Below are 72,089 nucleotides of genomic sequence, written 5' to 3' on the forward strand. Positions count from 1 at the left end.
TCCAGAAATCGATGTAATTGTGGCATCGAAAATAGAAAAGCAGTTACATTTATCCATGTATCATTGTTCGCAATATTTGAGGGTTTTTAGGTTGATAACTTTACTAAACAGTTATATGCTTTAAATATTTTATGGCACTTTTAAAAATTTGCGTGGTTTCTTAAGAGGGGTAGAGCCAAGTTGGGAATGCGACAGTTTAAGTATTGTTAAGAGTAGAATTTGATATCCTAAAAAATATCAGAAAATGCGGGGGGGGGGGGAAACATTAATTAGAAAATATTCTATTATAATTGAACAAGAGTTTCAATTTAAACATTATTTCTTTCTTAAATTATACGAATATAATTTCATTAAAATACGTATTTTAAGAGAAATCGCAAATAATTTTCATTAAGTTTGAAATAAACGTTATTTGAGAATAATGGAGTAAAATGTGTAGAAAACGGAAGATATTAAGAGTTACAATATTAATGGTTGGAAAATTTCGTCGTGAAAGAAAATTATCCAATAAAAAAAAATTCTAAAATGTTAAAAGATACCCCAGAATGTTTCCATTTCATGACATATGACCTTAAGAGTTTCTGTTCTTTAAGTATAATTGCATTATCCAAAATATTCTCACTCTAAAAATATTTTACCTAAAATTTTTAATGAAATAAATTTGATAAACAAGATTTTCTCAAAATACAAAAGGGCTCTAAGTAACATTTTACTGAATTTACTGCTATCATGTTTAGAAAATATAACACCATTAGAAGTCTGTTTAAAAAGACATATCGTTTTCCATTAAAAACTTCACCGAAAAATAAGTGTTCCACACTCAAATTTGAATGAAGCATATTTTTGAGCGTAAAAAAAAAATGCTTCATTGAGCTCTTTAATTATACTAAGAGGACCTTAAGAAGGTGGGCATTTTTTTTCCAAGTAAAATGAATCATTTTAATAACACTAGCTGAATTCCAGTTCTTAGTATGAAATGAAAAAAAAATCATGCTTAATTAATGAAACGGTCTTAATAAACACAACGCAATCATGCTGAAAATTGAAAAGCATAGAACGATACAATTACTATTTGTTGACCTCGGTGACTTTACGTTATTAGAGTTATAAAAACATGTTATTATAAGTTCAACTCATTATAATAATAACCATACGCAGTATCAAAAGCCATTGGAAATTATGCTATTGATAGCGGCCAACACATACTCAAAGATTTTCTACATTTAACCAGTTTTCCCGAAGTATATTGTAACATTTCTATAAGTAGCTAATGGTTCAGTACTTCACAAAAAATGACTTCTCTTTTACAAAAAAAAATATCTATGATTATTCAAATAAATATAAGTTAGTTAATTTCGCATTTCGACAGCCAGTTTAATCATAGATCTTTTTTAACATGGCTAGTAACTAGCCATTTCATTATATTCCAAACAGTTATGTAGAAGACTAATGATAACATCTTTCTATTTAGCCCTCCACAACTCCAATGGCGATTTGAACTACCTTCAGTTCTCTTTAGAATATCTCCATGCTGAGGTACACTCCGAAAAGAGGATAGATGCAATATTGCAGATGCTTAGCTGAAATTTGGTGTAATATTATCACTTCGGAATGCATCTTAATTTATTTTTTTTAATTCAATTACCGGTTACTAAGAATAATTAAATTTACGGAAACACCTTTCAAAAGCGTAACTATAAACAAAATAACGGGTGTGGTTTCAGGCAGTTTTAGAAATTACGCAAAATTATATTAATTCGGTGGTGTCGCTACCNTTCAACAGCTGCAGTACTCCCAGACAGAGAAAACATCAATTCCACCATGCGCAGTATGTTGCTGTATTTCTAGATTAGAGGGTCATTTTAGAAGTGAGGCGCTAGATTCTTGTAAGATAACAAAAATTGAAAATGTATCACGAACATTAACGGGAAAATGGCAGTCCGCGCGGACGCTGGATTCGAGAAATTTGTTGTCCGAGGGGAATTTTTGACCGCCGAGGACGGGCGGTTTTCCGAGCCCTGGAGTAAAATGTGTGAAAAACGAGCTTGCGGAAGATATTAAGAGCTACAATATTAATGGTTGGAAAATTTCGTCGTGTAAGAAAATTATCCAATAAAAAAAATCTAAAATGTAAAAAATACCCCAGAATGTTTCCATTTCATGACATATTACCTTCAGAGTTTTTTTTTTAAGTATAATTACGTTATCCAAAACACTCTCACTCTAAAAAAAATCTACCTAAAACTTTTAATGCTATAAATTTTATAAACTAGATTTTCTCAAAATACAAAAGGGTACATTTCACTGAATTTACGGCTATCAAGTTATTATAGTATACCATCATTTAGAAGCGTTTAAAAAGACATTTTTTCCCATTAAAAACTTCACAGAAAAATAAATGTTCCACACTCGAATTTGATTATTATATTTTTGAGCATATTTTTGAACGTAATTTTACTAGTGACCTCTTTAATTATGCTAGCAAGACCTCATGAAGCGTGTCATTTTCTTTTCCAAATAAAATGAACAATTTTAATAATACTACTAGCTGGATTGCCTTTCTTCGTATGAAATTTTAAAACGGTATTGATTAGCACAATGCAATCATGATAAAAATTTAAAAGCATACACTGATACAATTACTATTTGTTGACCGTGGTGACTTTACATTATTAGAATTATAAGAACATGTTTTTTTTATTATAAGTTCCGCTCATCAATATTATAATAATAACGATACACAATATCATAAAACTAGTGACCAACACATACTCCTAAAGATTTTGTACATTTAAGCAGCTTTCCAGTAGTGTATTGTAACATTTCTATAGGTAGCTACTTACTAATGGTTCAGTACTTCACAAAGAATGACTTCTCTTTTACAAAAATAAAATATATCGATGTTTATTCAAATAAATATAAGTGAGTTAATTTCGTATTTCGACAGCCAGTTTAATCATAGATCTTTTTTAGCATCGCTGGCTTTTTTAGCATCCATTTCACCGTATTCCAAACAGTTACATAGAAGACTAATGATAACATCTTTCTATTTAGCCCTCCACAACTCCAATGGCGATTTGAACTACCTTCAGTTCTCTTTAGAATATCTCAATGCTGAGGTACACTCCGAAAAGAGGATCGATGCAATATTGCAGATGCTTAGCTGGAATTTGGTGTAATATTATCACTTCGAAATGCATCTTAATTTATTTTAATTTAATTCAATTACCGGTTACTAAGTATAATTAAATTTACGTAAACACCTTTCAAAAGCATAACTATAAACGAAATAACGGGTGTGGTTTCAGGTAACTTTAGAAATTACGTAAAATTAAGTTAATTCGGTGGTGTCGCTACAACATATCATTAATGTTAATCTAGTTTATGCTTAAGTGAAGCAAAAAAGTTAACTCCCAGAGCAATTCGTTTTCGATTAAACAGAACCAGTAGCGTGCGAGGTGCGTGAAATGATACCCCTGAAAAAGAAAACCGTAAACACTTGGAAAACGAAAAAGGTAAGAAGAAAAAGTTATTTTAGTCAAAAATATTTGAGCATTTCTGAAAAAATATCTAAGTTCATACTTTAAGTTTACATAAATGTAAGCAAGAATGTTTCCACGGAAAAAAAAAATTCCAAGAAAATATTTTTTCATTGTTAAGAATATTTTGACTTTTATGACCTAAGACTTCATCGATAAATTTGTTTGAAAGTCCTATTTTATACTTCATAGAATATTTTGCATTGAGCCAAATATCTGCCTGCTAAAAAACTTAGTTTTATAATTAGAATAGTATAGTAATAGATTTAGTTAAACGTCAACTGGAGTCCTTTCCCTTACCCTCGACACTCCACTGAGATGAAAATTATCAAATATCATGGACGATATCTTTTAAATAACCAAAAAAGAAGGGAAAAAACGTCTGCAATTTCTATGCAAGTATACGTCTCCTATAAGAAATGTTAGTTTTTCACTCTTCCTTCGTAAACGCAAACGATTTTCAGAATTGGCGGCAAAAATTGTTCCATTGAACACGCAGTCCAAATTTAAGACTCAAAGCAAACTTTTATTTAATATTATAGGCGTATTTAATTAAAATTTGCAAAAGACTTGGACACACGGAATCGTTTTAATTTTTTTAAAAAAATACATACCTTAGCAACATCAAGAAGCTTTTATTAGTCGCTGAATGTTGATAGAATACATAACATAAATTTAATTAATCTATAAATTGTATTCTTGTTATAAATTGTACATATGTTACGACTGTTCAGCACAGTGCCCACCTATTAAAATCACATCCGTACTGAAAACATTTCAAAGGCTGGTGATTTTATGAATTGGGATTACTTATCACTTAAAGCTAAATCGGTTACTGCATTTATAATTCATTTTTACTGAATCCACATTTGACATTTTATTTAAACACAAACTTTTGTTTTATTTACAGAAGGGTTTTAAAATTTAAGCATGTTTCATGTTTGTAAGATTAGAAAAACTTATTATTTCAACATAGTTTGAAAGTGTATACAAGTTTTTGTAACTTTCAGTATTTCTTTTTCTTGTTTTTAAGTTCATTTTAAGAAATCATACTGACACTGAATGATGGTAGGCATTCTATAAATTTTCTGTTTGCATAAAGCTTTGATTCGGATTCCTATGCAATCTCACCCTCCAACTTATAGAAGAAATGTAAAAAATCCACGCTTATTTAGTTCTTTTTGTTCGTAGAAAGCTCTATGAAGTTAGTTATTTATATGCTTTCAGAACTTGTGTTTGAGAAAATAGAAATAGTATAGCTTTTAATTATTTTAAATATATGCCCTGCAAAAATTTTATTTTACAAAACGGCGATCATGATTTTGCAAAAATATTGTTTTAGTATGTCTTGATATTGTAATGATTCCGTTATTATAAAAAGCGACTGATTTCATAATCCAGTAATTTAATACTACCTGTACCAGTGGTCCCAGTACTCAGTATTATGAAGAAAATGTCAAATTCTTAAAATAATAATCAACAACACCAAACACCTTACGTTCCACTACCCGTAACGTAAAACACGAATATAGTTTTATGAACTTCATATGTCAGAGGTCTTCAACAAAACGTGCAGAACGAACGTAACCTAAACATGTCACAGAAAAGGTCATTTCGTGTTTTAAAAAATCACGAAAATCGGAATGAAGAATGTAAACAACTTCTATGCGCAATAAAACAAGTGCAGTAAAAGGCTATAAGAAACCTCTCTTTTTCACTTTACTTTTTGAGGTCTTACTATAACTGTGGTTTCCCAAGAAGAGGAATTGACAAATTCATCGATATTGAGTTATGATCATATTTGGTTAATCGTTTTAAACTTTTTTTTTTCGAAGTCAAAAACAATACATGGCAAAAGTGGCTAATCCACGTTGACATTACTGATATAAAAAAATTTCCAAATCGAATAATATTTTCTGCGAGAGGTATTCCCACAAAATTTAAAAAAAGAAAAAAATCGAAATCGCGACATTTGGGTTAAAAAAGTTATATTTCTGGGTTTTAAAATGCCCCTTGTATTAAAAATTTACATTTAATCCTCGAAATTCAAATTAAATATCCTTAAGGAGACAGTAATACCTACTCTAAGAAGTTTAAATGGAACACAAAATCGGCACAAATGCAACACTTTTTACTCATTTGGTGGCAAACAATTCAAAAATATCATCGATTGGTGGTCGCACCTAGGTACTGTCAATTATTCCACTAAACAAAACACCACGTGTAAGAACGGCTTAACTAATCTAAATAGCAATTTTCAGGCAAAATTATTAAAAATCGGGATTTTGTTAAGACATGCCGAGAAAGTAAAGTTAATCTAATGAAGCCATGTCTGGCGTCACAGTCCTATATTCGAATGTTACTGTTATAACCCATTTTACTGTCCCTCCTACTTAGGCCGTGTGGTATGAAAGTGGTTAAGGGCCGTTCAATCGCTGATATGTAGAAAGGTTTTCAATCTTGCTTACTATGTACTATTCTTACCCCAAAATATTCTTCTCGTCAAAATGGATGATTTCCAACTTGATATCCGACAAGGTGCGCTGTTTGACAAAACGGGGTTGAGAATCTTCGCCATACAATTCAGTATAATATTCTGCGGCTGAACTTGAAGCGAGTTATTACATAGGTATGATTGATTTCAAGGGGATAACTCACATGCTTATTAGAGTAGTACTAGTCTTTAAGACTAAACAAAGTGCATATAGACAAACTTTCATTTGCCGACAATGCTGTGCTATAAAGGTCCTACATCCTTCACCATCTATTCGTGTCACACGGTCAGGTATTACACAGGGGAGGGGGGCATAACGAGTATTGCCTTTATCTCCAAAAAAAGTTCGAAAAACGAAGCCCCTTTACATACAAAGTACATTTTCATGTTATAAACCTAAGAACATGGACACTAATAAGTCTAGATTCTAAAAGCTGCAAGCTATATTGAATGTAAGAAATAAATAAGATTTCAAATTTCAAACACCGATTTTTTTCCCTTCGAAATTAATTTTTATTTTAAGAACCTTTTTACACTCTGGAACATATAGGAAAGGTTACGGCATTTTTCAGAAACTTGGTCTTTAACAAAAAAACAAAGGACACAAAATATAAGTTTTTGAAAGAAAGGTTCTCACAAGCATCCTTGGTAGTGGCGAAGAAGATGACATTTAGCTAAGACGTTCTTAAATTCTTTCAGAAATTAATAGAACTTTTAAGGAGCATCAAAACAGGATTAAAACTGAAAGCCGCTCATTACTAAAAATGAAGAATGAAAAAAATCCAGTGTAGATTTATTTATTTATTTTTTTGTTACAAAGCCATTCACAAGTCATAGTCGGAAAAGAGAAAGGCCAAAACATTGATGGCTCGGTTTTGTGGAACATTCTTAATTTAGAAATATGTTACTTTTTTTCCCTTTTAAAATTTTTTTCTAACTTTAATGAAAACTGCATCTCAATTTCATTTAATGTATACATACTTTATTATAATCATAGGTAATTATTGTCATTAAAATCTGTTCCATTAGTTAACATTATTATATAGAATTTTATAAGATTTGCATTCTTGGACACTTTTACTCTTGTAGAATATTTTTTTTACCCTCCAGTGAGATTCAGAGTGATGAAAAGGGAAAAAACGAATTGTGTGACAGGGAGAACGATTAGATTTTTCCCCTGAGTGGGAAAAACGAACAAGAACTGTTTTTCTTATTAGATTAGTATGTGTAGTGCATAGGTTGTGCTTATATAGAGATGTTATGTTCGAGATTTTTACTTTTTGGGTCTTAATTTGTTGTATTAAAATTGTTGCTACTAAAAGAGTATCTTCAATGCTCCGTTTCAAGTATAAACACATCAAAATTGTCCTTCCCCTCACATGTTGTTCATACAAAATCATTGTTACAGTGCTTAACAGAGTTGTACTATTTGGCGCAGAACAGTTTCAAGAAAAATATGACAATTATCATCTATTCAATTAAGGGTGAAATTAACAGCCATATCTCTATACTAGGTATTCTGTAATTAAAGTTCTTTTCGTCGAAAAATTATCGTTTGGATCCTTATGAAAAATACAATCAGAAATTATGCACATTAAGAGTTGCATTTGATAATCAAGTAAGAATAAAACAAAAATGTCATAAGAATCAGACAAATCACTCTGAGCTGTGGTACTCTCCGTTGATTCCGTTAGTCAACTTCTCAGCGTCATTTAGGAAATCAAACTGGTTTTCATGATTTCCTAATAATGATTTGTTAGATTAACAATCTTATTTTCTTCAATCTTAAATGAATAAATAAAAAAAAACGTATTTTTAAAATTTGGAACAATCAATTAATTAGAAATCAGAAACTATTAGGTCGATTTCGTTCGAATTTTGTATTTTGACTAATTTTGAATCTTAAAAGATCGTCTGCATTAATTATTAGCATATTAGAGGTCACCCCCTCGAATCATTACGATTGAGTCCTAGGATATGAAGATCCAATCATTAGATCAAAAGTTATTCAGGGGGTCCATTTTTTTTCTTTTGCACACTGTGCTTCGACTTTTGAGATTTCAAAAATCAATCTCTGATACTAAACATATGTTTAGACTTTTATTTTGTAAACTGCTTAAAACAACGATATTAATTTTTTTTCTCTCTTTGGCACATTAAAGGCGTTTTACAAACTTCTGCATTGAAAGAAGTTTCTTAAGATATATAAATTAACTTTAATGCTAGAGAACTTCGTTCACATTTTGAAAAAGTGAATGAAATAAATGACATAATTTTTTTTTTAAATAGTAGTTTTTTGCTGAATCTTTAAATAATGTGTGAAAATAATGTAATTCCAATGTTGTAAGTAAGTATTACTCATACTCCTTCACATTGTTAGTAAAGATAAATAATAACAAACCCCTTCCTATTAAATAAATGGCCTCCTAACTGCCCCTGTGGCAGAATTTTTTCGAGCTATCTGCGACATACCTGTCTAGCACTAATACCTCTCAGCAAAATACTTTTACATATATGATACTAATTTAAAATAACAAAAGTGCAGTGTTTGCAAAAAATAAATAAATAAAACTATATAATTTTTTTAAAATTAAACAAGTAATAATTTTTAATTCTAACATTATGGGTGATATTCTCGCATTTTATTGGGAAGAGAACCCACGAATTATTTCCATCTTCCCATTTTGTTAGTAATCATCACAATAAAAAAAATTATTAAAAATCATGAAATCCGTAGAACAGAAGTAATTGCCGCAAGAAAAGATCGACGATGAAATCACGCGAATCGGACTCAACTGCATGTTTCGCTTCGAGATTAAGTTGTTGTAATAAATAATATCGTAAAAAAAATATTGGATTAATTGCCAAAAATTCAATATAATTATTGCCTTAGAAAGTAAATACTAAATGCACGATTCGAATTTTCCATATTGTTTGAAACATATCGGGATATTTAAAATTCCCATGAAAATCAATATCAATAACTGCCGAATATACAATCGAAACATTACATCGATTTACGAAACAATCGTCGTAAATTGATCGCGTCAAAAAGTGATTATCTAATTTTCTGTAGTATTATCTTTTTTCTTCTTCTTTTTTTTTTAATTTTTAAAAAAAAAAATCTTTCTGCAAGAACTATGTAACGTGCTGCGACAATGTCGCCGTGATTCTACCACAGGCCTGACAGCAAATGTCTTAAAAGCCTCTAAGAAAAAGCTAATACTTGCTAATACTAAAAGCTAAGCTTGGTGAGTTTGAAATGAATGAGATAAATTAGAAAGAATGATGCAATACGATGAATTCATTCATTTCCAATTCAATCCCATATTGATGATGATAGTACACATAGACAAAGGAAAATAAGTTTACTCATTCATAACTAGGGTGACTAGGGTCTTTGATGATAAAATACTATGTCTTTGATGATAAAATACTATGTCTTTGATGATAATATATTATGTCTTTGTACTAGAACATTGTGTTCATTGGCGAGCGAGCGCAGCGAGCCATGGTTCACGGCGTGAACCACATAGGATTGCGTAGCAATTCTCGGGGGTTGGCGAGCGTTAGCGAGCAGGGGGCGGAGCCTCCTAGTTATTAATATTATTTTATGGCTTTTTACTGAAAGGAAAACAAAAAATCAACGCATAACAGCTTTGTTTACATCAAATTCTGTCACTTTTTATTCACTTCCGGATTTTCAGAATGTGACTTCCGGTTTTTAAATCGGCTATAACTTTACAAATAATTATCAGAAAATTAAAAGTAAAAAATTTTTGGAATCTTGAAAGTTTTAAAAATTTATTAAACAGAAAATCAATTTTTTTGGACGAAATCACTCATTTCAAGGTAGGCAGTCGCCTTAAAGAATTTATGTCGTCTGAAAAAAAGTGCCCAAAAATCTTGAAGAATTATTTTGAGAGTGAAACAACCGAGTTATGGTTGTTTTTTGCGCATTCGCATGCTGCAATTTTTAATCAAAGAATCTTGAAAATTGAAAGCGATGACAAATGTGTTATTGAATCTGGAGCGGTTGACAAGGATTTGATATTTAAATCGAAAGCACGAAAGAATGCCAAATTTTTTCCACTTGTTGTAAAACCTGAATTGACTAAATTTATTGCTGAGAATATCATTACTGAAGATTCTTATTTAGAAACGTCGAAAGAATTCCATGAGGCTGCGATTTCATATTTAGAAGATTGGAACGATAACAACGATGATATGTCTGATTTGAAGTGCCTTCTTTTAGATTGTAAGCCTTCACGGTCTGAATTTGACGAGGCAGTTCTGTCTCTCTCTTCAAAATGTGCAATTTTGAATGTTAATTCCGACGATTTATTTGACGAGTTTACTTATCTTGAAGGTTATTTGGATTCAAAAGACGTTAAATGGTACCAATCCGTACACATAACAGACAAATGGCTTGAAATAAACAATTATTTTCAAAAAAAACAATATACCATTTACAAACATCAAAAGAATTGTTGAGCTTGCAATGTGCCGGCCAAGCAGCAATACGCCTGTAGAACGGGTATTTTCACGCATAAATAACTATTGGACTAAAGAAAAATCGCGAATGGATGTGAATACAGTGAAAGCGGTTTTATCAGTACTGATTAATTTATATTTTTCATGTGACATATTTTCTCAATTACTCGAAAAAAATCCTGAAATTTTAAAGAAGATTCACTCTTTAGAAAAATACGGTGTTTAGAAATAGTATAATTTCAAAAGCAATACAATTGTTTTGTTAACAGATTTTAAAATTGTGTAAAAATGTTATGATCACGATTTTAACGATATAATTTATATACTAAATTATAAAAAAAATGTAAACGAAAAAAAAATTAATTTTTTTTAAAGATAAATGATCAAATTTTTTTTTAAATTTTTTCTGTCGATGAAATTGGGGAGAGGGGGTAAAGATGAGTGTCCCCGGAATTGCCCGAAAAAATCTGGTCACCCTATTCATAACCCTCTCACTCACACTGACTTAAGTAGTTCTAACCGGTTGAAATATGGTGCACAGATTGCAAAAAGAAGGAAAAGAAAATGTTTACACCTTAGTAATGGTTTTATTGATTAATTTCTAGATATAAAAGATCATGACAACTTTTAAAAGTAGATTGAGATAAAGGGATTAAAAAATCAAGCAAGCAAGAATAATTTATCTGAAATTAAATTTATGTGGTTCATAAAAAAAAAAACCAAGTTGAGTTATAGCACATCAAAATATAGTAAATTGATTGATTGATTAATTGATTTTGTTCTAAATAATGAATTTTTACCCATTGGCAAAATGAGTCTTGGTTTGGATTTCATGGTGACTCCTCACTTCTCAACAATCAAGAGTAATAAAAAGGCAAGCGTTGCTACGCGGCTGTTTGATAATTTTTTTAGAATTCTTTTTTTCACTTTTAATTTCGTTATACATTAAGTTGGTGATTTATTTTTGAGATATGGAACTAGAGCGATCCCATAAATACTTCTTGAGTTGTAAATAAAAGGGAATTTCATGATTTGAACGATATTTTTGTTTTTATTGCTTCAATTAAGAGTCAGAAATTCTAACATACAGTTCAAACTGGATCGTTTTCAATACTAATTCAGGTGAATATTACAAATAAAGAGGGTCCCAAACTGATTGATACGGCTCCAAAAGTTAGAGTTGAAGCAAGAAAAAAAAAAACGATACCAAGGCCTAAACTTACTGAGGCTGAAAAAGTCATGGCCAAAGAACGTAAACGGGAATACCTTAAGCGTTACACAGAAACGGAAAAACGTAAGCATGAAGCCCGTCCTACACAAAAGTACCAAGGTGGTTGAGAGAATTGAATCCTACCGAAGAGCGAATGGTGACTCTCCGATCCCCTTTCATGCAAATACGAGAACTGGGTGTTGATCACCAATTAGGGATAAAAGGATCCATTGTCAAGACCGTAGACTGTCTTCCACGCAATATAAATGATTCATTCACTATTCGTTTAAAATTGATAAAAAAGCCTAGCTTTCAAATCATATATCATGTATGAACTTGTGAATCCGAACCTGGTGTATGATGCAGCTTACAATCTCCATCAAACACCATTGTACCAATCCAAAAATGTTAATATTGATCTTGATTGGCTGTTCATCGTCTTTTCAGACATCAAAAGAATTTATACAGAATGTGTCTGATCTGCATTTAAATATGTCTGAGAAATTGGGTACCCAGCTGTTCAGAATTAACAGTTAAAGATGTCCAAGATGAAAAAACAATAAAGCTTCTTTTCCAAAAAAAATTAGATAACAACCATTTTGCCAATGGGTAACCTGTGATCGCCACAATTTTCTTCATTTTGTAGTGAATCGTATTTGGCTTTAAAATCATTTACACTATCTGATGGGATGGTAATGAGTTAGTGCACCTCGTTTATCAAGAAGATACATGGGTTTGAATATTGGCAATCATATTCCTTTTTTTATTATTTATTTAATTTGTACTGTCATTTTATTTAAAGATTATTTTATGTTAAAAACATAAAATAATTAAACTATAAAAGTTTTATATCAATAAGTAAGAAGAAAAACTCAAACATAAAAATTAATCCTTTAAGCATTTTTAATCACTATTATAAAAAACAAATTACGGAATAATTATCAAAATTCAATTTTTAAAGACTTTGGGCAGATAAGAATTATAAACGTTTCTATAAATGTTTACCGAATCAAATGTACAGATATGTTAAAAATGTAAAAAATAACTTCTGTGCTCCATGACTTTTAAATGCTCTTCTAGTCGATTAAGCCAAGATTTAAGCCACCTCTATTTTTTTCCAAAGCGAAAAATCTGAATCTATCAAATAAAATTTATGTGTTTGTTTATTCAGAGAAAGTAGGCATTGTATCTTGTTTCATAAGATTAAATCTCATTTGTGATAATTATTTATAAAAATTAACTAATATATTTAAGATCGTGTCTATGAACTATTAAAATTATAATTTGGTACAACTGATCTGATCTGTGGTGGCCGAGTGGTTAGCGTGCCTGACTACNTACCTAAGTGGTTGAGAGAATTGAACCCTACCGAAGAGCAAATGGTGACTCTCAGAACCCCTTTCATGCAAATACGAGAACTGGGTGTTGATCACCAATTAGGGATAAAAGGATCCACTGTCAACGTACCCAATAACTTGCACAAGACCGTAGACTGTCTTCCACGCAATATAAATGATTCATTCACTATTGGTGTAAAATTGATAAAAAGCCTAGCTTTCAAATCATATTTCATGTATGAACTTGTGAATCCGAATCTGGTGTATGATGCAGCTTACAATCTCCATGAAACACCACTGTACCAATCCAAAAATGTTAATATTGATCTTGATTGGCTGTTCTTCGTCCTTTCAGACATCAAAAGAATTTATACAGAATGTGTCTGAGAAATTGGGTACCGAGCAGTTCAGGATTAACAGTTAAAGATGTCCAAGATGAAAAAACAAAGTTTCTTTTCCAAAAAAAATTAGATAACAACCATTTTGCCAATGGGTAACCTGTGATCGCCACAATTTTCTTCACTTTGTAGTGAATCGTATTTGGCTTTAAAATAATTTACAAATGAGAAGAAAAACTCAAATATAAAAATTAATCCTTTTAGCTTTTTTAATCACTATTATAAAAAACAAATTACGGAATAATTATCAAAATTCAATTTTTAAAGAAGACTTTGGGCAGATAAGAATTATAAATGTTTCTATCAATGTCTACCCAATCAAATGTACAGATATGTTAAAAACGTAAAAAATAACTTCTGTGCTCCATGACTTTTAAATGCTCTTCTAGTCGATTAAGCCAAGATTTAAGCCACCTCTATTTTTTTCCAAAGCGAAAAATCTGAATCTATCAAATAAAATTTATGTGTTTGTTTATTCAGAGAAAGTAGGCATTGTATCTTGTTTCATAAGATTAAATCTCATTTGTGATAATTATTTATAAAAATTAACTAATATATTTAAGATCGTGTCTATGAACTATTAAAATTATAATTTGGTATAACTGATCTGATCTGTGGTGGCCGAGTGGTTAGCGTGCCCGACTACGAAGCCGATGGCTGTGGGTTCGAATACCGTTCAGAATGTTTCTCTCTGCGTGTTGTCCTCTGTTGTATGTGACATGTGAATATGGTCCACCCCATGAATATGTGGCAGGGTGGAGGAGGTAATGTTACTCGACTCTGTGACTTTGGCCACAAAGCACTCACCAGGCAACACAAAATGAGCAACACTTCCGGCATCTTTCAAGGGGAAGAACGATAAGTTCAGTGCCTGCCATCAAAAACAATATATCTGATCATTAGTTTAAAAGTTGTAAAGTATGATGCATTTTTCATCTACATTTAATGAATACTGCATTTGTGATCCAATTATTTTTACATCCTACATACAAAGGCTCAAAAATGTTATTGTTCAACATGTCCAAGGTAAATAAAAATTCTGACCAGGCATGAATTTTTTCCCTTCAAACCCAGTGGGTCATATAAGCATTTAAGCAAAAATACCAATTTATCACTCTTAAAATTATGGGGGGGAAATGACAAAAAAAGATCCAATATGGTGAATTGATACCCCAGCAAGGGAGGGAAATAAAGAAGAAAATCGATTACTCTATAAAACTAAAATGACATTGAATTAAAAACCTGAAACAATAAGACATTACTTATTTAAAAATTTCCTTCGCTTAGAAAATATTCAAATTGGAAATAGGGGTCTGTCTAGGTTTTTCTGGGAGGTACCTATTTTGTGAAAATTAAAAATTATATTAAAAAATCAACACAAAAATATGGATTTATTGTTTCTTAAGGGATAAAAAAATAAAATTTTAAGAAAAAGTATTTTTCCTTAAGTTGAATTTGTGAAGGTATTGCTAAACGGTAGTAAATTTGGCCTGAACAGACCCCTGGTATATCCGATATAACTGTCAACATGTTTCAAGTGCTCAAAAATGTACGTCTATTTTTGAGAGTTAGAAACACGTTGACTGTTACTTCCTACTTATATATTTTTGAAACAAATGAAGTTTTTTATCAAGTAAGCAAAACTCAATGTTTGCTTGTGCTTAATATTTCATCATTAATAATAAATAATACTTGTTATTATATATTTATTAATAATTCTAATTTATACTTTAAAAAGAAGTGTTGATGTAGGTATTATGTTATTAATGTCATTTCATCGACAGATTAATAATATGTACATTCATATGTTTTCATTAAGATACATTTAAAAAAGATATCATGTAGGCATGTATGTTGTTGAGTAGCATGCCTGGCAGGGCATGTAAAATATTCAAGAACTTTCTAGCCTTCCTACACACTGTAATGAAACATACATAAAATTGTGCAACTTATGACCAATTGAAAGCATTTGTTATGTACTAAAAAAAAACATTTTCATGAAAAATTATTTACAAGTTTATTTATTATAAAATTTTTTAACACTGCTAGCTTGTTGTAAAATGTACACTGTCTCTTAAAAAAGTGAAGTCTGTAANTGATTGACATGAATGTCATTTTTATTTCATTTAAAACATAAAATTTTAATCTGTTTTATTGACATGCTGAAAAACTTGACTCATTGTTTTATTTAATAAAATATTATGTTACAAATGTCATATTTTTTCTATTGTTGTAATTTTTATTCTAAGTAAAAATAAAAAAAATTTTTAAATTAAAGGATTATTAAATCTAATAAAACAGAATAGATTGTCTAACAGCAAACAGATTATCTAATAAAAAAAAACAGAAACAATAAATTAGTGAAAGCAACAAATAAAAATGTAAATATTTTAATTTATTGATAAAAAAAAAATTATTAACAAGGATGAGTTTGATAAGAAGCTGGAAAAAAAAGCTGAAAAGTGAAATCGAAACGAGCAATAATTGTACAAGAGAAATTAATACAAGAAAAAACTCCCTAAAACTAAAATAAGAAAAAAAGTGTATATAGGGGGTATCTATATATTCATTTGTTTGTTATTAATTTTCGCATTCAGAAAGCTATAAATTCTAATTTTCGTAAATGAGGGTTTGATATATTTCTTTTTAATGAAATTTCAATAACAACTTAAAAGTTAAAATGAATTTAAAAAAAATTCTAAGCAAAATTATTTAAAGAGAAAAAAATACCTACACACTTTTCACATGACTTAAGTTGCTATTCAGTAATAAAAAAAAGATATACATAGCTAAAGAAAAATTATTAAAAAAAATTAAAATATTTTGTAGACCTTATGTGAACCTTAAATTTAAGTGTTAATGTTTTAAATTATAATTAGAAACATTTCTTAACTTGCAGACTTAATATTGTCTACGCTGTAAAGATATCGTAATGTGAATACGGATCACGATGAGGGATTTTTAAATTGCTTGTAGATGCAACATAATGTTAAATTTTTGACATGCATGACATGCGATTTCAAATTAAGTGAAAACAAATCAAGGTGCGTTATTTGTAAACTGAATTAGTTGGAAGAACACGATGGGTGATTTTTAAATCGTATGAAAGCAGATCAAGATAGCTGATTTTTAAATTGGATGAATACAAATCGTCATGTGTTAGTAGAATTAAATTGAAATGAGATGCAGGGCTCAGAGTTTGCTTTAATTAAATAATAACGATATTAATTTGAAAAGCGTGATACGCAAATTTTGTCAATATGAGCAAGGAATAATATGATCTTTTTAACGAACATCTACTTTTCTAAAATAAATTTAAAAATTGAAATTTCGCCAAAAAATTGGAAAAACCTATAACGAATTTTTTAAAAAAAGCTTCAAATAATTACCAGATTTTCCCTTAATAGATTTCAATTCAATCAACAAATTCAAAGTAAGTAAAGATAAAAATAAATCAATAAAAATAATCAATGAAATCAATAAAAATAAATAAAATATTAATTTAATGAAAACCATGAACAACAATTCATTTTAAATCCAGAAAATGTACTGTTAAGATTATCCAGTAAAAAAAAAAAAAATACATACTTTTGCTGAATCTGTAGTTTGAATAACAAGAGGTACTTGTTCAATTTCTTTGACACCTGATGCTTTTTGCTGTGCTTGTAAGAAACCAAACGGTGTCATAGGCAAGGTCCTCTTCATTTTGATCTAACATTAAAAATAAAGCAATTTCAAACATAAATCAAATAACTGAAAATGTAGCTAAGATAATACATATTAATGACCAAAAAGTTAGATTCAAAATATTGAATGATAGTAGCAAAAATTTCTGATGTAATATTATTTACTTATGCTTACTTGCATATTTTTTACAAAAGTTTTATATTTATTTAAAATCAAAAAAGAATTTATGACATAAATTAGAAGTGTTGATTTTTATTTCATCTTGTTCAAAAGCTTATTTTTACATGAAAAATAGGTCAGCATGTAATACATCTAAATATTTATTATCATAAAGCCGCAGTACTGTTAAATCGGTGCTTCGGACTTGTCGTAACATTTGGCCATTTTTGGTTGAACCTTCTGGATGCCGCACCTGTGGTTAGAAATTGTTGCCCAAGTCTATGAACGACCGTAGGACTCAAATTTAGCCACCTGGTCACTTCTGTCTGACTTTGTAATGCCTCTAGTCTTCCAATAGATCTCCATCGCAGTTCTTCATACAAATGATGCCTTACAAATTGACTATATTAAGTTTCTAATTTCAGAAACAGCAAAATTTGCAGGCTTGGGATCAAACATATAATTTTATGCTCATTGCAGGTGACATCATTCCATTACGTCACTATGTGACAGCATATTCAAATTTCATTGGAATTGGCTTATTTTTAGAAGAGTTATCGCAATATTTGTAATTTTTCCTTAACAAATGTAGATATTCATTATCAGGAAGAAGAAGAAAAAGAAAAAAAACATACCTTTTCTAAATTACTGTCAAAGTCATCATCATGGTTATCTGTCATAGTAAGAAGACACTAAAAATGTAAAAGAAATAACGATTGCTAAGAAATATTGTACCAATTTGATAGATTAGAAAAATAAACTCAAATGAAGATTTAAAAATGTACAACTTTAAGTTTTTTTACAGATTTATTACCTGGTCTTCATTAAAAAAGTATAGCTGAGAATTTTCGAGAGAACTCCGTTTTATTTCATTGGTGCCATTTTTCACCTTCTTTGGTACAAACAGTGAACTCAAAACAGGTTTTTCAGATACATTCTTCTTGACAAACAAAGGGTTAGGACTATCTGGTTTGAATAGGTACACTACATTTGAAAAAAGAACAAAATTATTTTTTTTACCAAAATCATCAATGCTTACAATTATACAATTATAATGTTATTCGATGAATTTATATTAAATAAATATGTAAATATAAACTAGTAAACATATTTTATACAATTTAGTTTAAAGATTCACTAAATATCATATCACTAAAATACAAGGAGTTATGGCATAACTTAAAATTTAATTAGATGTTTTTTTTAAGTTTTAATTAGATGCTTTTAATATTGAAGCAGAGAGAAAAAAACTTTCTGCACTACACTAAAAGTATAACATCTGAAAAAAATTATTTTTAAATTAAAATTTTTTATAGTCATTAAAAAACTTACTTATGAAGGCAAAGAGCAATACTTTTATAAAACTTAAAATGTAAATACTTCACGACCATATATTTTTCAAACTGACCAACAAAATCTAATCAACCAGCAAATTAATTTATCCAAAATCCCATTAACTATTGTAAACACATCTTTCAGAAACTTATAATAAACTGGTGCATGCTTTTAATTTTATTGTTGTATTTTTTTAATCTTTCAAAGCACTTATAGTTGCATGCTATGAGAAAGGATTCGCTGCAATTTATATTTTAAATACTTTTAACTGAAGTAACTTTAATCATGTGACCATAAATTTTTTAAACACTAGCAAAAGGTATATTTCATTGACAATACTCATTTTCTAAGAAAAAAAATTAAAAATTGCTTAAATAAATTCAGATCATAAGTAAATACAGAAAAAGGCTTCCTTCAGATACACTCTAGTGCTATACAACAAAAATTTTCTTTCCAAATTATTGATAAGTATATTAAAAATATTTATATTCTTTTATCTGTCACACTATAAAGTCCTCTTTACATATGAACAAACTGAGGATAATAACTTTTTCATAACTCCTGAGATAAGTATTCAAATAAATAATCAAAAAGAACACAGACATTTAATATTTTTTTAAATCATATACAGTAGGGAACCGATTATCCGGAGCGATTGGGACCATCACTATTCCGGATAACTGATTTTTACGGTTTTCTGAATCCCCACAAAAAGCCGTTTTTTTTATTGTTAAACCCAACTAAAAAAAAAATTATTTTGGAAATAATCTTAAAAAGAAAAAAAAAACGATGAAGTAATACACTAATGATTATTTCCAAAATGATCGTAGGGTAAACATCTTTCAAAAAAGAAAGAAAAATCCTAAAATCTTATGAGGAAAAAAACATTTATTAAAAAAAATGGCGGGAAAATTTATCACATTTCGTTCCGGTTTTTTGGTTTTCTGATTTCCGGATAACGGGTTCTGTACTGTATTTGTTATGATCTTGTATTTTTTGAAAATCATGACCTTTATATAAAATTATTTACTAAAATATATATATATAATTNTGTTTGTTTTCACGCCAGAATACAAGAAGCAGCGACGTCTGAATTACGAAAATACGAGCTATCCCGCCGACGGATAAAAAATACGGAAAATCTTATTTTCTGTGCGTGAAATCGGAGAAAACAGCAAATGTAAGTAAGCTAGGACGTAGTTTGAATTTTCAGTTTATCTTTGAAAATCGTAAATAAATATAATTATTTTACTTCAATGACTGAATTTTAAAAAAAAAGCGAGATATTTATTAAAAAAACGAAACGAGAATCGGAGTTTTTGATAAAAAGGTTGAAATTCGAGAGACAAAAAGAATCTCATCCCTGTATAAAGATCAACCAGTTGTATCCCAAGGAAATGATTTTTAGAGAAACTTCAGAGGGTGGAATAAAGACTTCAGTAATTTCGCTCAGTGGAAAATTAAATTCCTCATAAAATATTTTAACTTGTGCAAAAAAAAAATTTCAGCGGAAATCAGCGGGAAAAATGGAAAAATCTGAAAAAAAGCGGAAATCCGCGAATCCGCGGAAGAATCTCATCCCTGTAATGAGGATTGTCTGTTTTTTTAAAAAGTGAAATGAGTAAAAGGACAGTGAAATAATCATATATAAAATTGGAAAACTTACAAAACCAACAGAGATAATTTCAATATCATAAATATCTCTTCTCTTCTCATATATGCATTAAATTTAAAAAATTCTATCTAAAGTATTAAAATTAAATTAAATAACTTTTAATCTGTTAAGAATAATATTGTTGTGTTATTCTGAAAAGTATGATAATTCATATTTTTTATTTAAACTTATCTCTACCTAGTCTCTTTAGAGTAAAGCTTACTTGGCAAGAAGCGTTGCAGATTATTACAGCATTTGCAAATTACTTTTTATCTAAGTTTTCTTCTTATTTAAAAAAAAACAAATGGAGAAAAATTGCTGAGACTTCTTTTTAAACAAGCTTCCTATTAAAAAAAAAGAAACTAAATTGTGAGAACATTGCAAAGGTAAAGAATTGTTTTCCTTTATCGCATCTAATATTTAACATTATAAACTATTAAAAAAAGATTATATATGTGGCAACTAGCTTAGTTTACAAAATAAATAAGCAAATAAATAAAAATTACTTATGCATGAAAATGCATCCAAGGTAATCTGTTTCTTATAAATTTAATGGGGTAAAGATATTCTTTAAATATTAAAGCAAACACATAAAAGTTGAATATTAAATTTTAATGAGGAACATATTAAACAATCTGGTTCTAAAACTAAAGACCTTGTATTTGGTAAAATTTAATTTAAAAAAAAGGTTCTTTAATCACAAACATTCAACCATACATAAAATTAAGCCAAATTAAAGTTTCAAATTATATCATTATTTGATTTTTACAATTATAGCAAAAATTATAGATACATAAATTAATACATACTAGATAAGGATAGAACATTCCAAACGTATAACGAAAACCCATCATGGCAAACAAGGAGATGCTTACAAGAATATTTTCCAAATTTTAGTTGCCTATAAATAATAAATGAAAAAAGTCACTAATGTATCATATGTATAAAGAATTAAACACACTCTTTGAAAAAATTATTTTTCATGCAATGCAAAGAATCAATATTCAATAAATGTAATTATAATGTAAAATTCTCTTGTAATTTTTTTATTATAATTTACTCAAAATATTTTAAATTATGAGAAAATTTCATTTCCTAAAAAAAAAAAAATCATAACTTTAAACAGTCATAAATTAAATGGTACAAAAAATGTTTTAGACTTCAATCAATGATTTAAAATTTTTTATATATTTATATAGCATATTATCTAAATATATTTTTAAAGTTATAATTTTTTTAAAGTCTGAATTTATTGATATTGAAGGTTTTATCTCGAAGAGAAATAGTGAGAGGCCAAAAGCAAGTAAATGCACCTTTAGTGTTTGAAATAGGCGGGACAAAAAATAGGCAATAAGTATTTAAAAGTGATATGAAACTTTTACATTTCATTTTTTCATTTGCTGTATGTAAAATATCTGTTTTTAAATAAACATATTTCAACTATACACATCTAATTTTAAAGTCTATTCAATTACAAGAATATACTTTTGAAGTTTAGAAAATATGTAGTTTGTGCAATATAAATTTTGTGTAATATAATGTGTTTTGTGTAGTTTGTGTAATATAAAAATAAAACTTTTTTTTCCTTGATCTAAATAATTTTTTTTCCTTATCTGATATATAAATAAAAAATTGGGTCTTTGTCTTTACAAATTCTAGAGTCAGCTTGAATGAAAATAATGATGATTCCATTTTTTCAATGATTAGTTTGTAACAAATCATAATTACAACTATAGGAACTAGAATTATTTAGCATCTCTGTTATAATATTGATTTTAAACAATATTATTAGATTTTATCAATACAGTAGAGTCTCGATAATTCTAGACAGAACCTCCCTAGAACTTTTGAAAACCCAAATTATCAAAAATGCAAAAATTTAATAAATATTTCAATTAATGGAGGAAAAAAATCTATTTTTAAATTTCAGCATTTAACTGAAAAATATATTACATTTAAAGAAAATTTACTTACATTAGACGATCAGGGAATATTTACTACATTTAACCAAGTTATAAAATTCATTATATTACTGTAGCAGGTAAATTGAACTTCGAAATAATCGTCTAATGTTTTTTGCTTAAGCACACTATTCACACATTTCAGAGCTGAACACACAATATCACTTTTTAACATTCAGTCATAGTAATCAATGTAAAATCTATTGCTGTAACCGCTCCACGTGTTGCGTGTGCGTTTGTCATTATTTGGGAGCAAGACTGACTTTTTTCCACTAGCTCAGATTTATGGGAAACTCGAACAACTGAGACTCAAATTAATGAGATTCTAGTGTACTTTAATTAGTAAATATATACATTAAAAAAATATATAATTTTTTTTAAATAATATTTTTTATACTTATTATTTATTAAACTATTTATTTCTTAAACTATTTACACAGTATTTTTAGTCAATATATATATTTATTAATCCCCATAATATTTACATAGTGTTTTTTGTAAATAAAAATATTTGTTAATTCATATACACTGTGGCTTCAAAATTCTTTACTGTTGATAACAAACTGCACAAACACAGACACATGACACAAATACTGTTCCAAAGCCATTTTATATTTCAATTTTTTACTGTGAAAATCAAGTTTAGATAAAAAAAAGAAAGTACTTTCACAAGAAAATGTAAAAGTTCTTAGCCAATAAGTGTAATCAGAGGAACTAGATAAGTTTATTCTTAGCAAATCTTATCTCTTACTCTTAGCAAATCTTATAACACAATTATACAAATTATAATTTTTCTTGAATGGTTTGTTCACCTGGGGTCAAATGTCAGCAAAAAATATTTTAAAATCATTCAGTATAATTATAACAATTTAACACTATTAGAACTATCATTGGAAATTATCTATAACCAGGCTACATTTTCTTTTTGTGCTTATTATACATTATCTGGACATCCAGTATTATGAGCTCCGTAAGTCCTGAGGCATACATTTATATAATGTTGGTCTGGTTTTGCATCAATGCAGCCTGCACACGCCTAGACAGAATTTACTAAAGTTTTTGATAGGTGGGTATAGGAGTTACCTTTCAATATAATTATAAAAATTGAACACCATTAGAATTGTTATTATTGAAAAGAATCTATAACCAAGCTACATTTTTTCCCGCTTATTATACATTATTTGGCCAAAAGTATCTGAACATATACTAATAAGCATGTTCATTTTATATCTTTTTATAAAGATGTAAATAGTTTACTTTTTTCAACTTAAAATTTTTCATTCATGTACAATTTCATTATCTTCTTTTTGTAAAATTGTTTTTATTTAACAGGAACTAAACTTTTAAATAATTTCTTCCTTTCTACCAAATAAAATGCAAATTAAGCACAGACACAATTTAAAGATAATCCAAAATGAATTAACAATTTCAAAACTATACAATTACTGAGAACGTCATAGCATGCAAAAAAAATATAAGCAATTTAAAATTGTGGTAATCTGTAGGCTTAAGTTCTTCCATTTAAAAAACATTACTTTAAACTTTTGTAAAACAACCTTTATAGTCTAATTTTCTGAAACAATATTTTTTTTTAACCCTTTGTATCACCGTGTTACATATCTGCAACATACATGAAAATTCAATCCTATAATGAGCTGGATTTACCTATAAAAATCAAACTAAATTCAGGTAAAGAAAATATTGCAAACTCGGGGGAACCAAGTCTTGATGCAGCTACCAATATTATAATGCGTTTAGCACGAATTGTTCCACGACATAATGCAGGATATACAATTTTTTTACAACAATCCCCTTGATTGTATATTTGGCTTAGGAGCGATTAAAGAATGTGGTGTGAGACTGTTACCATAAAAACAACAATTTCAAAATTTTTCACATGAAGTTTTAAATATATTGGAATTTTTGTCCTATTTTTCACGATATTGGAGATGTTCAACACATGTTTTTTATCAATAAATTTTTAATTTTAAGGTCTTAATTTTTTCATTATTTTTTACACGCTTAATATGATGTATTCTAACATTCGCGTAAATATTTCTTAAATCAGAGTTGTTGAGTTACAAAGGGTTAAAGTTTGAAGCTAAGAACAAGTTTGAGGGTAAGAATCTTACTTGATGGGTCTTTCATTATTTTCTTGGAAAAGAGCAGCTTCTAATTGTGTACCATTATCTGTCCATAGAGTGGCAATGTTTTTAACCGCTATTGCAAGTACTGAACCATCTTCAGAGAAACAGGCATCACCAGCGGGTAGGTGTTCACGATAATGGCTTTTTAATATACAAGCCCAGCTCTGTTTTCCTTCTGTTAATAAAAATAAAATCTGTCATGAAAAAGCTTGATAAAAAATAAAATATGAAGAAAGTGCAGGCTTTTTACCTGTCGTGGGATAAATAATCAGAGATTATAACGTCATGTTACGTTTAAAAGAAATTATAGACTTGACACAAGCAAATTAATTATTGCTGTTTAGGTGTTATAAAAACCTTAAGCTGTATGCTAAACTTAAGGTGAATTAATTTCTCAATGTTGTGCATGTAACAATGGAATTGCGAATTTCAGTTCAACTTATTGATTTTCTAAATTTCTATACCATACCTTTCAGGGGCAGCAGATGATAGTATTACAGCTAACTGCATTTCATAGCTGAATCATTTTTTTTTATTAAATTAAAAATATACACATAGTGATAGCATAAGATTTAAAATTTATTATAACAGGTTGATTTTTTTTTCAACTTTGAAGGGTAAATTTACTTTACTGTATTTATAAGAGTTGGGGATAATATTTTGAAAGGCCACATTTTCAAATTGTAAAAGGAGAGCATTTTCGGTAAAAATATTTTACATATATAATAAGTTGTTGCTGTGTATTATGCTATTATCTACAGAAAATTCCAGTAGCTGAAATAACCTAACTGGAAACAGTTTGAAGTAGAAAAAAGTATCATGCTTGGAAAAAAAATATAGCATATCACTACAATCTCAATTCTTAACACAGTAATTTAATACTATTATACATGTTTTAACAATGCTATTATACATACTTTAACAATAATACTATTATATAAATTTCAGAAATTAATTACATTTCTGATAAAAATTCGTGTTCAATTATAATACAATTTTTTACAATTTTCAGGTAATTTTTTATGTTTCAAAAAGATATTTTAAGGATTTCAATAAAATTCTATGCTCTATGTCCCAAGGCAGTGGTCCTCAACCCCTAAGCCGAGGATCGATCAAGGTTGGTAGATCAAATGATTCTGAGCTGCATTAAGAACATTAATTTCCATTTTATTTACTGTGGTGTATTCTCTCTGGTTTGTGCAACTTTCTATGGACAGGAGGTTAACTGGGAGTTGAGATAAAACTTAATCAGAGAACTAAGATTTGTCAAACTAAGATTTGTCACCCAAAGTTGCACCCATACCATGCATATAATTATATTTTGCTTTGAAGGCATGTTTAAATACAATTAAATTAAAATTATTAAATATAAACCATATAAAATATTAACAATCAATATTGGCGCCCCCTATTAAGAGGCAGCGGTAAAATTATCAAACGCTGACTTGTCTGTGGCCTTAAAAAGGTTGGAGAGCAGTAGAGCACCATTTAGTAATGATAGTAGATAGTAATGATTAGTAATGATACTAGCAAATGATAGTAGAGCATACATTTTCTTAATCAAAATTTAGTTTTTATTTAAAATTTTCCTGAGTGTCAACACAATCTAATTTTTGAATCAAACATGCTACTTTTACTTCTTAATAAAAAGTTTTACGCTGAATTCTCAGATACACCAATGAAAATATTTCAATTCCAGTCCACCTTAATTGATACCACACATTAATAAGAAACAAATTTCCAAGCTGCAAACTTTAATCAATAAAAATGTGATTTATAAAACCAAAGTGAATAAAATACTTAAGATGCCTACCAAAACTTGTATCATCAATTAGGGCCCAAGTCTTGAAATGACAATCTTCACTTGTTGTTATAACTATAGGTGTTGTGTCAGAAGCATCATAAGGCCGAAATATAACACAGTTAATTTCTTTATTATGAGGTAACTCAACTCTTGTGTTCATGATAAATCTATAAAAAAAATTTAAAACCTTATTAAGAGCTTGATAACATTAGAAAGATGAAAACCCTACAATAATAAAAAGTTCTAATTCTAGAGTATTTCATAACTTAATTCTAGAGTATTGATGAATAAATTAATGAGATATGAATTACCATTTATAAATTTATTTAATAACACATTCCTAAAATTAATTTTAACAAATTTATTACTGATTAACATCTACGATAATTTATTTATTTTATTGAAATACAAAATGACCAGCTAAAATTTAGTTTTAATATCGGGAAACTGAAAATCGCCAATTCTAATCAAATGTCACTTAAAAAGAAAGGACATAAAAATAGACATTAAGGAATTTCGTTTAAGTATATAAGCCTATTAATATATTTAATTACTTATTTAATAAATATTTTTAAATATTTATTTGATAACAATACGAAAGTAAATACAAATATGAAAAGCATATTCATCATCAAAAGGAGAATCCTGAGCAGGTGACAAAGAAATGATAAATAATACGGTTTTATCAAATGAACAGTAAAAAATGCAGAAAAATAAATAATTATTTTAACTGCAATAACAATTCATTAAAGATAAATAAATGAGTACACATGAAATACAATGAATTATTGAATAAAGAGAGCAAAAAAAATTTATTAAATTCTTTTAATTTAACTTAATAATTTGATCACGTTTGATTTTTAATCAGCAAAATATATAAATATATAAATTTTAACATAAAATAATGCAATTAAAAAAATTTTAATGATGTATTAAATTAAATGGTATTGTAAAGAATATCTTTCAGTTAATAATTAAAATTAGCAACATAAACAAAACATCAATTCGAGGCATTTTGCAATTCTCTACGATTATAAAGCAATATGAAAAAAGACGATGAAAACCTGGTCAGAAACATACAGCAATGTCACAATAGACAATTCAAACAGCAAAATTACATTTTTCTCAAAATGTAAAAAATTATGAGCTTAGCTTGTTTTTTAAAAAAAATGAAACATTTAGAATGAAACCCTACTCAAGAATGAAGATATAAATTCCTTCCTAAAAGAATTTATATAATATTTCTTTGCTATAACATGAAAATTACTAATTATAAAAATATAGTTTTCTTAAAATAAAAACTAAATTACTATGTTACAGCATGAAAATTAGTAATTATGAAAATATCAGTTTCACCCTAAATAAAAAACAAAATACTGTAATAATGTGAAAATTACTGAAATTATATGAAAATATAAATTCCTTAAAATAAAATCTAAATTACTATGTTACAGCGTGAAAGTTTGTAATTATGAAAATATCAGTTTCCTCCTATAAAAAGAAATAAAAAATACTTCAATAATTCTGTTATATTGTTAAAGTTACTATATATGAGAATATAAGATCTCTTAAAATACTTTTGATAACTTTATACTATGATACAAAAATTACTAATTTTGAAAATTTCCATCTAATAAAAACAAAAGTTCAATAACTCCGTATTAGGATGGGAAAATTACTAATAATGAAGCTATAAGTTTCTTCACATAAAAATAGATTCAATAACTCTTCTTTAAAATGTGAAAATTACTTACATTTGTTTGGTCAAGTTGAATTCCCAAAATTTAAGATCAACCATGGGATTCACTTCACCATTACTCCAATATTCTACTGTTGCTAACCATTGGCCTCTCTCATCAACAGCTGCTTTGGAAATATCAACATTGTAATTTAAGTGTTCCCGCTCATTTGAAATAAAGTTTCGACCGGAAATATCTAACTGAAACATGAAAAAAAAAAATTTATTTCATGTAAATAAATCAAAATAAATATACTAGTTATAAGATTACGATGTAAACAATCACAATAATTTACAGGTAAATAAAAGTAATAGGGGGAGTACGAATTTTTATTTATTCCAACGTTATTAAAAAGATTAATTTTTTGTATTATTCATGTAACAAAATTTGATAATAAAGTTCCTAACGGAGTACCAGATAAATGATACTGTATTAGGAACTTTATTAACAAATTTATGGTTATGACTAGAATACGAACAACTGTCTTTTTATTTAGTCATTTCATTAATTATTTAATTTCTTTGTAGAGTTAGTTAGTTGGAAAATACAATTCACTTCAAACATTGTGAACAAAACCTAAATAAAATCTGAACTAGATCAGTAACTAGCTAGAAAAAAAAAGATTTTTGATGTTATACTTTTTTTTTTTTAGATTTGAATCAAAATTTAAGAAAATTTAGGAGCCAAGTCAAAACAGTGTTTATGGACCATTTTTGGCCTGCAGGCTATTGGTCAAAGATGACAAACCTTTGTACCATGACAAGCACATTAAAATGCTTAAATCCACTAACATTCCCTAAATACCTTTAAAAATAAATAAATAAATCCCCAATATTAATGACCGTGATTGACGGATTCAAAAACAAGTATAAATTAGGACTCCATTATAACATTTTCCTGGATGTAAGGGTGACTATAGTACCCAATCCACTATGGAAGTTCATGTTGAAGGGAAAGCTAAGGCGACTATCTTACCCTATCTCAATGGAAGTCTATGTTGAAAAGGAAACTAACTTTGTCTTTGCAAACTAGTGAATGTAACGAGAATATTATGAGAGAACCCAAACTAAATTGTATATATTTATTGTATTGACTATAAAAAGCCACCTTGCATCAAATTTATGTGAATCTTACATGTCTTTTAAAAACAACAAATTATGACATATGGACATATTTTTAATTCTCCAGGAATCTTCTATGAATAAACCATTATGTACATTCTCCACAAAGCGGACAGTCCCGTAATCGGGCGCGGACAATCATTTTTCCCCTTAACCGTCATTTTTTATCTCTTCAAACCAGAAACTACTTTTTTCTAAATTTGAAGAAAAAAAAATTTTTCTGCTTCAAATTGCAAGTAAAAATAATTAACTTTTCACCATTTTTAAAGCTTGTAAATATTTTGCCTTATCAACAACTGAAAATATTAAGCTATTTTACTACTAAGGAATCAATCTTTCTCCTGTCCTCTTGCCTTTGCAAAGAAAAGAGAGAAAATGATACTGCTCTTGTGAAATAATTCTGACAGCATTTTTTGATCTTTTCATCTGGAGGACATTGGTTATGAGACCCCTCAAGTCAATCATCAATCTTAAATGCTCTCAATGCTTCTTCACTGAAAATTTCTTTCATCTTGTTATCAATTTAAAGACTGTATTTAACACAGCTGGGATTAAAAAAAGAGAACAGAAGTATAATCTTTGACATGTTCATATAAATGAAACATTTATTCAAACACTTGATAGATGATTAATTTTGAATAATCAACTACATAGGTCCTCATGACTTACAGGTATACCTTCTGAGATTCCTGGAAGGTTTACTTTCAAGTAGTTATTACCCGATGTTTCCTATATAGTGATAGGTAAGTGTTAGGGGTTTTAAACCTAATGATTGAAACCGGCTGAGGACTAAAAGCTTCAATTCGATATCATATTTCTAACTTGAATATCTGAGCTAATAGGAAAATTATATTTATTTATCTGTAGCTACATCTAGAATTATGTATTTATATCAAGCTTTTTAATATATTCTTTTTTATCGAAAAAATATTTTTCACAGTTTAAATAAATATTCTTTTAGATATTGTAGATTATTTAATTATTTCTACATCTTTCAAAATATTCTAAAAACAATAAACGGTGTTAAACTTCATTATTTGGGTACTCTTCCCGTAAACGGACAACCCTCAAAAACAGACAATTTCTTCAGTCTCAAGAATGTCCACTTAACCAAGGTTTCCCTGTAAATATAAAATTACAACCTTATTTATCTGCAGTTAATCATGATGAGAATTTAAATACAACAAATATAAAATATAGCGAATATTAACAATTACAATTCCTTGATTTTTTTCAACATTTACTATTAGATATAAATTAATTAATCAATTAAATTTCAATAAATGTCTTTGAATCATTTTAAATTACGACTTTGCAGACAGGGAATTATAAAGCAATTAAAAATGTTCCTGTAATTGACAAAATAAATTTTTTCAGGTTACAATTAAAGGCGATTCACAATATAACCTAATCAAGTAAAAACTTTGTCACTTACCTCATACATATGCTTGTCTTCAAACACATTGTAAAATTGTAAATGTCCTGCTTTGCCATTTAAAACAATTGATTTAGATTGAGGGTCATAAAGCAAACCAGTCGATAATACACTTTGTCTTGGGTCACCACGAAACGATCCTCTAGTTAAACCTTGAATTACCCCCACTATATTTCTTTGGGGATCAATTAAACGTAAAGCTAAAATGATAAATAAGGAGCATATACTTATAAAAGGATTTTATATATATATATACACATACACATATTCAATTGATCAAAATAATCCACTAAATTGTAAGTGGAATAAAAAGTATAAAGTACAGTCGAACTCGTTTATAACGAGCTCGGATTTAACGAGAACTCGGATTTAACGAGGGAAACGAGAATATTTGGATGGATCAATGTTAAGTCTATGGAACAGAAGTTGCTTTTAACGAGCAAGATCCGGTTTTAGCGAGCAATATTTTTCTGTCTTGCAATCTTTTTTCTCATCTTTCTATACTTTCTGTCTAATTTTTTGCTGATTGGGGGAGGATTAGTTGTCATTAAATTAAGAAAAGTATTTAATTAAATTAATTAATGTAATTAAAGTAAGTAAGTATTAATTAAATTTTAAGTAAATTCAGTCATTTGACCTCCCAAAGCCCCCCCCCCTTCTTCTGGTTGCACGCCTGCCTTAAGGACCGTTTATTACGAGCACTCGGATTTAACGAGTACATGTTATGGTCCCTTTGTGCTCGTTATAAACGAGTTCAACTGTACTTATAAATAATGTGACAAAATTAACTTTATAATTATTATATACCATTTAACACATTTTTATACATTCTTTTCAGATGATAACCTTAAATTTAAATGATTTGGAAGAACAAGAAAAATAATGTCAAAAACATTAAAAATTCAGCTTAACATCTTTATTTCGAAAATAATGCAGGACTTACTATTTTCTTCAAGACAAACGACAACATGGCTACTATCAGGAGAATCTTTTACCCAACGAATAGGTGTTCCCAAACGTGGCAGAACCCACTTTTCCTCACTAAATAAGTTCCATTTTACAAGGCATGATTCACCACCGCCACTGTATATGTAGGATCCTGGAAATAAATAAATCATACAATTAGAAAAAAAAATATCTGAAAAATTTTTTAAAAAAAGGGCAAACAGCTTTTTTATTTTTTCTAAAAAAATATATTTCAAAATGAAGTCATTTGAAAACAGATACAATTGTTCGAAAAATGACAAACAGTTTAAAAAATCAATTCAAGAAATAAGAAAAAATAAAACACAGTCAAACCTTGAAGACTCATAGGGAATCAAAAATTAGAGATATCAAAAATCAATATTCTTTTATCAAATAATGAATATTTTTTAACATTTCAGTCAAAATAATAATTGTACTGAGATTTAAAAAATTGCATTACACGTATATTTACTTTAAAAAATATCTTCTAATATTTAATTTATATATTTTTTAATATTTATTTTAAACAAGATTGATACAAAAAAATTCAGCTCAAAACAATCAGCACATATTAAACAATATTGTCAACTTCCTCAAAAATATCAGTTCGATTTAAATAACAAGTTATTCTTTTTTTCATGTGCAAATATTCTTATCAAACACCTTGTATGTCTATTTCTTTAGGAATAAATAACTAAGCTGATTTCTTTTAAAACATGCTAATCTCTTTCATACTGCAGTTTCATAAAATTGTTCAAGAAAACTTTTTTAAAATTGGAATTCAAAAAACAGTTTAAATTCTTAAGAAATCGTGAAAAAAAATTTGGGTGATCAAAAATATTTATAAAATTAAAGATCACCAAGATGTGTGGCTAAAGAAGTTTTTTTCAGTTAGCAACATAGCTAACACGAGGGTTTTGAAATTTTTTTGTGATGTGGAAAAATTCACAATATTAAAGTTTGTGATACTGAAGTTTGACTGTATAAAAGAAAAATGTAATAGAATATGATAAAGGAAATATGATAAGATAGAAGAAATGTATGAATTTAAATGTATGTATTCCTCAGTAGAAAATCAGATGTTTATTCTCACCAAGTTTCCATATTACTCAAAGTTTGTCAACAGATGGTACTGATAAGAAAAATCTTAAAACAATGCTTTTATAATAATTTGAAAAACAATATGGCTTAATCTATGGGCAAAATTAACAAATAGTCAAGCAAATATTTTCAGTTGGAAATGTTTAAGATGCAGCAGAATTTTTTTTTTTTTTTGTTAATCAGAAGTGCCATCTATTGATAAGTTCTGTAACTTAATTTGAAACTTGGAGAAAATAAATTACATGACTTCCTAAATAGAAGGCAACAAACCTTACATATCTATCTCTTCCCATTTTTCTTATTTTTTCAAATTGTTTATCATTTGTGGAACCTTTGGTAGAGAAATGTGCCTAACTATGCAAATATAATTCAGTGAGTAAGAAAATATCATTTTAATTTTAGATTGACTAGATTTAATTTTTAGATTGAGCAGAAAGAGCATATATGATCTGAATGCAGAGTTAAAGCATCATATTTGAGTTCTATTTTTAAAATATTTTAATTGGAGTAAAAATACTCCTCATAAATTTTTTATTTTGTAAAAAACATTGAACAGCCGACTCAAATCTGAGTTTACAACCATCAATTCTTATTTCCGTCGCCGAGTAATTTTGAATCTAACTCAGCAAACAAGGGAACTCCTGAATCAAGCAAAGGACAAATCAGCCTTCTTAGAGAATTTTTTGATGAAACTAACCCGTATTTCAGATAGGTGGAAAGGAAAACAGGGAAAACCTCCCACAGTTAGTCCAATAGAAAGGGGATTTTAACCCATGGTTAGTCAACCACTGAGAATATTTTACATTAGCCCAGTGGTCAGTTGGGAGTAGAATTCGTACCAACCAGCCACCCCTAGTATTCTAACCTGAATCACTTCACTGGCAGGTGAATGCTGTTAACCCTGAGAAACCACAACACAAATTGTTAAGTTTGGCTTTTGTCATGATGTTGAAGAAATATAAGTACTTTGAAATGCAAGAACATGAATTTTTTTAAAACAATAAAAAAAGTATATAAAAGTAACATTTAAACATCTTATTAATACTTTTTTTAGAAAACTTAATCTAATTTACCTATAAATAAAGTTAAAAAATTATAAATAAAGTAACCCCGACAAATAAAGTAAAAAAATTTAGAAACAATGTGGAATATAGTTTCTTGGTTAAATATTCAATCAATAATTGGAGAACATTACTTTCCGTAATTAGTTTTTATTTTATGTTATTATATAATCTGTATCATAAAATGGCAGGAATCATTAACATAATCTTAATTATAACATTCCTTCCTATAATTTAAATTTCCTTCTTTAAAAATTAATAGAAAAGTGAAATTACTCCATCAAAAAATAATTTTCTAATGGCTTTGATTTTTTATAACCATCGTTCAACAGCCGACCCAAATTTGAGATTACGACTACCCATGTTCAACTCCATAGCCTTGTAATTTTGAACCCAATCTAGAAGACAAAGGAACTCCTGAATCAGTACCCCCAGTGGAATTGATTTATTATGGGAATTTGGAAGACTTTGCTACCCTGACAGATTTAACATGTAGCAGTCACCATTTAATACAAGGGGTTTCCTTGACCAACTGGATTTGAACTCCTGCTCTCACAAACATGAGTCCAACATCCTACAAACCAGGCTATCTCAGCCTAAAAGCTTTGATTCAACTTATATAATAATATCAAAGAAATAAAATTAAATGTTTACTGACCTTCAGTGGAAAAAACTAAATCAGCAACAGGTAGACTATGCCAATGATATATTGAACGAATAACTTTCTTAGAACTAAATATATTAGACCTAAAAAGTTTAAAAAATAATTCTATAGTGTAAATCAAAGGTATTAGTTTAAATACAAAACAAAGACAAAATTAATAAAACATTGAATAAAAGATATCCTAAAATAACTTGTCCAAACAAGGAACAATTTTCCATTATATCATTACTTTCTTTTTAATTTGGCAATACACAAATACAGTAAAAACATCAATTCGGTATTATCAAATGATAATATGAATGAACAGACATAGAAACACACTGTACTCAATTTTATTATGTTTAAAAAAAATAACATGCTTGTAAAATATAATACGCTCATGCTTATTTTTTAAGAATAATATGCTGTAATATCAAATTCCGTATTTACAACAAAAAAACATTTGCTGAACTCAGCATAAGATAAGATGCAAAAAAACAAAAGATAAAACAATGAGATGAGAAAAAACTGAGCTTTGTTGGCACAAACAGAATAGCTTTTGGCATAAATAGTAGTTGTAATGATATTAAAATAGTACTACTTAATTTTTGACATTATTTTGACATAAGGGGCAATTCATAAATTATGTCAAACTTTTATTCAATATGACCCCAACTTCCTATTTGTCACACTTATCTACCCTTATGTCTTATCTACTCTTATTTACAATAAATTAACGTTTACTAGCAGTTCAGAAGAGAAACACATTATAGAGCAAATTTTATTTTTTAGACTTCAGCAATGTGTTTTAAAAAATATAAACACTAATAATCCAAAAAATATATAATCTGATTTTAAATGCTTAAATTTTAACCAAAATGAGTGACTAATATGATGTCACATTTCTGGGTAACTCCTCCCTACACTTGTCACAATTTTAAGAACCCTCCCATCCCAAATGTGACATTATTTATGGATGACTCTCAGTACCAATAGCATCCTGAATCTTTAGATACTCAAGCAAGTAGAGATTAAAGAGACATGAAATCTCTCAAGTAAAAAGCAATTTAAAAAAAACTTAATTAATAATATCTTAATTCATGCACTTAATTTATAATACCTTAATTCATGCAGAGTAAAAAACCAGCCATCCAGAATTCGATTAACCGGAAGGCTCAAGTGACTAGAGTTTTCATATAATTATAATCCCCCTCACAAGATGAATTGGAATGTTCAGAAATAAACAAAAAAATGTTTCTCAGATAGCCAAGCTTTTACTGTATACAATTACTACATGTTTCAAAAAAATTGTGAAAAAGTTTGAATAAACATAAAAAAATAAACATACCACACAATTACTCTTCCTAAATCATCTCCAGTAGCTACTACATCATCCTTAGGATGACTCACAACACAGGTAAGTTTAACTTTGCCAGTAAGATGTCTGAAGATATAGAATTTGTATTAATTAATATATATAATCATGCATTTTTTAATATATTATGCAAAACAGTATTGATATCATATTACTCTGAATTGACATTTCATATATTATAAATAAACTGACATTATCGTTTAAAAATATATAAGGTACAAGTTACGAATACATTTAAACAAAAATAACCTCCAGTGTAGGTTTCTACAAACCTATTAAGAAAACGGAAAATAGCAAGAAAAAGTTATGAAAGAATGGATAATTTAGAGACATTTTTGAGAATAAAGCATAAATAAAAGCATGCCATTTGACTATTTGAATATGATTAGCGATCCTCAATAATTTTAATAAAATGAAAAAAAAGTGTTGGATATATGCTCGATATTGTTATAACATATATTAATAAATATCTTTTTTTTTTAATTTTTAGCTAAATTTATGACAAAAAAAATATGTTTCAAAATCTGACTTTTGTAAAGAAAGACAAAATAGTTTGATTTTGTTAAAAGTATTTTACTTCATTGTATTTTAAAATGGCACATTTCTTCAAATTTAATTACAAGATCTATTAATAGTTGAAATCAGATCATATACATGCACAAATCAAGTTACAGCCTACATGACTATAATTTTCTCACTTAATCTCAAAATTCCTATACTCTTTTGGTTTTTCTAGGAAATGACCTCGTTTCTTACAAGAAAACATTTTTTTTAATTTTTTTATTTCGCCTTTAATGAAAATACATTTTATAAAAATACTTTTATACTGACATGTGTTTGGATTTAAATACTTTATATAGTGGCAAAACTTTTAAAATCACTTATACTAAATATTTAAACTACTAAATTCAAAATTCTTTTGTTACTTAGTGTTACAACTAGCGTGGGTGCCACTCTAAAAAAATTTCAAGACTGAACTTATTTAAAACCAAATAACGTTACCAAGCATTGCTTAAAAGAATTTTCAGAAATTTATACCGCAGTTTACAGAAGATATCTTCTCATATGATTGGCCAATTACATCAATTTATTATTGTTTCTAAAAAAAGTTTTTTTTCTTCATATCCTTAGTTATATTTTTTACAGCAAACAAAACAAAAATAACAGCTAACCTTGTTTATCTTTTATCACCAATCATGGAATAATTTATCAAAAATTTTTTTTTTATATCTTGAAGTCATTCAAATCCTAACTTATTTTTTATTTCATCGTCGTTAAGTTTCGTGCTAGCTCTATAAAATAACATTGCTCTTAACATTGCCCAGCACATTAAAATAGCCGTGAAGAAATGCTAACTCAAGTAAATTTAGATTCAACTACACAAATTTTGTTTACGTAAGCAGATATTGACCTTCAGTTAATCCCATTATTTCATTGTGGTCCTTGCTTGATCCTTTACCCTGATTTCTACCCGAGATTAATGCAAAATATCAGTCTGTAATAGCTATTTTAATATTTTTATGTAAACCATAAATTTTTTTTAAAAAAATTTTTGTTACGAATTACAAAGATTACAAAGACTGACATTAAAAAACTTTTATAAAAAAATATTTTTTAATCCATGACACTATGGAAATTCAAATATGTTGATTCAACAGAATTTCTAAAAATAATAAATTACTAATGCAAAACCAATTCGTACCCTCAGTTTGTTAGTAAGAACATTTGAGTGCCATAATAACTAGACTGGTACCTAACTACGCCATTTAAAATTAAGAAAAATAAATATTTCAGCAAGTAACCTACCGACACCGTTCAGGCTCCTTAGTGCCAAGTTTGGCGATACATAGAGAATTTTCATAAAGTGAAGCAACAAAATTTCCCTGCAATATAAATTACAACAATAAATTTGACTGTTACCTTCAACATCAAAAAATTAGTCTAAGCATGTATGTTCAAAACATGAGCAATAATTTACCATAAATATGCATCAAAACATCACAGAACCAAAATCACAATAAAATTTTCAGATGCAAAATTGGCCTTTCCCATATTTTTTTCAGAAATTCTGAAAGGAAATAGGTTGCAAGAAAATTTTTAACATAATCGAATGTCATCCAAAAGGGAAAGTTACCATCTTCATTCATTTTAACAGATGATGCCATAAATGCAATAGGGAATTTTGTTGATTTACTAATGAATAATTTTCTAAGAATAATTACCCAGTAATTTCAGAAAAATTATCTTTTAATTGGAATATTCAGGGGTAATTGTGACGTAAAGTGAAAAATCCTGAAAATTGTATGAGCAATAGCTCGACATCAATCATTTAATTTCTATACTATACATGTTTAATATCTTTTAATTGGAATATTCAGGGGTAATTGTGATACAAAGTGAAAAATCGTGAAAATTGCATGTGCGATAGCTCGACATCAAGGTGCTAATTTCTATACTATACACATTTAATATACTTTTTTGAATTAAGATTTATAAATTAATTAAATACCAATGAAGAATATCACACATTTATAGTAACTAATTTAAGAAAAAACTTAAGAATCATGGTATTGGATTTTAAGAACGGGGAAATACAAATTGGGATATTAAAATTTTAAATTGCTTAAATACGAAAATCAATGTTTGATGTTACATGCGAGTGAATATGAATAGAGACTTTTGATTTTAAACTTGCATGAATACGAATCATGATATTGGATTTTAAAAACACGTGAATACAAATCGTGATATAGGCTTTAAGATCAGGTAAATACAAATTGCGATATTGAATTTTTAAATCTCATGAAATCAATTCTCAATGTGCAACTTTTAAATCAGATAAATACAAAAATCGATGTTTGAAATTAAAATCCTGTGAATAATGAATTGCGATAACAGCAGATATTCTGGCATAGTTCCAAATATTCGGAAGAATCATGTGCATGTAAACACTTCGTCAATGTGATTTATTGAAAGTTTCAAATTTTAAATTTTATATTCTAGTTTTCTTAATTGTTACTTTAAGTGTTCTCTTACTTTAAACTTTAGATTGCAGTGAAAATTTTGTTGGATTATAAGTTTTGATCCTCGGAAGTCTGCAAATTAATGGTCTTGAAAAACGCAGAATTCCACAAAATTCGCAGAGAAAAATCACATGCCTTGCTCCTTATTTTTAGACCTGGAAGGATATGAAAAAAATTGGAATTTCGGGATTTACCCCGAATACAATCACAGCTAAATATTGGCTTTTTATGCCTCTTTGTGAAAGGATGACTCCTATGTCTTCAAATTAAAAAGATAATCTATTTCTAGCTATTAATTAAAATAGAAAGACTAGTGTGAGACATTCGATATTACATACGTTAATATGTATGAGTTCTTTCTTTTTTTATTACATCAAATTTGTCATTTTTGTTCAATGACAATTTTGTTCATTCTTGGTTAATTATTTGACCACGAAAGGTCAATATTAAGATTAATTTAAAAGGAGAGTTTGTGCGAAATACATTATCAAACACATCTTTTGATTCAAAACAAGTTTGGAATTCTTAGCTAACTTCATGGTTTCAAGTGTGGATAGTGGTAGAACTATCTTGCTAAATGTTTGCAACCATACTTTTTATACTGCAAAGAGTACTGAAATTCTTCTTTATAGATTTAATAAAATCAAAATTTTATACTTTTACTTAATTACTGTATAATTTAAATTGTTTGACACCAAAAAAAACTTAGCATTTTCCTATTATTAAAAATGCAAGAGTATAGTTTATGAAAATATTCACTAATCATATTTCCACAGGTCCATTTGCATTTCTTTATTACATTTTCTTAAAAAAAAAAATTTTTAAAGAATTTTTAACGAAATTTTATAATGCAGGAAATGTGTAATGTCCTGACTATGATAAAATATGCTATTTTGTGACAAAAATGCAAACCAAACTGAAAAACAAAAAATAAATAAAGTTTATATTACATCTTCCTTTACATCTAATAGTCTAGGGGACTACTAATAATTACATTATAGTGGTCTAAGTCAAATTTGAGCAGTCTCAAACCAATCATCCACTATTAATTTCAAACACTGACTTATAAACATGTCCCGACATGTATTACTAAAATAAATTTGACACTTTAAAAAAATAAAGAGAGAGAGAGAGCGGAAATCATTCATATTTAGACTGGATGCTGATGCATGAGCAGCCAGAGATAGAATCTATTCAATGATTAATATACAGGGTATCTGCCACATTTTAGATTTTCAAATTCATGACTTTTCACGACTTTCCATGACTAATTCCAAGAACTTTTCAAAACTTAACAAAGTTACTATTTTCTCCGACAAAAACAGAATAATAAATTTAAAAAGCCTTATAATAACATTCATTGAAATGTTAGGTATTACCAAAACTGTTATACTCTGCATCTTCATATTTATTGATTTTAAATTCAGAAAACAGAGTAAAGAAAGAGTTGAAGCAATAAAATAGCTGAAAAAATAATAACTGAGCAAATAATTTTTTTTCTCTGCAGAATTAAATTCTAAAAATACTTTTCTTGTTCATCAGAAAGGAAAGAACTACTCCTGATTTTTCTGTTCTCATTTCAGAATTAAAAAAAATGTGCCAATGACTGGCTTGCTTCAGCAAGAATTTTAAATTGATAAAATAAAAAAAATAATAACAATTCAGAAATCACAGTTTAAAAGATACTTCACTCCAAAAATGATATTTTTTCTTTCATTTTTTGAAAAAATATCCTAATTTATAAAGAACAATAAAAACATTTTATATTTTAATAAAATATGACTCTGAGTGGGGATTTTGTCACAAATTCAGATATTTGGAACACCATGAAAATGGAAGAGCTGGGGAATCCCATTTTAAAAATAAAAATTTTTGTCGATCTAAATCCATGACTTTTCATGATTTTTTTTAAAAAATAGTTAAAATCATGACATTTCATGACAAATTTTGTTCAATACCGAAATTCATGACTTTCCAGGATTTTTCATGACTTTCCATGAATTTTTCATGACTTTCCAGGTGCGCGGATACCCTGAATATAGCAACATTTTCTGTTAGTTATTTCAATGATCATCCATAATTTTTATAACTCTTCTGGCTCAAAAATGATGAGGAAATTCTCACTGTTACTCATTTTAAAAATATAATTTTCTAACAATTTAACTAAAATCGGATTTTAAGCCCTTTTGAAGGTCATAAAATTATCATCACAGATTTTTTTTATTTTATTACTGAAATCGCCAATTTTAAAAAATTTATGAAAAATACTCTTTATTAAATCCAAGCAATGCTCACATAAAACAAGTTATACATAATTTTTCTTTCATCAAATCAACCATTTAAAAAAAAAATTCTTACTTGGATGTCAATATATTAGGGATCACAATAAATAAGTTTGACTTTATTGATCTTATTTATTATGTAATGTAACCCTCGACCACTAAATTTGACTTGGACCACTAGAAAATAATCATCAATTTGCCCACAGACAAGCAATCAATGTGAAGGGATGGTATCCTGCTTTTGTTAGTTAATTTTCGGTTTTGTGTTTTTGTCTGCGTTATTATAACAAAATAGAACACTTTGTCATAATTGTGACATTATAATTTTTTTTAATTTTTTGTTTTCTCTAAAGCACATCTGATAGAGACATGTAAATGCTCTAGCAAAATTGTATACAGTGTAGTAATATCTTTTAGCTATTATATCTTCAGACCAATAAATAAATTTTCTTGATTTCAACCCCTCATGGATGTAATAAAATTTCAACCCTTCAGAATTTAAAAATGAAAATTACTTTTTTTTCTTCTTTACAATCACAGTTGTGATTCTATTTAATAAGTCTGAACTATTTGTTAAAATATTTCATAATTAACATACCTGGGAACCGAAAGCAATGGCATTCTCAGAAGGTAGAGCACTTGATAAAAGAATATCTAACTTGAATTGATTATTGTTAACCATCTTATAGCAATATAACCTGTATCTATCTGAAAACATAATTTTAAAAAAATGTATTTAATACTAATAGTATAATACAAATAATTTTATTTAGAAAATTGAACATTCTTACTAGCCATATTCTTTCATCATCTTGGACATGAACTTAAATTATTAATTTTTATTTTTCTTTTCTTTTCGTGACAAGCTTTAGATAACAGAATATCATTCAATACTACCACCATATCTTTAAAAAAAAGTAGTAGTACTTCTCTTATGTTGCACTAGAGCTGCACAATGGACTATTGGCGAGAGTCAGGGAAACATCTCTGAGGCAAGCCATCATAATTTTGATACTCTGCAGAGGGCATAGATCCTCCACTTTGACAGCAAAATAACTTTATAATGTTACTTTAAATAAGTAACTTTAAATAAGTTCTAATGTAAAGTTAAGCACTTTACATTAGAACAGTTTATTCAAGGATCAATACCATGTACCCCCGGCCCTTATGCTGGCTAATCAAAGTGGTCACCCACATGCACACTGTCCGCTGCTTGTAATACTTGACTTTGACCAAAATCAGAAAACTATTATGTATTTACGACCGGTTCATTGTGGGACCCCATTAAATAAAAAACGGAAATAAAAAGATATTCTACTAAAATAAAGAGTTATAATACTTAAATGATTAGAAGAAAATTGGGACATTAATAAAATTATAAAATCTGATTTGGATAGTAAGAAATAATATTTTGGGGAAATAATAATTTGAATATCTACAACATTTCAACTTGCTTCAATCATAATATTTAGTTGTAAGGAAACTTTTATTTTAAAAAATATGAAAAAATAAAAAGATTTTACGATATTATTGAAGCTTTTAATTTGGAGTTAAACTAGGAGTAAATTAATTGCATTATTTAGGAACCAGATAATGCTTTTAACCATGTGGAAGTTCGATGGCAGAAGCGAGAGTCAATGAACCAAATGTTGATAAATGGTATTCGACCAATCCCCAATCACTTAATTCAAATCAGAGCTACTTGCAATATCCTCATGAATTCTATTTTTAGCAGCATGTTGCTCTTCATTAATTCTCTATTGACTAGAATGTTGGGTTAAAAGAAGTCTGGGATCACACTTTGTGATTCCCCAATACATTCTATTTTTAGAAGTCTTTTGTTCTTCACTAATTCTCTATTAATTAGCATATTGAGATTGAAAACAGTCTCATATCTCACTTTTGTGATTCCCCCAAACATTCTATTTTTAGCAGCCTGTTGTGATTCACTAATTCTTTATTGATAAGCTTATTGGGTTGAAAGAAATCTGGTATCTTACTCTAACTGGTGATATACCAGATTTCTTTTACCCCGGAAATTAAATAACTTAAAAAATCCCTAAAAGTGTCCTTAAAAATTGTAAAGTTTTCCTTAAAAAATTCAAAGAAAATGCCCTATTATTAAGTGAAAATATTAAAATAAAACACTGTTTGATTCTCATTTATGTCAAAATATATAATAAAATGCAGTTCATTTTCTACATTCATTAAAGTTTGAAATAAACATTATATGCTAAGTTAGCAAAAAAAGAAAAATATATTGATGCACTTTCTTCTTGTCTCGCATTTAATGTGAACTTAAACGAACCAAAGCCAATAATAAATTTAAAAAAAGAATACCTCAAAAAAACTTAAGAAATTCTTTATGTATCTTTTTTTTAAAAAATGTCCTATATGAGAAAAAGTTTCAAAATTAGCAAAAAATACAAATGTCGTCAAAATTAGAACTTTAATCATCAGTTAAAAAATTTCTTTACATTTTGAAGTTAACTAAGTTTTAATTTTCATAATTAATTAGCTGAGATTGCCATTGAAATCTAAAGCCAAAATGAAAATGCACGTAATAAACAACAACATCTGGGCAGTGAAACTAATTGAAAACTAGATGGTTCTTAAACATTTAGGAACAAATGGCACAAAAATTATAGTTAAATAAAAAGTGAAAAGCAGAACAATAAATACTTATTCAGATGCAAAAGATGGGTCCAACATTGCAAAAACAATATTGATACTACTGTTAAGTAATCTTTTACATTATTTATGAAGAAAGTTTAAATAGTGGTAAATAATAAATATTTTATGTTTATTATTTACCACAAGATTTAATGTGCTTTAAATTTAATTTCTTATTCAAAGAATCTACAGTGCAGTTATTGGAATGCACCCTTTTAACGCAATCAGCTCAAATAATTCTAAAATGGGACCTAAAGAAAACCCTCACTATCAGATCCTAAACTATCAGATGCTTAACATCTTACATTCATCAACAAATCAGCAAAACTACAAGATATCATTGTCTAAGCAATGCATAAAAGCCCATTTTTACACATGTATATGTATATATAAGTAGTTCTAAGAAAGTACAGAATTTGAAGCTCGGTGTAGAAAAGCAAAAAATGGAACATAAAAGCAAAAAGCTTCTGCAATATGCAGAAGAGTTAGCAGATATGTATAGTTAATTACTCGGTTTTTGTTTTCAAATAGTTTTATTGTTTAATCATTTTAATAGTAGTTTCTCAGTCTTATTTTCTTATCATCTGTTAATCCAACCTACCAAATATTCACTCTTTATGATCCTATTTTATTTTTGTGCAAGGCATCAATGATCGTAAGGTAATGTTAAAAAAAATATACATTGGCAATTCATACAACAAATCATAATCCCAATGATTTTTCTTTTCTTTTTTTATTTATTTCATTGAAATTTACCATCGTTATATGCAAGTTTCTACTTTTCAATAATCATTCTCCTTCGTTCATAGTACTTTACCACCATTTTTAAATAATCTTCAAACATAGTTTTGTCAAACATTTAGAGAGATCCAATTAATTTTGAGAAATAAAAATCATTTGGTTTGGAATGGTATAAGCATTTAAAGAAATATAATCAAGGTGGATAAAAAGAGTCAACCTAGACTTAATTTAATTAGACTTAATTTTGAGCTAAAAAAGTTTATTTTCTAAATTCTAATTGCATTAAAATTTAATCAATCTTAATTTGATAAAATTTTAATGTTAAAATGCTAAGAAGAAGTGAATATTTCTTACCTGGATCCGGAATCCTTCTATTAACAAACCATGTTAAAGTATTAAAGGGTGCGTAAAAACTGACAACTTCTAACTGTGATTTTAGCTTGTAAACCTGTATATAAAACGAAATTTAATTATTAGTCCCATTCTTTCAAAGCAGTTGAAAAAAACTTTCGACTTATTAAACTGATAAATGATAAACTAAACATAACCAAAGTTGCCAATACATAATTAAAAAAAAAAAAAAGAATATTTTTTAAATCAACGAAGTATGCAATTAAATCATTTTGCTTTTACTAAGAACATGTAAGTAAATAGATCAGTATAAAGAAAAATTTAATTTGATATTAAGAGATTTAATGATTACCAATAAAAATGTTAGCTAAATCTTATATTAACTAATCTATCTAATTAAAATATTTTAAAAGATAAACATATGCAATTAAAACATAAATATTTGAAAATAATAAATGGTTATAAATATTAATTGCAAGATAAATTTAAATTTATGCATATTTACAATTAATAATAAATAATTTCGTAATTAATTGTGAACTTGCATACATACAATTCACATATTCACAAGAAGAAAAAAATATTGCAGGGAAAATTTAGAATTTACTGCTTCCAACTTTTAAAGTTCATTTATCTTCCCTAAGCAAGTTTCAATTAATTTATTTTAAGTACTTTCTATTAATAGTGCAGTTAACATATCAAAATCATATATTACAGTATTAAGCACTCTTGTTTCAAAAATTTGTAACTTTGCAAGAGCAAGATTTAAATACAAATAATTTAACATGATCTGCAGATATATGTTATAATTTTTTCATAGTGTTGCAGATTAATGTGGAGATTGCAGATACTGGGTTGAGGTAAATGTTAAAAAGTTTTATTGAAATTAAAAAATTTTGTAGCTTGTTTATAAGAAAACAAATACAACTGAAAGTTTCATCAACAAAATATAATTAAAAAATTATTATTCATCTTTAAAAAATATACAAAGTTCAAAACAATGAAAAGTATGTGTCAAATGATAATAATTCTCACTTTTAATAAGGTTCCTTCAACAATCTCCCACCGTACTACAATGCCATCTTGAGAACAGCTTAAGAACTAAAATTATAATGGATAAAATGGTAATAAATAAAATGTGAATTACAAATAAAAGATAAATAAAAATTAGAAATGCTTTGGAATTTTTATTTTTACCTGCAGGCAATTATCTTTGTATTCTTGAAGACCAACAATGTTAGCTTGATGATATCTCAAGATGTGAAGACATTCACAGCTTTGCACATTGTACACTTTGATGTTTGGTCCACTAGCCACAATTAAGCATCTAATTAAAAATGAAATTGTTATAACTAATTAGTAATAATGTTATTCCAAATATTGAAAACCATTATGCATTATTTGTAATCTATAAAAGTTTAAATTCCAGTGAAAACGTGTTAACATACAAAATACCTTTCAGATTTTTTTTTCATGCAGGATTTGCTCGAGCACCAACCAATAAAAGCAAAGTTCGTTAAAAAATAGAGGAAAATAATGTCAAAAACAAAAAATATTTGTTCAAAGATGAATTATTTTGCAAGGCATTGCTATGATAAAGAAATAAAAATTCAATCAAAAAAATTATTATGTAATAAATGATTTTGTAAATACAGTAGAACCTCCATTGATCATTTCTCGAGGATATTCCTGTATCGTGATCTGCCGCGCCAACTATAATCGCCAAGATGCAAAACATTTTAAACTTGCAAATTAAAAAAGAAAAAAAAAACATGTAGATGTTTGCCTGGGGTGACTACGAGTTATACCTTTTGAGTTGGTCCCTTTCTGTGATGTTTTTTTAGTTCCTCGCGGGCCGCTGCCCAGAAGTTGCCAAGACTCTGCGATTATTCTGCCACAGATCACAATATGCAAATGATAGTTACAAGGCTGTAGCCCCAGGCCTCTTAGGCCTTATGATTAATCAGATACTAGCCCTTCTAGAAATTAGATACATAAATTTTTTAAAAAAATTTGGCAAGTAAATTTACCATTGTTACTGGCTGTTAGAGTAAACTATATTTAAAATTGTATTTAGAAAGGGAAATTGAATTTGCAAATGAGAAGAAATTGGAAATGCATATTAAATGTTTCACATATTGCTTTGGGAACATTCAAGTAATTGATCATGCCAACAATTGCTTTGAACCATAAATTTGCACTAATTATTGTTCTTGGTCCTAGTACTAATTAATATTAGTATTGGTACATGTGAACAGAAAACAATAAATTTCTAAAATATGTCTAAAAAAAGAAGTTCACCCTGGGGCATGGGTGAAAGTTGGAAAAAAGGCCAAGACTGAAAATTTTTTGACTGAAATACCGAACATACCAATACCCCTTCGACATATGCAAAATATTTAAGAAAGCTTTACCATAATACATCAAGCTTAAATACTGTACAAAAAATATTTATTCATTTCTCTTTTGATAAAATAACAAAAGGACATAAGAAAGTAGACCAATAACGTAGACCTAAAAAATATTTTTAAGGACAGAAAAAGAAAATTCTTATTTCCGTCTTCGAGTAAGTCTTGTTTCCGTCTTACTTTCGTCCGCGGACATTTTTGAAAGACGGAAATCCGTCCTGGAGACGGAAGACTTGCACCCATGCCCTGGGGCTGCTAGGAATTATGATCTTCTTCAGTTTGCATCCTTTACAGTTATTCCTTTTTTTTTCTTCAAATTTCTCCAGTTAAAATGAAAAAAAAATTTAAAATACACGTAAAGTGTTTTGCATTTTGCTCTGGTGGCATTCCAGTACAGCACAGTCATATATCATGCCAAGTGCAATCGCCTAGTGTCACAAATTTGTACTAAATATTGTACTTGGTTTAAAAATACTTATTTATATTGGAATTGGTCTTTGTTGTGAACAGAAAACAATATGTTTTAAACTATGTCTAAAAATAGAGGCTCAAACCGAGGTGGCTATGAATCATGATCTTTTTTGTTTACATTCTTTAGAGTTCTTTTTTTTTTTCAACTTTCTCAAATTTTATTTTTTAGTTATTAAACTCTTATATGCAAACTTATTCTGTTTTCCTAATAATGAAATTACTTGTATAGTTACTCTCGATGGAAAATTGGTGTGAGTTGAGAAAACTTTTAAAGGTAGGTACACTAAATTTTTTAAAAATACAAGTATTAGACAAGAAGTTACAAGTAAATCAATTAAAAATAAAGAATGGTTTCAGTATCAATACTTGCAACAACAAAAATCGTGACATACACACAATGGTATCCAGTGTTATAGATAACTCATATGTACGTATAACTGGTAGCCAAAACAAAAAAAAATTTTCAAATTTTTACAGGCTCAATAACCCTTTGTTAATTGTTGTGGGGAGATTTCTGTGATCTGTGTCAGAAATTGCCAAGTCTTGGCAACTTTCTGGCAGTGGCCTATGAGAAACTTCAAAAAACATCACAGAAAGAGACCAACTTAAAAGCAACCCCCGGGGAAATATTTACAAGTTTTTTTTTTAAAACATTTGCAAGTTTAAAATCTATTTGGCACCTTGGTGATCGTAGTTGGCACGACAGATCATGATGCGAAAATATTCCCATTGTTGTGGGGAAGTACAAGCAGGGGGTGCCAATACAGAAATATTTCCATAAAATGAAATAATTACATTTTTGAAAAAATACTGAAGATCATGCTTAATCTAACCCTAAATGGGCTATTTAGAAAAATTTAGCTTTAAATATAAAAGCTATATTTCATTAGCTAATGGTCCCGCAGAGGACTGATCGTTAAGATACAGTTCCCAGCAGATCACCGAAGTCAAGCATCATTGGCTGCGGTCAGTGTGCGGGTGAGTGACCACTTGGATCAGTCTGCGTAGGGACCGAGGGTGTGAGGCATTGGTCCTCGTTAAACTGTTCTACTGTAAAGTGCTCGACTTCTCGTGCAGGTCGTCGGGCTACTGAAGCGGGGTGCCATCCCCTCTGCAGAGGATCAAAATTGTGATGGCATGTCTTCGGATCATCCTCAGGGATGTTTCCCAGACCGTCGCCAATAGCCCATTGTGCAGCTCTAGTGCGACGTAAATGAACTACAACAACAAACATTAGGTAATGCTTGAAATACTTATAAATGCATAATATAGAAAGATGAAGAAAAAAATTAAATTTAAAAAAATAACTTATAATTCCACAAAAAGCATATAAATTTCAGATGACTGGGATCATAGGGAGATAAAAGAGCACTAAATATGAGTTGTTTTAGTACGAAACATTGAATCACATAAAAATATTACTCTGACAGGGAAACTATAAACCTCCTCACTTACTTTGAATCATACGAAAATATTGGTTTGACGCTGACTAAGCTGGAGCCTGATCGAACTTTTACTGTCCAATCTTCCATTTTTTTGTCGAAATACCCTTTAATATCACCATTTATTGAATCCATGTGGTCTTCTGTTGATACTACCATCTTTTTGTTTTTATTTTGTTCGAAGAAATTCCTAGATAGATATGAACCAGCTATGGTTACTAATACTCCAAATCGTAAAATATAATAAAATTTATTTTATTTTTCTAACCGTGGGATACGTGTTTAATAGAAAAATAGCACATACTGGAATTTATAAAATTATAATACAATGGAAATAATAAAAATAATTTACAAAAGAAAAATTTTATTAAGCGACGAATTTGATTGGTCGTACAGAACGAGGGCGCGCAGGATGTTGTATTAACATTTTGGCGCGGAAATTCCTTGATAAGATTCAATGCGAGTGTAGCTGTGAGGTTTTGTAGTGTGTCGCAATTCGTTTTTTCTGACTTGAAATATTAATTTGATAGAAATTATTACACTTTTTATCTCTTCAGCATTATGTCGTTGAAAACTCAGTACAATTTTCCCATTCGGAAAAGAAATTCTCTCAACAATAATTCAGAAAATTCTGGACCATCTCCTAAATCGACTGGAGTCAAAAGAGCTCTTTTTGGAAAAGCTAATCCTGACGCTTCCCCAAAGAAAGCTCGAATTAGTGATGAAAATACGATTATTGATAGACTTAAAAGTGAGAAATTTCCGACGAAAACTGATTCAACTTTGTCTAAAGTGAAGCAAGTATTTCACACTCGCCTCCCTACTAGACTTGTGGGCCGATCTAAAGAAATGTCTGAAATTCATTGTTTTCTTTCTGATCACATTTCTAACAAAAAACCTGGCAGTTTGTACTTATCCGGAGCGCCTGGAACTGGAAAAACGAGCTGCTTGATGTTTGTAAAAAAAGGAATTGAAGCAGCATTTTCATTTGCCTTCATCAATTGTATGACTGTGAACACGCCAACAGCCATTTACAGGGCGATTTCTAAGGAACTTGGACTATCAGCAAAGGCTATTAACTCCAAAAATATCGCTCAGGTTCTAAAAAATCACATTTTAAATTCTAAAACTATGAACGTGCTTGTGCTTGATGAAATTGACCATTTGGACACTAAAGGACAGCAAGTGCTCTATTCCTTGTTTGAGTGGCCACACATGCCAAATTCTTCGCTCGTTCTTATTGGCATTGCTAATTCTCTCGATCTGACGGACAGAATGCTACCACTATTGAACACTTTCAAATTCCAGCCAAAACTCATGCATTTCCTTCCTTACACCAAAGATCAAATAGTGACTATACTTGAAGATCGACTCTCGGAGGCTCAAACTGATGGAACTCTTGTAATTTCACCAATGGCTGTTCAGCTCTGTGCTAGAAAAATCGCTGCTAACACTGGAGATATTCGAAAAGCTTTAGATGTATGCAGGCGAGCAATTGAAATCGTAGAAAATAGGCTAACCAGACAACCGACACTCCAAGCAACTTCTGATGACCGATGCAATCCTGGCAGTCCCATGAAGAGATCATCCATAATCCAGAAAGTTGATGTCCAAGAGATCAGTTCCGTCCTCAGCGAGGTATACGGCTCTCGTTTACAAGTTACAAATTCTTCTGCTGGTTCTACTACTGTTACGTTGCCGCTTAATCAGATGCTTTTACTCTGTACTGTTGTTTTGATGAAGAAGCACTGTAAAACACAGGACATGACTCTTGGCAAGGCATATGATGTCTGTAAACGCATATGCAAGAAACGAGACATTACTTTTGTGGATGAATGTTCTTTTCAATCACTTTGTAAACTTGTAGAATCCAGGGGGTTTGTTCAACTTAAAATGTCCCAAGTACCTAGATTGACAAAAATCAGTTTAAAAATGGATGATGGAGAAGTTGAGCTTGTATTGCAAGACAAAGCTATGTTGCCTTCAATATTAGCCGATACTACTGTTTTATATAAGTAATTGTTTTTGTTTAAATGTTTAGACGTATCTGCATGTGTAGATTTTATATGTTGCGTTGTTTCAAAATATCATTCCTTACTTTTTTTTTTACTATTTTAACCATCAATTTTGATTGAAAAGCAAATATTTTTAATATCTTATCTACTAGATTGTTTCACATTGTATTGTTTATAAGTATTCATGAGCCTTGATAGGAAACATTAGATTTTATTCATATATATTTGATCATCACTATTAATTTTTTGAGGAAAAGTTGTCAACAAGTAGCCAATTTATTATTCTGTTTATTTTTACCATAATTTATGATTTTGAATGCTTAATGTTTGTAATTTTAACAGCCATATTATTCAGGGCTAAATACTACTATCTTTTTGGTGTATGAGAGGAGAGGTTAAAAAAAAAAAAAAAGTAATGTAAGAAATTTTTATTCAGTAATTAGTGCTTTACAATATTTGTGTACACATAGATTAATTATGTTTAGTGTCATGGTTGATTTGTACTCATGTTTTATAAAAGTTTTTTGCAATAATGCACTAACAGCCCCTCACAAATACACAACACAAAGTTTAAAACAGGTTTTTCAGGACACTTTGAGAGTATAATTCATAAATTGAGATAAATAAAATTAAATTTATTGTTAATTTTATTTTATTAATGTTATAGCTTGATATCTTGTTTCAGTGTTTGTTATAAATTTCTGTGTTTTTAATGTGTGTAAAATGACAAAAGTTGTGCTACTGTTTAGATGTAATTATTTATAGTTTAATTTATTTAATTGAGTGAGACAATTTATTGATCTGTGATTGCTTATATTTTTTAATAAATTAAATTAGTTTATCTTAGTTTCTTGTGTTCTTTTGAATATGTTAAGTAATATATCTTAACTGTCGCAACTAATGCGCTCTCTTGTGATGAAGAAAAGTAGATATTAAAGGTTGATGTAAAAGTAGATATTAAAGGTAAAATATTAAAAGTAGATGAAGTAGTATTAAATGTTAGATGAGTTCTTATTTTTGCTGCATATTTATATCATTAAACCATTACATCACAAAGAAATTAGTATAATAACCTAAATTTTTATTAATTTGCACTTAAAGTAACAATGTTAGTGTAAGTATTATTTTTTTTAAAAAAATTAAATCTTTTATGCGGTTCACATTTTTGCTATTTCATAATGGCATATTGAGCATCTGTTGCCTTTTCTTAAATGATAAATAAATTTAGATTACTATTAATTTTAAATGTATTCAGTTTTACTTATTAATATTAACTATTTGTGGATGTCAACATAATGAAACACAAACAATTATTATTATTGACATATGGACTTAACCCACATAGTTCCAATTCAAATATTGTGCTACAAATCCAATTAAATCATTGGACTAAATAAATTTATTTCTTATGTTTTAAATGTTTGTGTAGACTGTAGATGTTCCATTTGATTTCTAACACCGCACTTGAGCTGGCTAACCGTTTTAGAGGAATGAGCCATTGTTAAAAAAGAAAAAAACTATCTGAGACTCCTTTAACTTATTAAAAGGTTATGTGGTGGTTTCACACAAATGGCATTTGTTTCTCGTTAACCTAAATAGATTAGATTGAAGGATGATAAAATTAATACTAACTTAGATTTTTTTGTTAGAGAACATTCTTAAATGTTCAGTGAGTTTGGTTTCATATAAAACATGAATGAATAATTAGAAATTAAATTCTAAAATATGCTAATGTTATTAGGTGTTTTAAATATATTCAGTCAATATTTAACTATATTTTGATATTATTACATTCATAACAACAAAAATTGTTAAATATAAATAATCAATTCATTATTTTAAGCTGTGTTAATGTTTTCTTTCCAAAGTCAATACAAGCCAATGTTTCATCAAAAAAGATATTTAAGCAACTAGAGTTGGGAAAATAGTTTTTTTTTTTCAATTCTTTTAATCTGTTTGTTTTTTTTTTAGATTGTACAACATCATAAACAACCAGTGAAATAAAAATTGAACAACAAGCACTAAGTTTTTAATTCAGGGTGGCCCCCCACCTTGAAAACCTGGAATTACCAGGAAATTTCTTTATTGTATTGGAAAAATCAGGAAATTTAGACAGACACCTGGAAAAATCAGGGATTTTTTAAAGAAAAGCTGGAAAGTTTTCTTTGATTTTTCTTAATTTTACTAATTTAAATTTTTTTCTAATTTTCTTAATTAAAATTATTTTACCGACTGTTATACCCACTTTTAGACGAAAATTTATTGCCAAACAGTTGAAATAAAATCAACTTAGCAATACTTCGCTTGCATCAAAATTTGGTTCATAGTAACCCTGTTAAACTTCCATGGTTTCTGAATAGATGACCTTTCCAGGTCTCCCATAAGGTGACCTGGCTAGCACTCTATCCCCTGAGTGGCCACCCTGTAATTCTATTTTAATGTTTTCACTAGAAGTTTGCTATCTTTTGTATCAAGTTATTCTTCAATAACTTCTTCAGGGGTGGATTTTAAATCAGAATAAAATATAGCAATGAAAGGAGGCCACACATTTTGGAAACAAAGAAACCCTGAAGTGTGAAAATACCACTGATAGTACTAATTTATAATGAACTTTGAAAATTCATGAAGTGTTAACGTTCAGTAATGATCGTATGCTTTTCAATCCATTTTTAGGCACTGAAGCCTTTTTATATTGCAAAACATTTATTATATAATGTTTTCCGGAGGTCCAAACATTAAATTATCTTGCAATCGGTGTTATTTTAACGTAAAGCTTTTTTTATATCTCTTAATTCCACTTTCCATTTAAGAAGCAACTCTAATTAATAATCAATTTTTTTAAAAGACTATTAAAATCATGAACATTTCAGAAATTAATTCATATTCTTAAGCTTTCAATAAATTTATTATAAATGTTCTTTTTAAATAAAAGAACATTAATATAATATCATACAAATTTTTGAAATCTAACAAATTTAGATAGTAAATAAACATTTACATTGGAGAAATTAGCAATTTTACTTCTTAATCAATTTTTAGCATTTATAAGCATACGCATGTATGTAAATCATAAGATACCAATAAAATTGCTTATTTTTAATTTAATGAAATTTCAGAATTCTGAAGAATGAATTTCATCTGTAACTAAGATTTCAAAACTAAAATTATAATAGAAATCTTCATTTCTAATAAGTATTATGAGTTTACCTTGAATAAAGCTTAAAATAATAAGTGCAGTGATAGAAAATCTACAAAAGCAATTTACAAGTAAGTAATCAGAAGATATTTTAAAGAAATAATTATAGTTAAGTATCATATGGATATAAAGTTTGTAATCAATTGCTTAATGTGTATACATTAACAACAATAAGAAAAGATAGCACCTTTAATAGTTTCATGTACTGAATTTAGATCTTAGGTTAGGTTTAAGAGACAATCCATAAGTCAAAATATCATTTCCTGTGTGATATGGAGGCGTAGCATAGCACCTTGAGCCAATTTCAATTTTCGCACCCCATTGCAGTATGATGTCAAACTTAAAGGTCCTGCATTTCGGAACATTCTAAGTTTTTGATTATGTAAAAACTGAATCAAGTTAGAACTGAATTCTAAAAAAATTATAAATTTATTAAGAAGTAATTAATAAAATTCTTAAAATTAATTAATTTTATAAAAAAGTAATTAAATTATTAATAATTTTTTTTTAATAAATTAAATAATTTCTTAAACAGTAATTTTAAAAAAAGTGTTGCCATGACCATTACGACTGAACATATCTGATATGTACCGCTGGTAATACAGGGTGTTTCGTGATGATCAACCAGATTCTGACCCTATATGCAGGGTGTTCCTTTTCACTGTCCTTAATGAATATTTTTAGAATGCTTGTAGGAAATGACCTTTAATAATGCACATTAGAGGTCTCAAATTGCTGTTTATGTGGGAAAAGCATAAACATTCTCGAAATCCAACGAGTCACTACTAAGGAAGGCAATGTTAACGTTAAATAAAAAGGTTAAAACCTGTTTAATGCCGTAGGAAACAGAAGTTAAAAGACAATAGTTGGAAAACACCTCTTAGATTAATCAGAAAAATTAAATTGTTTTTAGAATTTCCATTTAATGTTTGTCACTAGGCATTGTTATTGATCGGATCGGCCTCTATAATTAGTTTAAATTTGATAATATTTTTACCTTTTTTTTTCTGATAAATATTATAAGTTAGGAAACCTTAAAAATACTATAGACATCATTATTTTTAATTATTATGAACAGTCATTACAGAACACCCTATGCAAGACACGGTTTTAAATGCTTCAAAATTCACCTTTAATTCTTTCACATCTTTATTGGTTCACTCTTAAAATCAGAGCCGTTTTTAAGGATGGGCCCTGGCCCAGGGCCCCGAGTTCTGATGGGGCCCCCGAAAAGTCTAAAATCTCATTGCATTAATTGTTTTTTTTTAATTCTAACTCATTTATTATTTATAACTCNTTAATTCTTTCACATCTTTATTGGTTCACTCTTAAAATACAATTAGCGATCGATATAACGACACCTGTGATGCCAAACAAAAATGAACTTCGTAAGGGTGATATATCGCGAGTATACACAAAATTATATCAAATATTTCTCCTAATTAATATTGAACTTGTTAAGACAGAAACTTTATTCTTCGATCTGCTATATAGCCATTTTTGCTAAATAACATACTTCCAGAAAACTGCTAAGCAAAAATAAAAATCAAGAAAATAAATCAACTTATCACAGAACTCCATAAAAAGAGTGAATACAATATACAAACGAGAAAAAATACAATTGATGATTTTATTGAACCCTTTGTAAAATAAATTTACAAATCTCATGAATGCATACAATGGACTCTAATTTCCACACTACCATGCAATATTTACTTGTATACTCTATTGTGAAAAGTAATCAATATTTCACTATTATTTTGACAATTGAGTACGCCTAGGATCAGTAGCGTACATAGATTTAGGTTCGGATCCAGCAAGCGTTCTATCTTAATCTACCATTAAAAAAATTTAAATTTATTATATGAAACAGAAACACTGTGGTGAAGAGAAATTCGAATGTATATTATCATTAATTTAAGATGATGAAAATCAAAGTGCGATAAAGAGAGTACTAAGTTAAAGCATTGAATACATTTACCACATTGAAAAGAATTTTTTTTTTAATAATACGAGAAAACAATTCACTATCTTATAAAAATTATATTCAAAGTTTACTTAATGGCTATTTTATTTTATAACCGCCGTTGAACAGACGACCCAAGTCTGAGTTTACAACTATCAACGTTAAACTGCATAGTCTTGTAATTATGAATCCAGCCCAGAAGACAACTCCAGAATCAAGCATTTTATTTTATAAGCGTCGTTGAACAGCAAACCCAATTTTGGGTTTACAACCACTAATGTTCAACTCCTTAGCCTTATAGTTTTGAACCCGATCCAAAAGACAAGAAAACTCCTGGATCAGTACCCCCAGAGGTATGATTTGCTATGGGAACATGGAGGACTTTGTGACTTGACAGATATAGCGTGCATCAGTCACCATTTACTACACTGGTAGTCTTCGTCAGGCGGGGGGTCGAACCGACAACCGCTTGGACATGGTCCCACTGCCCTACCAACCAGGCTATCCCGGCCCTAGGATCAAGCATTGGAAGAAACTAGCCTACGTGGAGGACTTTTTGATGGAACTAACTCGCATTTACGTTACTTGGAGAGGATAACCTCTCACGGTTAGCTCAACAACAAGGGGACTCTAACTCATGACCGTGTACTACTACGATATTTTTCGTCAGCACTGTGATCAGTGCGAGTCGGGTGCAGAGTTCATATTGACCAGTCATCACTGGAATTCGAACGTGTGTCACCTCATTGGACGGCGAGCGCTCTATCCTTTGGGATACCAGGACTCAGTAAAGGGTTATTATTATTTATAAAGTGAATTTAATAAAAAATATTTTTATTTGAACTCATGGTGATTTTTTTCTTCTGACAATTGCGCCTCAAACCTTTTGTGACCCCCTCCCCCCACACACGACGGGATCGACGGTTGTTATTTCCACCAATGCCCAGGATTACAAAAAGGAAAGTGGATGGCCCTGTCATTCTTTCTTCATTTATAGAAAATTAAGAAATTTAGGTCGCTATATTAGAATCAACGGCTCAGTTCAGACGTTCTAATTAAAAATAAATTTAAAAAAAACGTGCCAAACTCTTTTTGCCCATTAAATAAAGTCTATTTTTGCATTTTGGCAATTTTTTTTCTTCTTAATATTCAATATTTCCCAATTTTTCATAATATTTTTAATTTGGGACTTGTGCATATTAAACTTTAATTAAACATTTAATATTTTATTTTATAACTTGTTCGAAAAGGTGAATGAATCAATAAAAAATATGAAAGAAGTACTTGCAAGATTGATTGAGAAAAAAAACTGAGAATTGAGGAACAAGATCATCTTCAAATATATTTTCCGGACCATATCCACTAGCCCATTGTGCAGCTTTAGTGCAACGTCAATAAAGTACCTACCATCATCATAGGTGATGTTAAACTTCAAATAATCGTGTGATGTCTACTAGTTAAAAGTCATATTACCGGAACAGGGAAGTTCCCTTTGGGATATTTTATTCCGTTTCAATGCTAAATGGAAATAATATCAGTGCGACTTAAAAGTCCCGTCAGGGCATAAAGAGTTAAAATAACATTACGTCTATGAAATAACAAATACGACTTCATGTATCAATCGTTGATACTATATATAGTATGATATAATATAGTTGATTTAGTCTAGTTTAGTTAGTATAGTATACTATATTAAAGATGGGAAGTCTGAAATCAAAAAGATCAAAATCTGTTTGGTGTCGTTGAAAACAAACAAAGGGTCATAACTAAAGAGCGAATACTGTATTTTGTTCATGAAAATCGACTAATAAAAATTCGTAAGGAGTGACGATTGATTTTTTTTATTTTTATGTGGTCAATCATGTCTATATCAGTGACATACATGATGCACGTTCTACATTCCATTACTTTTGATGTTATCCATTTAAAATTTTTCAAAGAAAAAGAATGTATTCTTCGTTTAAAAAAATCTCTTACATTCTTTTTAAATGCAGAAAATATTTAAATTTTAATGCTCTAATGTCGTTATTAACTATACTTAAAAATCATATTTCATTCCTCACTAAATATTTCTCTTGGGCCAAATACTTACCTGTCAAAAAATTAAACTTCAAAAGGAAAATACTAGCAATAAGACATTAAGTTTCACTCGCCTTAGTTGTCGATTAATCATTTTTGTTAATGATTAATCGACTTGTTTTTGATCGCCGTGTCTCAGGGGATAGAGCGATCACCTTACAGTGAAGTAACTCAGGTTCGAATTCCAGCTGTGGCTGGTTCATGTTATTTCTGCTCCCGGATTTCACCGTCTAAAACGTTGACGTAAATTATCTCCAGTGATTAACGAATCATGGATTAGAGAAGCCTTGTCGTCGGGTGAGCCGTGTGAAGTTTTTATGGTTTTCCTCTCCGTGTAACAGAATTGCTGGTTAGTTCTATCAAAAAGTTCTATCAAAAAGTTCTCCACGAATTCTAGTTTGTCCGAAAACTTGATCTTGGAGTTCCTTTTTTTTCTATAACCGTCGTTGAACAGCCAACCCAATTTTATGGGTTTACTACTACTAATGTTCAACTCCGTAGCCTTGTAATTTTGAACCCAATCCAAAAGAGAAGGGAACTCCTGGATCGAGTATTGGGAGAAATTAGCATTCGTGGAGTTTGCATTACTTTTTGAATTACTAACCCTCATTTCGTTACATGGAGAGAAAGACCACGAGAACCTCCCATGGTTAGCCTGATGGGAAGGGGGCTCTAACCCATGATCCGTCTACCACTGAGGATATTTCACGTCAGCACTGTGGTCAGTGCAAGCCCGATGCGGAATTCGTATCGACTGGGATTCGAACCCGGTTCGCCTCATTGGAAGGCGAACGCTCTATCCCTTGAGCCACTAGGAGTTCCCTCGTCTTTTGCGTTGGGTTCAAAATTACAAGACTACGTAGTTGAACATTCATAGTCGTAAACTCAGAATTGGGTCGGCTGTTTAACGCCGGTTATAAAATAATAAAAAAAAATTTGAATATCTGCCCCCTTTACCCGGGTTTCACAAGTTCCATAGAAAAGAAAACTCTTTTATTAAACTGTTATTAAACTGCTAAATATCTGTAAAAAGTTTAAATATATTTATTTCTCTCTTGTATTTAATACATGAATTTAAATAGTTAGAGATTCATGAAATTTTCTTTATATGTCTGATATATTGATTTTTAAGTGCTGATGGTCCGCAAACTACGCAAACTTCCCGCAAACTACGTCCATGTTGCGATGTAATTTACCTTATCAAATTCAACAAGGTTCGTCTACATATTGCGGATAAAATAAGTTGTTCTAATTATTGCAAGTTTTGTGTATAATTATCATGTATACGTAATAACGCAAATGCAGTTTAAAATGGCGAAATACTACTGTGTTCTTAGATGATGATTCTTTAACGAGGAGGAAACAACAAATAATAATTCTTCTTTGAATCGTCGTTAACAATTGTTATTTGAAATTAGTAAAATTTAAATAAAGGTCGAACAAGCATTGAAATGGACCCCGGAAATGGTGTCTTCGAGGAAAACACATACTCACAAAAAGAAATTTCGAATCATTAAAGAACTTGTGACGTAAAAATATGACGTCCAAATAATGGAGACAAATGTAATGAATTGAATTTCGCTTCTGGGCATTAAAAAACTTCTCAGGAAAAAGTGGTTCGTACGCAATAATTATTTTTGCTCGATATCTAAGATATAATGGTTGACATTATGCTGTTTTTTGTTTATTTTTATTAGTCGATCTTTTTTTGGGTCAAGGTAAAATTTGTCATAATAACATGGATATGAAAAAAAAAGAGATTTTCAAGGTTTATTAGTGTTATTTTTTGATCTCTGAGACTGCTCAAATTTTTTAAACCTCATCTTTATGATATTTTGGTGTTCCATGCCTGAGCCCTCCCGAGTATTAGGCCCGTATGCCATTGTTACCTCTATCTTAAGCCTTGCGCTATCAATAATAATTGATAATACGATAAATGGAAGCCATGATGTCTCAGGAGGGGGGGGGGAGTAGAACGCTCATATCCCAATGAGTTAACCCAGGTTCGTATAACAGCGAAAGCTGATAGATGCAGATTATGCTACCGGATCTCGCCGTCCACTGAGCTGTTAAAATATCTTCCATGGTAGACTGATAACGAATTAGAATCCATTCGCTGTCAGGCTAAGCGCATTGGTCATGTGCCCATACTTTTGCGTAAGTATGGGAATCTTCCTCTCTTACCGCTTTCTCCACCTGTATGTGGTCTGCTTTAGAGTTTTCGGTAGTTTTCCTGTCCATGCAACGCAAATGCGAGTAAGTTCTATGAAGAATTCTTCCACGAAGGCTAGTTTGTCGCATTGCTTGGTCCAAAATGTCGCCACTTGTAAGCATTTTTCTTATCGCTTGTATGTGGCCTGGTTTTGAGATTACGAACTGAGTATGACCGGTCATATAATTTCAAAGCAAAGCGCCGAAACCAGGGATTTCTCTGCCCGTAAACTAGGCCGAAAGCGTTACGAGCAGCGTATGCTTGGTCATAGTTCCTAGATAATAATAACTGACCCTCAAAAACTCAAGTAAATTCTTTGAAAAAAAGAAACATTTTGTTCATGTTCTAAAATATAGTTTCATGGGGAATAAAATAAACCAAGCATTCTAATATAAAAAAAAATTTCGAAAAATAAACATTTTTAAGTGTGAATAAAATACAAAATTATAAGTTTTTATTAATTTTTTTGGAAAAAAAAACACAAGTTGCTTATACAAATTGTTAAAATTCTTTTTAGAATGATCTATTTTTAGCACTTGAACTAATTCCGTCTCTTAATTTTTTCCCTACGAGCAAGTTTTGATCCACCGTAATTTATTGATCGTTATAAACTTATACTCTTAATAAATATACGTAATTTTATTCTAATTGTATTTTTTAAATTGTATTTCATCAAGTTTTTTTATAATTTTTTTTCTTCTTTTTAGCTATCATTCTTTTTGTTAATTTGCCTTATTTTAGCGCCATATGCATTTACAAGTAAGTTAAATTGTAATTAATATTAAGTCAAACTTATTTTTGACAATTTTTGAATTTAACTATAAACAACCTTATAACAACAAATATCTTGGTAATTTTTAGGCTATCATACAATATTATTGCATGATAACCTAAAAATAAAATGTATGTACTTTGAGGTTGTGTAGGTGGATGTGCATACTTATCCAATAATATCTGCCCTGCATGTATACTGATCCTGTCGTGTGTATTGCAAATAGTATCCTCAAGTTGGGGCATTGATTTAAAGTAAGAATACTTTAAAATATACTGATATTCATTAGAATTTTAAAACGAAAAGTACCCGATGAGTTACGAGCACAACTCAAGTCTTTCAGTTTTGAGAAAATCCAATGTGTTGGTGGTTTAACAACTTATTTCTACCTCTATTTCAAGGGAAGTAAACTATTACTTAACTCATGCATATTTACTGCTAATTGTTTAAGAAAAATATAAACATTTTAAACTGTTAATGAACAGTAGTAGTTACGGATAGCTCATTCGCCCCCCCCCCGTGTCCTCTAAAAAATCGAAATCAAAAGTTCTACCCATCAATATTTTGCTGTTTTTCAAAAATTAGCTGGTTGGCATAACTACTTATAGTACATATACTTAGTTCAAAAGAATTTTTAAAAAAATTGTAATAAGTTTCTGAAGCTTACAAAATATTTAAATTTCAGCTTTCAATTTATATTTAAAGTATCATACTTTAATTGAAGGAACTAGAAGAAGAGGGAAACCAGCTACAAGATGGACGGACAGTGTTGAGAAGCACTTAAAATTGTTGGGAATAAACAGGTGGTGCAGGTCAGCCTGAACTCGACTGTAGTGCTGACGAAGAAGAAGAAGTATCATACTTTGCGCTATTAAGTCTAAATATAGAGAATTCGAACTTTTAAAATGTTTCGGTAGTCGGGAATCTTTTTTTAAAAGTTTGACACAAATTTTCTCTAAAATTCGAATTTTTCGAACAAGTTCTCTTTTCAAAAAAAAAAAAAAAAAANAAAAAATCAAAAAAAAAAAAAAAAAAAAATGGTTAATTATTAAGATTTGCTTTTCAGAAAAAAAAGATTATTTTATCTACAATAAAACCTAGACACAAGATTTTTGGCCCAAAGAACAAAATTTGTTGCAGGCTCAAAACTTATAAAATCTAATTTTTCAAAAAGACTTAAAATAATGAGGAACCAACACTAAAGCCAATGAACAATACTTATGATATGGATTCCTCGTAAGAACTCTTACTTCGTGATAAATCGAATTTCAAACCGTTCCCTTTTCAATAAAATATTTTTTTAAAAAACGTCAAATAATAAGCTATTAACCTTTTGAAGCAGAATATTTATTTAACTTATTTTTCATACTTTTTTCATTATTTTATAGTACCTTAGGTTAGAATAAGTGAAAAATATTATGTTTAACATTTTAATAGTTCATGGCTATGAAACACCGGTGTTTTTTTCTGCGTTAAAGGTAAAATCTTCCAAACTAAACTCACTTCCAAACAATAATTTTTCAAATTTGCAATTATTTAAATCTAAGAGAAACTGTTATTCATCATTGAAATTTTTTTAATTAACAAAATCATTTATCGATAACTTTCGAATTTGAATGGAAAAAAATCTTTTTTTTTTTTTTTCCAAACTACTTTTTTTTTGGATTATATATAAAATTACAATTATAATTCCGATAATCGAATAGATTTTTTTATGTTGATATGTTTTAAGTTGAAAAATTTGAATAGTATAACTAGACAAATATATTCTTCAAATTCTCTGTCTGCATGAAAAATTCTTTATCATGCAAGTATTATTTCCCACGAAGATTATTTATCATCATTAAATTCCATTTGAGTCAGAAATAGTTGTCACGTTATTAACTTGGCGCCCTTTTCTACTCGCTTTATATGATGTTATATTCATCGGGTGTTTCAATTCATTGTTAACTCAATTGAAAGAGAATTTCTTTCTTTTTTACCTTCTACTGGATTTAGGTCTTCCTCTTTCGCAGAAGCAGAGACAGAAGTGGTTTAGAAGCCATAGAGAGATTATCTTCATTCCATAGTATCTCCGGTTAGTTCGATTCTCCCGTAAAATATGGCACATTTAGATGGAAAATTTAAGTTGGAATCAAGTGATGATAAATTTGATGAATTTCTAAAGGCATGTGGTAAGTTACTTTAACATTTCTGTTTGGATAATAAGGTTTCAAAATGATTCTACGTGATTTGGAACATTTTTCCGGCTAAAGAACCTTAAATGATCAACTTAATTTTAGTGGAATACCGACTTTATAAATAATGTTCATCGGCGCATATGAATATATTAATCAAATGTACTACTAACTATTTTGAATGGACTATTCATGATTTTGAAAATACTAAAAGAAGAAGAAAAAATTCTCGGTTTAATGAATGATAGTTTTGTAATAAGATTTCACAGATTAAACTTTATCGTTAGATTTTATGAAGTTCTATAATTTAAGCTAGTTTTAATTTAGGTTTGACAATTGAGTTCGCAGGGCTGGCGAGACATTTAGTTCTGAATTAGTTTTTTTCGAGCGTCAGCTAAAAGTGAATGAAACAAGTTTAATTATCGTCATGTTGAAATGAAAACGAAAAAGAACGATTATAAACGTTTAGAATGGTTATCAAGAAAACAATTTTTTTTTATTGATGAATTGTATTGAATCATTTAGTTTTAATTGGGAAGTTTGAGGCCAAATATTAAAGCAATTTTTTTTTTTTTTTACTGTACTATGTTCATAATTTATTTAATGTATTGTCATTAAAATATATAAATTCGGATACGCCAGCTTGCGAGTAAATATTTTAGAGTGAAAGCAAAATTAATGTTTTAATGTTTAATTCCCGGTTTTGTGAATTTTATCTATAGGATTTTTTAACCCACCCCCCACTACTTCTAAATAATTTAAAGACTTATATAACGCTCCATTTCACTACGGTCATTTCGTTCTAAAGCAGGTCCAAAGTCCAATTGGCGGCCCGTCAACACATATTGTGCGGCCCGCCAACTTCTTATTTAGGCTGATCGGCCGCAGTTTTCCCATTAAAATGTAAGCAAATTGTTTTATAATCCTTCTGTTCCATTGTTTTATAATTAAAAATTCAACTATTAATTGTTATTGTATAAGAGGTAAGAGGTTATTGCCCAACTTTTTCAAACTGCGGCCCGCCAGGTGATCAGTGACCGGAATTCTGGCCCGTGGGCTCTTTGCAGTTGGACAGCCCTGCTCTAAATCATTAAAAAAAATGTCAAAATAAAGGAAAAACTTCAAATTTTAGTTTTAAGTTCTCTATCATTTTTTAAAACATTTCGTAGAATCCGAAGCAGTTGGCGTCTCTATAATTTATTAAATTTTGCTTTTTTTTTCCACAACTGGCATTTTACTTAAAAAAAATTCTTAAAAATAATCGAAATATTAAATAAACAATGAATATTTTATTCGATTTAATTATAATTAAGGATTTCATAATTGGTTAACATGAGTTCTAACTCTCAGAAGCGCTTTTACTATACTCTAGGACAGTGGTTCCCAATTTTTTTTTTTTTTCGGTTATGGTCCCTAAATGATTAAGTTTCCTTTAACGGAACATAAGGCCTTATAAAAATTTTTATCAGCAGCTGTGAATATACTGACCAAAGAAAAAAAAAGGATTACCTATAATTTTGAAACTATTTAGAATGAAATATTTAATATTGTGAATTTCGTCTTGGTGTTCTTCGTTCGCTGAAAATTAATAAATTAAGCTGAATTATGGTTTTTAAAGAAGAATAATTGTAAACGATGAAAATAGTTATTAGAACGTAATTCTTTTTTCTTAAATTTAGTTACTTTATTTTGAATTGAAAAGCTTGGTGAAAAATACTATGAAATCTTTATAAATGCATATTCTTTTCATAATTTATTGAAATTATGAAAATTGGCGTTATAATTTATTGTTTTTCAGTGGCGCCATCAAATGGCCGAGATTTCAACTTCTGTCACACCCATACGTCACACCCGTTTATTTCGCCTACTCATTCATACATTCACCCATTTATTCAATTTTGACCTGAACCAGAGAACAATCAATCTCCAATTCAGTACCCCCAGAGGTATAATTTGTAATTGGAACAAGGAGGATCTTGTGACCCCACATATTTAACGTGCACCAGTGACCATTTAACACATGGGGAGTTTTTCGGACAGCTGGATTCGAACCCCCGTTCTTACGAACGTGAGTTTACTTTGTAAAGAATTGCAATTAATATAAAGATATAGATTTGATATTAATAATTTTAAAATATCGAAGCTGAAAATATTCGACTTATTTATTTAAAACGTTTTAATTGTTGAAAGTGGAAAAATATTTTTAACCGAATGAAAAAAAAATTCTTATGATTTGGCATTATGTGTCATGGTTTGAAATTAGACCCAGGCCGTTTTTGATACACAATATCATTACTTTACTAGTTCATATTTCTAAAATTCTTCGAACTATGTTGGACAAAATTAGGTTTCATTTTTAAACCTTATTAAGAAAACATTCAACTATCTATTAGTCTTTTTTAATTGTCAAAGTTGTTTATTTTTTCAGAGTTGCTTAAGAAAAGTCCAAAAAGGCTTTTTTCCTTCTTTAACGATTGGTAGACGTGCTTCATGATTATCAATTTTAAAAATTACTCTTTCTACTACTAAATGCAAAGCAGGATAATCTTCGGTGTTTCTAGAAAAACTTTGAGAAATATTTCCTTTTAAATTTTAACGCCGAAAAACTGTTATAAATTGGGAAGTTATTCGAGATTTATGTGGAAAATATTACTCACTTGCTATTAAAATCATAAAAGCTTGCCGAGTTATTTTCAAACTCAATGATTTGAGGTTGAAAATGTATTTTAATACGAAGTCCTTAAAAGATTTTTGGCAAGATGGCAAGGGGATGCGAAAGAACTACCATAAACATTCTTTTACCTATTTCTACGACATATTTCTGTGTGACTGCATTTTAATCACCATTAAATTAAAGTGCTAATGAAACCTACGGAATTATATTACAGCCTGAAACTGCAATAGTTTGCTCAATTCTTATGGGGTGTTACGAACTTCTGTCTGACAGATGGCGCTGTCATCACTCATAATATTTCTGTATCAATTATATGGCAGGCAATGGATTAGAATGTATGGCTTATTAAAAATCTTCAAAAATACCGTTTCATCATATTGTTTGTTATTATTGATTTACTATTATTAAATTTCTTTTTTTTTTTATCAAATATGGCCTCTTTATTCAATGCACCCATTTGGTACTGAAACATTCTGGAACATGGGGAGAGCACACTAAAAATTTTAAGAAACTCAGATTTAGACCACAGTTTCTCAACGTGGGTGCTGAACCCCTCCCCATCAGTGGGTGGGAAAGAATTTTAAGTGGACACTCAGCCCTCTAGCAAAATTGTGGACTAGGGATTTTTGTAATTTGTCTATGGTAAGAACTCCCCTCGCCAAAAAGTCTGAGGCCGTCTGCTGCTATGGAAACAAGAATAGCCCATTTCAGGGAGGGTAGCTACGCTTCACTCTAGGGCTAACACAATAGACCGGAGGAAAATATCACCTTTCTGTCGCATCCCCGAGACAAAACTTGTTCTAAACAGTGACCCTACACCCCTACTTGAAATAGTTATACCAAGTTACCATAGTCACCGCCACGAATCCAGACGAATGTCTAGGGGAGTTCTTACTTTAGACAAACTATAGAAGATCGTTAACAAACTATAGATGAAAATAACAATAAAATTAAAATTCATATGTTGAGTACCCATTAAAATTCATTACTTGTTTTGTTTGGTGCCGAAATTTTTAACTCAGCATAAATTTTTTTCTCCTTAAAATGAATTGTTTAAAGATGACAATAAAATACTTAGATATTAACTTTAAACGATGCCATTATTCTTCGTATGAATTTAAAACTTTTGGGTCCATGCTTTTTTTTCTAAATTTTGCCTGAAAGACTGTAGCATTCTTTTATTTAATAAAACATACATTTAAAAAAAAAAGAAAAACTTTTATTCAAGAACTTAAATATACAAATATTTCTCCACTTTTAACTCGTTTCATAAAGAAGTTTTTTATTTTTTTAAACGTTAATTTATTTGTTATTATTAATGTGTTTTCTCCTTTGTTTAATAATTAAAAGAGATGTTATCAAAATACAGTTAACTTTCAGAGATTCTATTATAAAATATAATTACCAATATAATTACCTGGTAACTGGTAAATATAATTACCAATATAAAATATAATTTATAAAATATGCTTACTTATCTTATGCTGCTCTTAATATTAGCTGTAACGTACTTAAAAACACTGACCATAGATTGCATGTCGAACTGATAATGATCATAAACTACATCACTTGTTTCACATTTCTTTAAAACTAGGGAAGCTATGCCCCTGTTCGCTGACGCTCGCCAAGCCCGATGATTGTTTCGCAATAATTGCTGTTTCTTGGCAGAAAAAAGTTAAAATTATTCAACTAAAAATATGCGTAATAAAAAGAACACTTCTTACTTCTAAATATTTTCCTTATGATACTATTAGAATCTTTAAGTGAACATAAATCATTTTCCTAAGAAATCCTTTTTTGAAACAACATTTAAAATTAAAAGTATATTGTTATAACAAATTTGATGAGTTTACAACTGTAATTTAATATTTTTGCTTACCAAACGAACGGATGTATATTTTAAATAAACTTTTTGCATTCATCACTTTGTGCATGAAGCTGAAAGCTAAGTTGGTTGGTTGGTGTCGTATCCTCTATTGAATCATATCTCATGGTGTGCTTGAACAGTCTTTGCTATCTCTGTGGCATTAAATGAATATAAATCTTCTTCTGTAGGGTAGTTTAAGAGGTGAAGGCCTGCAGCGACTGCAGGGCTGTCAAAAACATGATATGGTGTGAGTTCCACATTAAGACAGTTGCCACAGTTTTGATATTTTCTAGTCCCATCTGCAGAGATTTTCATGTTTTTATGATGTTTTGCTCTTAGTCTGATGAGAGCGGTGGCTGTCTTCCTGTCGATGCCAAGATTAGTTATTTGATCGTGGGCCTTGATTTTTAAAGGGGTGAATAGTCTTGATTTTACAAAAGCATTTGCATCTACCAGCGTTGTTAGGATTGTATTTGGGTTGAGATTTCTGGCATTTATAGCCAAGGAATCAGCTATTTCATTGAACTCAAGGTTCACGTGGACGGGAATCCACTGCAAGAAGCATTTTTTCTGAAGACGTTGAAGCTGTCCAAGTTGTTCTATGATATTCAGGATTAGGCTTGAGGTACCTTTGCGGAGAGCCTGTAAGGAAGACCTGCAGTCACTGAGGATGGTGATACCACCAAGCTGCTCCGAAGACTCAAGATTGACGTACGTTTCGATTGCCGTGGAAATGGCTGTCAATTCTCCAGTAAAATTAGATGCGATTTTTCCAGCACCAGTTGTGATCTCTCGTTTTTGATCATCAGGTAGAAGCAGTACCACTCCCTCACCTCCGTTGGTGAAAATGGAGTCAGAAGATCCATCTGTAAAAGTCCTGATATGATTGAGGCCAGATAGAGAGAAAGCTACATCATTTAACGAATATATTTAACCGTGGTTCATAATGGTATATTAATGTAATTTTCGCCAAAAAATAGTCATTGTAAAACGGTTAATAAGATCAGACACCGATTTAAATAACTTTATCGTAAATTGTAACGTAGAATTGCGTTATTTTAATAATAAGAAAAAGAACACCCTTTAAACTCTTGAGTTAGAAATCAAACAAAATCAAAAACGTAATAACGGAACCCCTTTATATTTGGGATGCAAAAATATTTATTGGAAAACAATACCTTTATGAATTATATCAATTCTATGCTGATGACAACCAAACCAATATGAAAATTAATGTGGGAAAACTGGATCCTACCATGTGATTTTCCGGCCAATAAAAATGTACCAACAACAATGGAAAACTGCGACACTATCATTAGATTTTTATGTATACGAGGGTTGCTATTTATATTTCTGGCCTTGGCAACAGTAAGTGTTGCTAGGCGACCGCAGACGATTTTAATCGAAAGTTTGATATTTTTAAACATAAATTCAGCAGACGATTTACCATTATAGCTTCATTTGTGTTGTTGACAGTAAATTGAAAAGTTCTTCTCTTTCAAAAAATGGAATTGAATCGTGAACATTTTCGTGCCATTATTTTTCATAACTTTCGACGTGGATTGTCAAGACAAGAGTGCTTCGATGAACTTAATTCTTTATTCAGCGATAAAGCGCCATCCTACAGCACTGTAAAAAATTGGTATAACGAATTTAATCGTGGTCGATGTTCGATCCAGGACGAATCCCGTGCAGGTCGTCCAAAATCCGTTGTTGTGCCAGAAAAGATCGATGCTGTGCGTGAACTGATAAAGCAAGATCGTCATGTGACATACCGTGAGATAGAGGCGTCTTTGGACATTAGTATGACTAGCATCAATAAAATATTGCATGAACATTTGAGCGTAAAAAAAATTTGTTCGCGTTGGATCCCGCATAATCTGACAAACGCTCAAAAAAAGGCTCGTGTCGATTGGTGCAAGGAAATGTTGGAAAAATACGTTCAAGGTACATCAAAGGCTGTGTATAACATCTACACAGGTGACGAATCATGGATCTATGCATATGAGCCGGAAACAAAACAGCAATCAACTGTATGGGTCTTCCAAGACGAGGCAAAACCAACAAAAGTTGTTCGAGGAAGAAGCACATCGAAACAAATGATTGCCTGTTTCTTCGGCATTAACGGTCATGTGGCAACAGTGGCGTTAGAGCAACGCAGGACGGTCAATTCTGAATGGTACACGACCATTTGTTTGCCAGAAGTCATCGGAGAAATTCGAAAAAAGCAGAAGAACAGGCGAATCATTCTTCATCATGACAATGCGAGCTCTCACACATCGACTCAAACAAAGGCATTTCTGACGGAGCGAAAGATCGAACTGATGGGTCATCCGCCGTACAGCCCTGATTTGGCACCCAATGACTTCTTCTTATTCCCACACATCAAAAATAAATTACGTGGACAACGATTTTCGACCCCCGAAGAAGCGGTTGATGCATTCAAAACGCATGTTTTGGAGTTACCTCAATCGGACTGGAAAAAGTGCTTTGAAAATTGGTTCAAACGCATGCAAAAGTGTATTGATCATCATGGAGAATATTTTGAAAAACAATAAAACCAATTTCGATCCTACATATTTGTTTTTTCATTATTAGGCCGGAAATATAAATAGCAACCCTCGTAGTTAGATATGTAAGGAAAATAATATTTATTTAAACATTTAATTATACATAAAATAATACGTTACTTTCATGCATACATAAAAAAATTTTACATGCTAACTTTTACCCGCACGTAAATACAGAACGCAAAATTAAAAAAAAAAAAAAAAAAACGTTCCATCCTGATCTTATGATCGAATCTTCGTGTTCTAGGACTCAATCTTGGGGGTTCAAGGGAGAAGCGTAACCTCAAATATACTAATTAATTATGGCAGACGATGTTTCAAGTTACGAAATCTGACACCAAAACATGCTTTCTATGAATAAACATACATTTTTCTTCTTTTTTTTTTACGAATTCGATTTCTGACCTTCAAAATATAGGGAACAGTCAATCTGTGAAAATTGATCCCAATAATTTGGTCAGGAACAATTATGAATTATAAGGTATAAAATTTTAAACATCACTTTAAGAATGCAATTTTAATTGCCAAAATACAAAATTTTATTGAAATCGGTCAAATAGTACCTGAGAAATCGAATTTTAAGAACATGACTGTTTCAAACAAATCGTAGAATCATAGTATACAATGATTATATAGTAATACTGTGATTTTACGTTGAGGGTGACGTTTTAGCCTTGTTCAGACTAATAAGCAAATTAGGTCGATAACAGACTAAATGTCCAGTGCTATTAAAACATCTGCATACGTCCTACAATTCTCTTCAGAATAAGTAAACAAATTGCAGCTGTGATTTTGGCCACGCTTATAATTTCTTTTGAGGTTCTTTTCTCTCGTTACGTCACTAATTAAACGTCATTATAGTGCATAGTAAGTTGAATTAAAAAAATCGTCCGATTACTATTAATTCTTTGTCCTTGAAAAGAAGTGGAAAAAAGAAAAACTTCATTCAAGTACAAAATATGCAGCTCTTAACCTAAATTATTTCATTCATCCTTTCTCATATTTCCTTCACCCTTGAAAGCAGACGATTCATCTTTTCATGCTAATATGTCTGGACATTGTAACGCATATATAATAAAAATAAAAGCAAAATAATACACATGATTCATCCTTGATTGCGACATGAAAGAATCTTAGAGAGGCCCTCGTGGCATAAAGGGGTGGACGGAGGTTGGATAAATTCGAACGATCTCATTAAATTGTTAAGGTTGGATCGTGTGATCTCAGCTTACCAACTAAAAGGAAGAGAAAAAAAAAGAACAAACAATAATAACTGAAAAAATTTTACACTGTCGCTCTTCCAATGTGGAAGAGAGCGATTATTCACTTAGTTTACGGGAAGTTAAGGGGTAAATGCCCTCTTAATCACGTGATTTTTGTTGGCAGGGGTCACAGTTTTAAACGAAGTAAATAATAGAGAAAGTTGAGTGAAAATAATTGTGTGCACTATTCTTCCACGTTTTCGTAGAATTAAATTGAGCTTTTTTTTTTCAACAGTGAAAATAGCAGT

The 72,089-nt window shown here is 29.5% G+C and overlaps 3 protein-coding genes across 4 annotated transcripts in view; 2 read left to right on the forward strand and 1 right to left on the reverse strand.

Annotated features, from left to right (window-relative positions):
- Window positions 1-17,029: 17,029 nt before the first annotated feature.
- On the reverse strand, window positions 17,030-49,275 carry LOC107451336 (WD repeat-containing protein l(2)05287). Its single transcript, XM_043051974.2, has 17 exons — window positions 49,065-49,275; window positions 45,928-46,057; window positions 45,766-45,831; window positions 44,734-44,827; window positions 41,564-41,673; window positions 37,467-37,543; window positions 35,634-35,729; window positions 34,301-34,389; window positions 31,458-31,613; window positions 30,515-30,714; window positions 27,974-28,158; window positions 26,229-26,386; window positions 24,401-24,590; window positions 21,117-21,208; window positions 18,133-18,302; window positions 17,954-18,010; window positions 17,030-17,183 (listed from the first exon to the last, which is right to left on the reverse strand). Exons 1-17 carry the CDS (start codon window positions 49,208-49,210, stop codon window positions 17,031-17,033), a joined length of 2,169 nt encoding a protein of 722 aa, XP_042907908.2. The 5' UTR covers window positions 49,211-49,275; the 3' UTR covers window position 17,030.
- Window positions 49,276-49,439: 164 nt separating this feature from the next.
- Window positions 49,440-51,912, forward strand: LOC107451340 (Cell division cycle 6). The gene has a single exon (XM_016067405.4). The coding sequence runs from the start codon at window positions 49,613-49,615 to the stop codon at window positions 51,068-51,070; it is 1,458 nt and encodes a 485-aa protein (XP_015922891.1). The 5' UTR covers window positions 49,440-49,612; the 3' UTR covers window positions 51,071-51,912.
- A 9,313-nt stretch (window positions 51,913-61,225) lies between these two features.
- LOC107451335 (fatty acid-binding protein) overlaps window positions 61,226-72,089 on the forward strand; it is a 39,611-nt gene continuing 28,747 nt past the window's right edge. Inside the window, exons 1-2 of one of the 2 annotated variants that reach the window (XM_071180643.1) lie at window positions 61,226-61,278; window positions 63,290-63,465. In XM_071180643.1, coding sequence (XP_071036744.1) covers window positions 63,393-63,465 — 73 coding nt within the window. In that variant the 5' untranslated portion in view covers window positions 61,226-61,278; window positions 63,290-63,392. Of the gene's footprint in view, window positions 61,279-63,233; window positions 63,466-72,089 lie in introns of those variants that run through there. The other variant, XM_043051972.2, reaches the window with a different exon arrangement.

Source organism: Parasteatoda tepidariorum, chromosome 5 (assembly GCF_043381705.1).
Source record: "Parasteatoda tepidariorum isolate YZ-2023 chromosome 5, CAS_Ptep_4.0, whole genome shotgun sequence".
In the NCBI taxonomy this organism is placed as follows: domain Eukaryota; kingdom Metazoa; phylum Arthropoda; class Arachnida; order Araneae; family Theridiidae; genus Parasteatoda; species Parasteatoda tepidariorum.

Coding starts and splice junctions, on each gene's coding strand:
- LOC107451336 (XM_043051974.2), bottom strand. CDS start 49,210: ATGGTAGTATCAACAGAAGACCACATGGATTCAATAAATGGTGATATT. Junction 34,390..35,633: donor TTAGGAAGAGTAATTGTGTG/GTATGTTTATTT, acceptor TAAACTTTTTAG/GTCTAATATATTTAGTTCTA. Junction 30,715..31,457: donor CGTTTGTCTTGAAGAAAATA/GTAAGTCCTGCA, acceptor TTATCATTTTAG/CTTTACGTTTAATTGATCCC.
- LOC107451340 (XM_016067405.4), top strand. CDS start 49,613: ATGTCGTTGAAAACTCAGTACAATTTTCCCATTCGGAAAAGAAATTCT.